We start from the raw sequence: 68,331 nt of genomic DNA, 5'->3' as shown, positions 1-68,331 counted from the left end.
TCTTCTCTCATACGTTTCTTTCGGGCCCTTCTTCTTACCGTACTTGGCTTCATGTTCCTGTTTGACACTGAGGTAGGCTACATAGACGGGGAAGAGGTTGTACTCTGTATAAAACTCGTCGAAAATGCTGTCAAGGATATCGTTTTCTTCTTGGGAAAAGAAATAGGGCGACGAAGGATCGGTGACGTCGACGCATTCCAATTCGTTCTTCAGAATGTTGAGACCCAACAACGAATATGTGTAGTCATAATTCGAACAACGGCCAGTAGTTCCGAGTTCATGACACCTCCCGTCGCTGGTCGGCACCAGCTGCTTCTGCTTCTGCTTCCAATAATCGGAAGAATATTCGTCACTCTCGTAGATTGCAGGGCATTTGGATTTCATGCAACTCAAGGATTCATCGGAATTGATGGCTACCACTTGTCCATAGGGACAGGGTCCTATCACGAGTGAAATTGATTTTAACACGATAGCGCGAGACGTTGTAAAAGAAATGCTTGGCAATTAGCTTACCTTGGGTAAAAGCGCAACACAATCACTCCGAGGGTAAGGGAATGGATACTCTCCGATGGGACAATCGCATACAGCATCTCCATATGGGGAATAGTAAAGTCGCCGGCCTCCCGTGCATTCGGATTCGTCGTAAATGTCGTGACAAAGTCCCGTGCGAGGGACAAAGACCCTTTCTCTTCCGCAACGGCGCTTAGTGCATCGCCCCTAAAATTTGTTTTTTTTTAAATCTCCGCAATTGTTGGTGGCGCACATTGGGCAATTATTAATTTACATACCTTGAATGTATAAGGATCGACAGTGACGTAGAGTGTAGGGTCGCCGCAAGGTTTCCTTCCCATCAGTGGATAGCAGTTTCCGTCGTCGAACCGCACGGAAGTGGAGTCGCATCCGTCTTCCGGGATCGATCCTGATGTGGGGAATGACTGATCGATCATGGGTGTAGGATCGCGGGGTATAACTACCAAATTTTGCACTTCCTTTTTCTCTTGTTTTTTCAACCACTTTTTCATTTTCTTTCTCAGTCGATTGAAAGTGTTCGGTTCCTCGTCGATGTCGTTGCTTTCGTGGGATCTGTCCGTTATCTTCTTATGTTGAAATACTTCCGGAGACAATGAAGTCTTGCTGGTAATTTTGGGTGCCAACGACGATAGGGTACTGTTTCCTGCTAAGAAACTCTGCTGCTGGGCACTAGAGGAAACTGCAATTGACAACAGCAAAGCTGCCAACAGACTTAATGGAACGTTATCCATCTTGCACGGAACACACAAGCCTATACGTAAGTCGATGGCAATTGAATTCCGACACTTTGCCACTGTGTAGGATAAGTAAGTCGAAATGAAAACGAGTAGTTTCAACGTGGAGGTTCAGGAGAAAACTGAATTTGTCTCGTGGCTCTCATCTTCTTTATATCTTTCTAGCGCATGCATTTGCAACCGGAGAAACTGGAAAACGAAAATGAGCACTCATTTTCCAGTTTTTGTTTTTGTTTTCCCTTTTTTGATGTGTTCACACTAGTCTATAGGTTATTACTAGGTCATCGTTGCTTCTGCTTTCAAAAAAATTTGTCGCCATCGTAGGTTTGAGGAGCATTCGGGTGTCACGCACCTCACAGAACTTGCCCGTATTGACAGGGTTCCTGTTACGAATGAACGATAATGTGAAACAACGTAAAAATGCTCACCAATTTACTTATTTGTGAAAAGAGCGAAAACACAATTGTCCCGAGGTGAATATAAGCGAATGGATATACTTGTCCTACGGGACAACCGCATTAGGGATCTCCGTAAGGCGAATAGTAAAGACGGCGGCCTCATTTTCACTCGTACCGTCGTACCTGTCGTTGATTTCGGTCTCCGACATCGTTTCTATTCTGAACTGGTTTTAACTAGAGCTAGTGCAGGTGCACGACAATTGAACAAGGTGGACGAAAACTTTTCAAAAAATTTCCTATGGCTCAATTACCGTAACAGGTTTCCATACATTTCCTTATATTCACCCGGGAAGTCCCCTTTTCTCCTTCACTCGTCCTCAAAGAGAAGAGGTTCAAGCAGCCAACATCATCAATTTGAAATGGGCGATTAAGTTGTCAATTTGTCATTTGCCAAATTGTTTGAATAAGCGTTAAAACAAAAATGTTTCGACTCGTATTTTGAGAAATCTAAATTACTGTTTTCTGTTTTTGGATGGGAAGGCGGGAAAGTCCGGATTTTTTAAATATCGATATCTTAATGGTTAATTTGAATATTTGTGTCGTCTGCTTTCATTTTGTTACACAGTTTCGAAAAAGCATAAAAGACTAAAGAGACGAAGTTTCAGATATTTTTTATTATAGAAAACTGAACGGATCACTGATCTGGTAGTAACGTGTACGTGGCTGCATTGCTGCAAGAGAAATATATAGCAGAAAGAAATAAAATGTGGTCGTCATGTGAACTGTTATGTCGTGAACTCCCCATACACACTCCACTCCAGTCTCCAGCATCATCATGCTGTTTCTTAGGTAAATATGTGAATTGAATGATTTTGAGAGCTTATACAAAATAAGAGTTAATAAACCTGTTCCAAATTTGTGAAATGTTGATGCCAGACTTGAAATAGACGTGCCAGACTAGCATTTATCATGCATGCCATTGTTGATGCATGGCAGAGTTTGTTTGTTCTATCTAACCTTTACCTTTGTGCAGATTTACGCCTGAGCCAGTCATCGTAGCCACAACATGTGCAAGTTTTGATACTGACCTGTCATCACAAACAGGCACCCGAGCAGGCACCATTTAATTATGTAAGGCAAATCACAGGTTAACAAAATTAACAAAAATCATTACCCAATTGATGTGCAGTGCAAACGGATAAAATCTGTACTACTCTCATCTTCCGTTTAAAACAATTCAAATTGAGACGTTCTGTGTAAACAAAATCGGCCAAAGTTAACGGTAAATTAAAACTTTCCTTTTCCCCTTTTTAGATGTGTACAGATGAGTATCGGTTATTATTGGGTCACTCATAACCGACAGCTTTCACGAGCACGCGTTTCTTTTCTCAACTTGTTTTACTTTGAGAATAAAGACCAGAAAAATTGGTGGAGAATTTGTGTGTAGTTTCCATCGTTGATGATGACAACCGGTTCCTGTTGATAAGTGAAGCCTCCCTCAAAGCAACAAGACGAGGACGCTTCAGACGTCTGGCCTAAAGGTAATTATTCTTGTCATCGGCACATGATAGCATCGCAAAGTTGGTCTTAATCTGCTTTTTATTTATTTCAGCCTTTCCAGGTTGGAACTTTTCACAATTTCTCAGCTACCGACAAGGCGACAAATAAGATGAAAAGAATTCCAATACAGGTGAAATGGTTTCATTTAAATAATATTCATTAAGGATTTACTTGTATATTTGGGGGAAAAAAATCTGGTTTAAACCAGATTTTCGAAATGCTTTCCTTTATTTGACCATCGATGTGGGGAATGGTTCGATTCCTATATTTCTGGACAGACTGGGCGTTTCACACTTTGTTTAATAGGCAAAGTAACGTATTTACTTCAAGGTTACTGTGTTCACTTATATTTAGTGTAGTATTGATATCCCTCAATGCAGAACGTGCTGATGTGCTGGCAGGAAAATCCATTTTTGTCGTATTTCTACACCGCAGACCGGTTGCATCTTCCATTGCCAACTATAGCCATGATGGGCTCGTGTTATCGTCAAGTCTATCAACGCTTCAACGAGAATCAAGTTCCGGATTGCCCTTTATGATTCAAGGTAAGCGACCTATTAGTTCGCCACTTATCTAACCCATGCAACTGGAACAATGACGGATTTAAAGAAATCGCCATATCTCGTATATTTCCTATTTTCCCAACCAATCGAAGAATAATGATCCTCTGTTTTTATTAGGCATAATTATTGTAATTTATCTAGTTAGGATTGGTAGCTTTTTTTGCCCATCTTTTCGCTTCCGCTCGGTAATTGGAAATGAAATTGAAATTGTGAACTTTTTTTAAACAGTATCGAAACTTACTCTTTCCTCTTTCCACTGGGATTCCCCTTCAGTATTTTGTGAAGTTGGTAATCAAACTAGTAAGTTAACGAAGTTGTAAAAATATTTTCTATTCATCCAAGGTCGATTTCTTTTTTCTTAGCGAGCTAGCCATGGCAATTCAAAGATGACAGAAAGTTCTACACTCGTATGGTTATTAATAAGAAGGGTTGGGTTGCATCCGTATTCCGGAATCGATCCATTATAGCTAAAAGCGTCTGATAGAAAATGGATGGAATTATCTATTATATGTTTACCATGTGGTCCAAATCAAATATTTCTTGTTCTAATTACTTCTGTTTTTTCCTCGACCGCCTCGTCAAATTTTGTTGTTAATTTCGCCAATCTGCTTTGTCCTTTGCGTTTCTAAGATTTCGGTCTTTTATTTGGTATGTTAGGAGGGGGGGGGTCATGTATTGAATCGACGATTGCTGGAATAATCCTGTGCGATGGTGGTTGAATTCTCTAGTGCTGGACACTGGAACCTAGTAGAATGGTCATCACTGATAAGATTAAAACGGCCAGACTTACGATAACCGCATCCATCCTATCCTGTATAGATTCAAACTGTGTTGCTGCGCAGATCGCCAGAGTTGAAGCGGATTGGAAACCCCTGTCTTGTGGCGACAGCTCAAAGTGTATTTGCTATCGGAGAAAGCCTTCCTGGGATTCCCCGTTTAACTGGGGCGATCTTAAAAGAATGGGTGAAAGTTAATACTAGGGCAAATCAAATGTTTTGTTTTGTAGGACTGTATGCATCTTATGAGGTTTTCGTATTTTTTGTTGTTGTTGTTGCTCATTTTTCGGCATTTTTTTGTTTCACTTGCACGCGTTTCTTTTCTCAACCGATTTCAGTCAAGCCTAAAGAAATTGGAATAGAATTTTTTCGAATTTTTGTTTCCACGGAACCGGTTCCCATTTGGCAGTTTCTCCCTCCAACCAAACGACAATAGAAACCTCAGACGTCGGTATAAAGACAATTATTCTTTTGTTACCGAAACATTTTTATCTCAATTGGTTTTACTTTCCTGTTGGCTTATACCAAGGTATGCTCCGTAACTGACTGACGTATATTCCTCGAATTGGACTTATTTTTCGGCTAGTGACGAGGCGAATCCCAAAACAGGTGAATTGATTTAATTAAGATCCATATTTAAGCTAATGATTTACTTATATAAATTTTAGGAGAAATAATTTCTAGTTAAAACCAGATTTTTTTCGAAATGGTTTCCCTTTTACACCTGTCCGCTGGTGCGTGGAATGGTCCCTGACCCCAAGATTGGGCGTTGGCAGACTTAGTATTTTATTCACTTAAGTTTATTTACTCCAATGTTACTGACTATACTACTATTTAATGTGTTAGTGTACTACTAATGTCCTTCAATGCAGAAAGTGTCAATATGCTGGGAGGGAACCCGTTTTTTAGTGTATATCTACACCACAGACAACTTGCATCTTCTACAATTTATTTTGCATCTAGATCTAGTCAAGCCTCGTGCTGTCAAGTCCGTCAACTCTTCATCGAAATTCGACTTCCGGATTCCGCTTTGATTCAAGGTAAGCGGCTCATTAGTTCATTCCCAATTTTACGGGCCAGTCATAGGGCCAGTCGTAGGGCCAGTCGATGAACACTGGCCGTCATAGATTTTTAATATGTCCACAGCCATTTACAAAACCAGGTTAGACGGCTTGTTGCACGCTTGTGGCGATGCAATTTCGTTCTTCCTTGTTAGGAATATCCTGTCCCTAAAATTTTTTCAAAAAGGAGAATTTGTCACAAATATCTAGCTATTCTTTTTCCAAAGTCGCTTTCCTTTTTTTCTTAGCTAGTTGCCCTTGAAAAATCGAAGACGGAACAAGTTTGGTTTATTCTGAATTTGGTCGTTAACCAAATGCGTGAACAAAAATGTGAATGAGATTTGACGTTGCTTTAAGATTTGAAGAAAACGAAAAATCAAACGACGAAAGATGATGATTACCTTCGTTTTTTGTGTGTAAAGCTACCGACTCAGTAATTGATAATTGAAGTACTATGTATATCGTTCAACGTACATTAACTAAATAACTTCATAGCTCACTTGTACGAATGAGTGCCCAAATATAGAAACTGAAAGGTTGCTCAAACTGAATCCCTATTTAAAATGTTCAAGCAAACTCTACATGACTCTCAGTTTCTTTCACGCTGTTCCATGAGAGAGTCGGTGTGGGCTGACTGCGGGTGTGATAAGTTCAACTTTTCTGGTGCAAACCACATGTTAAATAGTTGTTTCCTTTCCCTTTGTTTTTACAGCAAGAACTTACGGTGCTGTGGTTTATCATACAATTGTGTAACATTTTAATTTGTGGATTAAGACAAATTAACAATGGGTTTGAGTCAAATGATTTTTTTCAGCCTCATTTCACTTATCCTGGTGCTGCAAGAGTTTGTTATCGCAGCAACAATTCAATTACAATCTACTTCGCCAAACTCGTCACTTATAACCCTGCCATGGCCAATTCCGGCCCCTTCAGTCAATGGGTATTTGAAGCTTTCTTGAGTTGTTGTACAATTGCGCTGACTCCATTTTTTACAATTCCATTGCATGAGAAAAGATCGAAAAATAAGTTCGTGATACGAAAATGTTGTGGCCCGGGACGATTATACAATTATAATGCGGGGGAAAAAATTCCTGATGCTGATCGGTGCGTCAAGTATTCGGTCAGCAGCAGCCATCCTCTATCTCCAGCCCTTAACAAATCACGTGGAATTTTCTTGGGATCTAAACAAAATTATCCATCCCAATACAGCATTGAAGATGTCAAAGTCGATGTAGGATTTCCACGTAATTGCACGCCGGATAGTGGCGGACTTATTTTGGACTACTTGGAACCTTGGCTAAGAATGGGAGATGTCTTCTACGCCCTTTCTTCTGGACAGCTGTTAGTTCCGCATAAGTTTCTCATCATAGAGTACGACAAATATTGCATCGATGACTATACGGAAAAACGGAATTTCACGAAGGTATAACGAAATTTATTTTCCTTGAATTTGAATTTTAAATATATGCTATTAAATTATAGGTACAAAGAATTGCTGTCGTATGTTCTATGCCAATCCGATTCCCCACAATTGCTATTGACAACTCGGGAAAATTGCGTTTAGATTTTTTACAATCTGACGAAGATGCGGAACTGTTTGCATCAAAATTCAATGGAAGAAGAGTGATCCGGAAATGCTGCCGTCAAAGTGAATCCTTAAACAGTCTTTCTGCAATTGAAGGCAGGCCCAGATGCAGGGAAAATCAAGGCCTCGTGACGCGATTCTTTGAAAATCTCCAGTTAAATGAAAAGTCCAATGATTTATTCTTCCGTTTTGGCCTTGTCAATTGCTCCAACCCACCTCTTACCACGGAATTCCAATTGCACTCCAACGGTAGTTTGGAAATCAAGATGAGCGGCAGGAAAGGCAACTCAAGCAATCTACTAGTCTCTATAGAAGATTACTGTTTGGACGACATGGTAGAGTTTGATTACTACACCAGTTTACCTTCTACATCAACCTACGCCATGCACTGCTCCGGTGAAGAGCCAAGTTTTATGGAATCAGAGCTCATTGATAGATCTGAATTGACTGAATCGCCATTTACTGAACAAACATTCAATGAACCAACATTCACTGAACCAACATTTACTGATACCACAATTAGTGCACCCGTGTTTAATTACCCGAATAACGACAGTCAACATGGTAATCCTACTGTATTAAAAATCCCCAAATGTTGTCCATATGGGCACGTAATGGATGAGGAATATATCTGTCAACCTCTATGGTGGTGGCCCAGCCAGGAATATGAGGACGAACCCACTGAACCAGCCAAGATTATATTGGATTCCATTAACAAAGATTTCAAGAATTATTTCAAAATTTGGAGTGTCATCTTCAACCCCAACACAACGTTCAATGGTTCCTGCAGATCTGATCAACTTCAACAAGCGATTCCCCTATTATTTGCCAATAATTCTAAAGACACTCCGATATTCCGAAATGATTCAAAAAATGAACTTTCATTTCTGCTCCACACGTTCGTTGAAAATTACTGGGACCTCAAATCTAAAATTCACCCTTTTTGTGTGGACTTACAAGATATGAGCAGGCCGTTGTTTATAACGCGCAAGTGTTCCATTGCATTACCGTTGAACCTTTTGAAATTTATCGTCCGGTAATTCTGTTGATTTCTACTGCGGGTTTATTGGCGACATTTATTATTTATTTTTTCGTTCCAGCCTCAGGTAAATCCATCCGCTTTCTTTTATTCAGCCAATTTATCGCTAAAACTTGAAACTTGTTCCATTTCGCAGGGTCTGCAAAGTTAGTTATAACTGCTTTTGGAGGAAAGACAAATAGAAGAACAAGTAGAACTACTACCATGGCCATGATGTTAACCGGCCGTATTTTACTTTGTCACGTCATATCATTAGCCTTAGTATTATTAAATAGGCATTTGACTAGATTACAGTGTAATTATTATTATTATTACTATTATTAATTTTTTTTTTCATTTTAGGCGTTTACTTGCTTAGCTCTAATTCAACTAAAGCTTGTCGAATCAAATAGAAGCTCATGTATCGCCATTGGTAAAATTATTATTCCGATTTCTGATAATATTTGGTCAAATTTGATTTTTATTTGCCTAACAGGCTACATTGCCTACTCGTCGTTGATAGCCTCGTTTTCGTGGCTAACGGTGTACTGTTTTGACTACTACCACATCTTTAGGTAAATATCTATTTAATTAATTAATGAGGTCAATAAGTCAAAAATTATTTTTAAAGCGTTTTCCAGCGGATCCTTTAAGGTCACCAACGATAGGTTATTCACTCCTTATTCAGCGTTCGGTTGGGGTGTTCCAATCTTGGCAACGATCACTACAATCATCGCACAATTTCGGTCTACGTCATTGGGTGTCTCCGATACTGTCAATCCTAACTTTGGCTACGACCGCTGTTGGTTTCCTGATGGTTAGTTTTCATTTCTTAACGGTTCTATAGATATTTTATTATTGAAACTTCTTTGGGAACATTTGTAGGAAATTCGATATCGCAAATGATTTTCTATCACGTTCCTATCGGCATTCTGCTATTACTTGACATTTATTTTTTCCTGAGTTTGATGTTCAATTCCAACCTGATGTATTGCTGGAAAAGACAACAAGACGTGGCTATCCGTTCTAATCGAAAGATTTCTACAGCCTCCAAAGAGCAGGAAGAGTAAGTGCATCATTAAGGAATTCATCTGTGACATTTATTAGAAAATTCATTTTAATTCAGTTTGAAAATGGCGGTTAAACTATTTTTCATCACCGGAATTCCGTGGATATTTGAATTCATCTCGTATCTGACTTTTCGATTGGACGGATCGCACGTAGGTGTGTATTATTTCTTAGAGTGTTGCCAGCAGCTTAACTTATCGCGCGGGGTTTTTATTTTCGTGAATTTTATTCTTTTGAATCGAGACGTTCGAAAATTCTTGTGGTCCCACATCAAAATCATTTTCCAACGAGAACCCCTAATAACGCTTGCCGACGGAAATGTTATTCAGCAAACACACCCTGGCAATAATGACCTTTCCACGTCCAACGTAATGACACAATCATCGCCCGCCACTTGTTCAGAGACCATTTCCAGCCTTGATAGTTTCCAATTTGACGAGTATAGCTATTTATAAGTAATAATTGAAAGTGACACTTCGTAAAATGTCTTGTTAAACGAGCCAGTTGTCAGTTTGTTGTCATCTTGTTAACGCGTGTCCTGTTTCGTTTGGAGGATTTTGTCTATTGGTGTAGGCTGTAGGTAAAAAAAATCTAACCGCTGCAAAACATTCAGTCGTAAACATTTAGAGTATTTCGTAAAAGACTTGCGCGTTGCAATGAAAATTCCGAATAGAAATATACTTCAAGTCGGAATATTTTAAATCTGTCCAATAAATATTCTTTTCCTTAATAGAATAATAGACATATATTTAGTATTTTTATTAAGTTATTAGCAGAGTTAACAGAATAAAGAAAAACAAATCGACAAAAACATTTCTGGGCAACTGCATTTTCTGTGGCGTCCAATTTATTGTCTTATAGTCCAAATTATTCTCGGAACTTTGCTTGACAACTTCCGTTCTGCTTGTTTGGAACTCCACCACCCAAACATCCATTGTTATTTTCCTCTTTGAATTTGATTGGTTGTTTTGGGTTAAAATTCCGCGATTCCCATCTGCGTAATCACATTCACAAGTGGTTATTATAATTAAGATAATTTTAAAATGTGAAATTTTTCGTACGTTTGGAAATGGTTGCATTTTCCTTGACCACTACCAGTCCCACAAGATATGACGGGAGATCCTTTACCAGCTGATGAGTTCCATTTCGGCCCCGATAGTCTGCTTTCGTACGTTCCTTTAGGAGCCTTTTTCTTCTTCTTACCGTATTTCAATTCGTTTTCATGCTCAAGAATCTGGTGGACCAGATAGATTTGGAAAAAGTTGTAATCCTGATAGAAGGTTTCGTAAAGGCTGTCGAGTAGATCGTTTTCTTCTTGGGAAAAGAAATAGGGTGACGAAGGATCGTTAATGTCGACACACGTCAATTCGTTCTTCAAAATGTCGAGACCCAACAGCAGAGGTGCGATGTCGTCATACTTTGAACATCGGCCAGTTGAGCCGAGTTCATAACATTTCCCGTCGTTGGTCGGCACCAATGGCTTCTGCTTCCAAAAATATTCATCGCCATCATAGATTGAGGGGCATTTGGATGTCATGCATTTCAAAGAACCGTCAGGAGAAATGGCAACGACTTGCCCATAGGGACAGGGTCCTATCAGGAATTAACGATAATGTGAGACATGGTAAAAATGCCGAACAATTTGCTTACCTTGTGTAAAAAGCCCAACACAATCACTCCGAGGGTTCGGGAATGGATACTCTCCGACTGGGCAATCGCATACGGGTTCTCCGTAAGGCGAATAGAAAAGTCGTCGGCCTCCTTCGCATTCGGATCTGTCGTTGATGTCGTGACAAAGTCCCGTACGTTTGACCAAGACCCTGTCTCTTCCGCAAGGGCGCGAAACGCACCGTCCCTGATAACATTTTCTTGCTTAATCTCCGCAGCTGTTTGTCGGATAACATTTGATTTGCATACCTTGAATGTGTGAGGATCAACAATGAGATACCTTGTAGGGTCGCCGCAAGGTTTCCTTCCCATCAGTGGATAGCAGTTTCCGTCATCGAAACGCACGGAAGTGGAGCTGCAGCCATCTTCCGGAATCGTTCCGTTTATTGGAAACGTCCGATCGACGACAGGTGTAGGGATACCATGTACCACTACCAAATGTTCCACATTAACTTTTTCGTCTTTTGTTTTCAACCATTTCTTCATTTTCTTGGTGAGTTCAGAAAATTTGTTCGGTTCCTTTTGATTACTTTTGTAAGACTTCCTGTCCTTTATTTGATGTTGAAACAATTCAGGAGACAATGAGGTCTTGCTAATCATTTGCTTGGTCGACAGTTGGGTCAATTCTGCTGTACTATTTCCTGGTAAGAAACTCTGCTGCTGGGCACTAAATTCAACTGACAACAGCAAAGTGACCAAGAATCTTGAAAATACACCAGCCATCCTGATGTACCGTACACACAAGCTTACGTATGTCGATGGCGGCTTTATTGTATACGCCGTGATATTGTATTGGGACACTTTGCGATTGTACGGTAAGTTCGAAGTGAAAACTAGGAGTGTCAGCGATGAGGTTAAGGAGAAAACTGAATTTTTTTCTAGCTTTCATCTTCTTTATGTACCTCAGGGGGTTTCATTTGCAACCAGAGAAAATGACCTCTCATCTTCCTGTTTTTATTTTTGTTCAAATTAAGAGTTTTGTTTGAAAAAATCGGTCAAAGTTAACGGGAAATTAAAATATTCCTTTTCCCTTTTTAGATGCGTTCCTACGAGACTATAGGTTTTTAGTGTGTCGATCTTTCGTCTGTAACGTTTCTATTCTTAACTGGTTTTAGCTTGAGTACTTGGGCACGTTAATTGAACAACGCGGTCGAAAATTTTTCCAAAAATTTCCAACAGGTTTCCATCCATCTATTCTTTGATTCGCCTACTGCTGGGAAGTCCCCTGTAATCGTCCTCAAAGCGAAGAGGTTCAAGCAGCCAACATCGCCAATCTGAAACCGTCGATTAAATTGTCATTTGCAAAACATTTCGAATATGCGTTAATTCAAAACATCGTATCGAAATGACAAGCGGAATTCGCCTAGTTCAAGAATTTTGGAACAACGCAACACGACTTCTGCATAGCATTGCTTAAAGAATAAGAAATCACTGATATTTATAATTGTAATTATAATTTGATTGGTGTACAAATTTTTAAATCATTTCAGGAAGCGAAATGTTTCGACTCGTATTTTGAGAAATCGAAATTTCCTGTTTTTGTGTTGGAGTTTGTAATGCACGCACCATAGACGGTATTGGGGCTGGTCAGTGGGGCATCGTTGAATTGTTTATACCAAATTGATTACGGCCGGTCGTGAAAGCGTCAAATAATCAAGATTATGATGCGACGAGTTCGATCGAAACGCCTTCTACGGTTGTCCCAGATCGTTTTTTCTTTTCTTTTTTGGATCGTCTTTGATCAACTCTCTACGAAGACAATTTTGGGTTTGACATCTTTCGCCATGTCTAAATTTACTTTGTTTGACCGACGCAGAATGCCATAGCGCAGCTCAGTCACGGATCGATGGGCTCCGGATTCCAGACTTTATGCATTAATTATCTTACAGGTTTTGACTGGAAAAACCTAGACGCTTTCTTCTCAGACCTTGTACGACACTTCATTTTATTACCATATAGGAAAGACTGAAAGTCTTCAATGCGAATTCTTTGCTGTTATCACGAGGACATTTGCCGCCACGTGAAAACCGGGAATTTCAGAAATGTCTACGCACCAACCAATTTTGATGTGCACGCGCGTCAAAGGATCAGACCAAATAATTAAGGGAAGGGAATTTTACGTTTTTCCCAGAATCTGAGTCCGCATTTGATTTTTATAGAATGTACATATCTTCGAATAAGCCATGGAAGTGCAGTTTATTGAAACAGATTTTGTATTCTTTATAATTTTAGAACAGTATTAGATAACAGGAGAGAATGCAATTAACAGTTTCATATTTGAAACAAAATCAAAATTTTATTAGGCGGCTTCGTAACTCCGTAAATTGGCATCACTGCCTTCCGGTTCTCACGAAATTCGTCTGCATTTGCTATTTACGCCAGTCTCAGTCTCACAGCAGCTCACAATTTGACTGTCGGAGCTTTGCGTTAATAATTAGCCCAGCTTCAGTCCAGCATTCAGCATAGTGTCCACAAACACATTTGACTAAGTGAAATTTTGATTAATCAATTGACGTAATAGTACGTTCAAGTACAGGTTTCTTTTGTTCATTGACTGCTCAATCATTAGAGTATCCCGCCCTCTGACACGTGGTTGAAACAAAGAAGTGGAACTCTTAACAAGTGGAACTGGATTTTTGGTCTTCTATGCATAATGAGGTATCTCAAGGGAAAAAAGTTGTCTCTGTTCATCTTTTGTCCAGCCAGTGTTTCATTTGTTACGTGTTACCTATTGAATTGGATTTGGGCATTCAACGTCATTAATTCTTTACCCTTACTTGAACTACTGAGCCAAACATTCATTGTGCTCATGTGAAACTCTACAAAATCTGTTTCGTGCATTTTTAGTTACAGGAATCCAGTGTTTCATTTGTTATGTGTTACTTATTGAATTGGATTTGGGCATTTAACGTCATTAACTCTTTACCCTTACTTGAACTACTGAGCCAAACATTCATTGTGCTCATGTGAAACTCTACAAAATCTGTTTCGTGCATTTTTAGTTACAGGAATCCAGTGTTTCATTTGTTACGTGGTACCTATTGAATTGGATTTGGGCATTCAACGTCATTAACTCTTTACCCTTACTTGAACTACTGAGCCAAACATTCATTGTGCTCATGTGAAACTCTACAAAATCTGTTTCGTGCATTTTTAGTTACAGGAAAACATTTATTTTGTTTCCTCTCTCCCATCTGAAGAAATCATTAACTGTGTTATGATGTTTTATTGTAAGTGGCATGGCCATTCGAATTTTTAGAATAAGTGGCTGAAGCGTCAAGCGAGGTTTCCATGAAAACATGGCGGGTCTCCGGGCTCATCTTGTCGGCCTCGTATGAGAGTCTCTCGCCAATGACCGCGCATGTTTTAACATTCGCAGTAATTTTCTTATGGTTTTGTAGTACCGATAGTGAAATTAAAGTTAAGTTTAGCCCTTTAGTTTTTCATTGAAATTATGCAAATGCTTTTGATTTATAAAAAAATTGCTTTATCGATCCACTTCGCTCATTAAAAACGGTTACCCTGTTATCCAAGTCTAAGTGTTGGCTCATCAATTTTTGTTTTACATTTCAGATCTGTTATAATGGCTAACGAAAGAAAACCAAAAACGTCAAGAACCAAAAATCTTGAAGATAAGGTTGTTGCATCGACTTCATCAACCCCTTCTGCAATGGCGCGAAAGAATGAAAGTCAGTGACATTGTTAATTATTATCAGTTTTACAGCTAGATTTGTTTTTGTTGTTAATACTTGCTATTTTGTCATTTTCTTAGGTTCTAAAAAGCCCAAAGTACCTTCCAGTCCAATACCAGATGAAAATTCAAATTCACCTCTTGGTACTATTTCAATAATTTTTTTATTTAACGTACGCCTAATACGGTTGTAGTAATAAGTGAACCACCATCCCCCGTTTTACAATTATATTAGTAATAATCAGTTAGATGTTTTGACTGTAATAATTTCTGAATTATTTTTATACCAATAAGTATAGAAATTGTATGTGCATTTACTATAAACATGTTATGTAATCTTATTTTGTTATTTTTTTTACAGTAGAGCCCGAAGACGAAGATAACGAAGAAAGAGAAGATGAGGAGGAAGAGAAAGAAGATGGTGACGAAGAAATGGATGACAAAGTGGAAGAAGACGAAGAGGATGAGGACGAAGAAAAAAATGGGACCCCTTTACGTAATAAAACTGAACACGTTGTTGTGTTGATCAACGTGTCATTATTCTCTAATTATAGCATGGCCTAAGAGTGACGACTTCGAGCTTTTCAAGCGTATCCGAAAAGCATGTCCGAAAGAAGATGCCATGAAGTACGAATCGCGTGTGAACCACTTAAATTGGGATTCCGTAAGTTATTTTTAGTAATTCTAAGTTTGTGAAGACTAGTCCAATGAGCTTACCTGACAAATGTCCTTTATTTTCAGATTAAATTTCAAGATTATTCTGCAGAACAATGTAAAAATCGATGGTTACATGTTCAAGTAAGTAAACGATGTTGTAAAATTCATGTCCGAAAGACGTAACTTTTTAAAATCATTAAGTAACCAATCAATTTATTCGATAGACTCATTTGAGGCATTATCGGATCCTTGCCGAAGTTTTAGACGATGCTGCATCGTGGGTAGATAGACCGTGGTACAACTTTAACAAAGGCGGAAAGGTAGTTTTAACTCAGTTTATTTATCTAAGCATTGCCTCACAATTTTTTTCTCTAGAATAACCAGAAGCATCCTGATCAGCCTAAAAAACCACTAACTTCCTACATGTTGTTCTACATGGAACAGAAAGATGCTGTTTTGGAGAAACAACCAGGGCTTGGAATGGTATGAAAAATAGGTAGTAAAACCTCTGGATATTTTATTGAAATATTTTGTTTTATCACTAGACGGAGTTGAGCAAGATTATTGCCAAAATGTATCATGAACTAAGCGATCGGAAGAAAACAAAGTATTCAGAACTGGGGGAAAAAGAGAAAGAAGCGTATCAAGAGAAGATGAAGAAGTTTATGTACGTAATATGTTTCTAATATTAACCAAAATTATTTCTAATCCATAAATTAAAAACAAAACATATTCTGCCTTATTATTTTATAGGGATGCTCACCCAGACTATATATTACCAAAATCTAAACAAACTTCTAAGGCAGTTCCTCCTAAACCCCCGACACCATTCAAACTGTTTAGTGATGAAAAGCTGCCAAAATTTGTGGGTGAAGGAATGTCATTGACTGAAGCCAGGTTTGACATTTTATGCACTATGAAAATTAACTTTAGTTTGGCATGATTCTCAACAAATCTTCATTCAAATTACATTTGTTTGTGTATTATTCTTTCATTCCAGAGAGAAGTGTAGAGATGCCTACAAGGAATTGAAGGATAAACAAAAACTAAAGTGGATTTATCAAGCTCTGGAACAAGAACCTGAGTTTAATGTAAGTTCTTTTTTCCTGCAACATCCTCTGTATTTTCAAAATCACAATTACAGCATCAGGATTGAGCATTATTTTCTGTAGGAGGAGATGGAAAAATTTAAAACGCAGCACCCAGATGTTGATGTCCCAGCAAAGAAATTGAGTCTGTTGACCAAAGATGAATTACAGATCAAACACAAGTAATTATTTACAATTAAACAAATATTGTACAATGACTTCAATAGATTTCATGTTCAAGGAATGAGGGCAAACCAGTTAAACCACCAAATTCTGGATATAGTTTATTTTCCAAAAAACTTCTCTCGGGCAATTCTTTGAAGCAGTTTGGGACTAAAGAAAGGATGACTGAAATATCAAGACTCTGGAAGGAATTGAGTGATGAAGAAAAGACTAAATACAATGACAAAGCTACACAAGTAACATTTATTAAAACAATGTTAATCGGAGAAAAGTTATAATTGTTTTCTGTCTTGATAACATTTTTACAGATGAATTACTCTTACAAAATGAAGTATGCCTCTTATCTTGAAACTCTGACTCCTGAACAGCGAAATGCAGAACTGTCAAGTTCTGTAGGGAAAAATCTGAAACGAATGGCTGCCAAAAAGGCTGAAGATGGACAGGTAATATAGTTTCTGCTGAAATTAAATTAATTAGCCTTAAACCATATTAAATATAATTATTTTTCAGCCGGTGGGTAAGAAACCAAAAATTGGTACAGCTGTTGATGCTGGTTCCTCGTCAGAAGTAGAGAGTGATGAGGATTTAGAAATCCCCCCCAAGACCACTGTTCAAAAGCCAAATTCTGCACTTCAAATGTTTTGCAATTCCAATATGGATAAGTACTCCTCCAAATATCCCAAGCTGACCAAACAAGAACTCGCAAGATTAATGGCTAAAGAATTTGCCAAGCTTAGCGAAGAAAAAAAGAAGGTCTATGGAAATATGGCTCAAAAGTCTAAAAATGAAATGTCTGCAACAAGTAAAAAGTCAGCGTCCAGTACGTTGAAATCAAAAATTTCGAAGGCATCCGAGACCTCAAAGAAAACTGTCAAGCCCACTTCCGCAACTTTAAAATCCCCAGAGCGTTCAAGTGATTCGCCGTCCAAAAGATCCGCGGCAAATGCTGATTCTAAATCTGCGAAATCACCTTCGAAAATCAAACCATCTTTGAATGCCAATGTGAAGTCATCAACAGAGAAAGTGGCTTCAAAAACACTGAAATCCCCTACTTTGGCGGCTAATCAATTGTTGTTCAAAGCAGAGAAGATGACTGAACCACTTAAACCACCAACGTAATTAAACTTCTGTTGTACTGTAGAGTGACGGCACCATTGAATTATTTTTAATTTCTAGGAGTGCTGCTGCTTATTACGTTATGACGCATCATTCCAAATTGGGAAATCCTACTCCTGCTGAAATTGATGTTCTTTGGGGAAAGGTGTCTGAGAAACAGAAGAAGAAGTGCATTGAAGAACAAAAAAAGAAGCATCAAGACTATGTTTATGAATTTGAAAAATTCATCAGGGTAAATTCAAGTGTCCACTTTTTATATGTTGATTTTTAACTAATCGAATTTTGTATTTAGACATTGAATCCAGCCGAACTTAAATCTTATCGCACAATTATGAAGAATCGTGCTCGGCATGAGGAGGATGAAGTTAAAGAAAGTTCTGACGAAGAATCTGAACCGACTAGTTCAAATGAAGAACAAACAAGTGGCGCCTGCTCTGGCGACGATGATCCCCAAATATCCTCGGACGAAGACTAAACCGGCTGAAAATGTACCACTGAAAGTGTGTAATTGAAGTGTAAAATTTTTCACCAACTTACAAACTTCGTGAAGTGCCTATCAAAACTAAGTTATTGGTCGTCAAATTGGTGTTGAACATCCGTTCATTCATAATCTAGAAATGGGTAACTAGGAAATTCTTTGAAGGTTTTAATATGTGCTTAATTTAAAAAGAAAAGGGGATCGACTAGTATATGTTGAATGTATTTAGTCGCTCTCACAGTTTCAATAAAATTATTCCGTTCTAAAAATAACTTTTCCTCAATCTGATTCGTCCATCAATGGCGATTCTAAGTGGGAAGAATATCGCTACTGTGCCCAATGCAATACTACAATAGCATTCGACGGTCTCTGCCCAAAATTCTGCCTTGCTCTCACACTTGTTAGCCGCGTACGAACACCCAATTCCATCCCTCCACCCAGCCGAGAGATTAGTTACTATCTTCTGCCGCGAGAAATCAACGATTCTCTCCAGGAATTTTGGTTGTATTTTGGATTTTATAGAATGCGCATCTTCGAATACGCCATGGAAGTGAAATTTATTGAGACAGATTTTTTATTTTTTATTAATTTTGTACAGTATTAGATAACAGGAAAGAGTGCAATCAACAGTTTCATAATTGAAACAAAATCAACATTTTATTAGGCGGCGCGTAGCTCCGTAAATTGGCATCACTGCCTTCCAGTTCTCAAAAAAGTTCGTCTGCATTTGTTATTTACGTCTCAGACAGACTCAGTCTCAGACTCTCAGTCTCGCAGTTTGACTGTCGGAGCTTTGCGTAAATAATTAACCCAGCTCCAGTCCAGCATTCAGCGTAGTGTCTTATACAAACACATTTGTCTAAGTGAAATTTTGATTAATCAATTGACGTAATAGTACGTTCAAGTACAGGTTTCTTTTGTTCATTGACTGCTCAATCATTAGAGTATCCCGCCCTCTGACACGTGGTTGAAACAAAGAAGTGGAACTCTTAACAAGTGGAACTGGATTTTTGGTCTTCCATGCATAATGAGAGGTACCTCAAGGGAGAAAAGTTGTCTCTGTTCATCTTTTGTCCAGCCAGTGTTTCATTTCTTACGTTTTAGTGGTGTTACCTATTGAATTGAATTTTGGCATTCAACGTCAGCAACTGTTTACCCTTACTTGAACTACTGAGCCATTCTACCTGAAATTGCAATTCTTCATTCAACTCAGTTCCACATCTAGCAAATAGCATCTGTTCGAGATATTAGCTCACAGCCAAACGCGATGAGGATAATGTCGCTGGGCACGACTGAAGGAGTGAAGGCCACAGACCAATTGTGGCCCAATATGGTGGTGACTTCTCCGCCGAGAGGAGGTACAGTAAAAATCGAAGACAAACAAATCTTGGTAAACTGGATATAGACGGCCTTTAAGGTCCAGCAAATGAAAAGATTCTTCTCCAATCAGGTTAGTTTTATTCATCACCATCACTTTTAGAATAAAAGAGAAAGACATAAAACTGCCTGATTCTCTTCTCTAAACTTCTAATTCTCCCTGTGAATTTAAATGTCATAGAATTTGCTCAAATCATCTGTTTGAACAATTGCATCCGTTTTATTTGAAAAAAATATGCCAAACGTACCCGAACATCTGTAACCAGATTTAATTTGACTAATTGCAGACTGAGAGTTTCTTGTTTTGTTTTTAAGAATATTTCTTCTATATTTCTCTAAGAATATCGTTGACCTGGAACGTCGATAGTGAGAAATATGCCCAATTCAGGAGAACAAATTCCCGTTCGTGAATTTTTCTAAGTTTGTAAATGTAAGGCTCCTCCCTTATTCAAAAGTTCGACACTGAATAGACTGGACAGATCTGGATGACGAAGAAAATGTCTGCAGCATGAAGTATGTCAATATTGATTTCACATCATCAAATCAGATCCACGTTTGGAAACCGTTTTGAGAATTATTGAAGCGGCTAGATTCATACCATCATCCCCTGTTTTTTTTAGACGACACAAAAAACAGTTTCCATAATTTATCGCCGACGATTAAATAGATTCCTCTTATTAAGGGTGGCCCATAATTTTCAAATCCGCAAAGGATCGCGAGTTTCATGTTTCTTGCCTTAGGGTAGCCTTACAGTTTACTGTTCACTTGTGGTCCATTTCAGTCCAAGTTTCTCTCTGCATGGAACTTATTATATCTTACTTTTCTTGTTGAACTACAATGCCCAATCTCAGTCGCTTGCGCTTTTAAACATTTTTTGCATTTTGACATTCGTAACATCACGACGGTAACTCGCAAGTCGCAAAGTGATTGCTGTTGTTTCCCGAAAAAGTAGACCGAAGTAGACATCTGTCTAGACTAAATTAAATATGAAAGGTGTGAGATTTTCAAGTGTTTTGTCGATAAGGAAAGTATCCCGCCTCACTAAACAGGATTCCGGATGAAACCAAAACGTATTTCACCAAGTAACGGATGATTCTTCGTTATTCGGATGGTTTTTTAATAGTTGTGTCACACCATATTTCACACCAGTGCCATGGATTTGGGAACTAGTGAAGAGCTATTTCCATAGAGCGACAACTAACAAGAGTTTTATTAAAGGTAACTCCTTTTTAAACACTGTTTTTATAACCAAACTATCTGATGGAAAATTCGATCGCTAGTTGACCCAACTTAAACAAACTGAAAAGTTTCTGGACGAAGAAATTGCTGGCATTGAAAGTAAAACGAAGGAACTTCAGCAGAAGGCACGCACACTTTTGAAGGAGGATTCCCGTAAAGCTGTGAATATTTCAAATCATCTTTTTTATTAATCATGTTTCACCCTTCTTTTTAGACGAAATATGCATTGCGTCAACGCAAACAAATAGAATTGATGTGTAACCAGCGCAAACAGTTGTTATCTAAAACCTAGCTCTACGATGAAATTTAGTTGAGTCAAGATCTAAAAAAAAATATTCAATACGGAATTGTATTTGTATGTTTATTACTACTCTGAATGTAAATTTGTATCGTATTCAGGTTAAACAAGAGGTCTACAAAATTGGCCTTTCTGAATCGAATGATTTGTCTAGCGATCCTTAGATGAAAGAAGAATTGAAAAAGATTGTATAGCCGAAAGTGCGCGTATCATGTTTGTTGGAACATTGAAAACAAAATCATTGTTAATTGTTATCATTTTGTTTTTGTTATTGTCATTATTAAACTTTTAAGTTTTAATTATACAGGCATCATTGCCTGAATTAATTTAATTAACTGATTGCATGAAGCTAAAGGCTAAAAGTTTGAAATATTATCATATCATATGCGACTAGTAGACTTTGACTCATATGCGCCCATTTACATTTTACTGTGTCCTACTGTAAACTTAGTCTTAGGTTTGCAATTAATTAAACATTCAGATGCAGGTTTTGCTTTAAAATAATGGTGTTATATGAGGTGTTTCCTTTTTCGAATGTAATATTTACTACTTTTTCTTTTACTTATGAAATCTCCAGTTTAATTGACTCAAGTATATAGATGCCCAAATCCAGGCCAGTTGAGCTATGTGAAAACTCCCATTGACGACAGTTCTATCCATCGCTGTTAGATGAACGCAAGGTGTAACAAAAAAAACTTTAGAGTTCTTCTGTCTTTAGAGTTCTACTGTCAGCAACCCATGGCTATCACCTCCGGTCTATCCTTCCGGTCATCAATCGATTCAGGAAAGATATTCTCATTTTCGAATGTGTAACTAACTTAAGATTCAAAACTCATTACTTGATGTCGCCACTGTCGCTCTTGTTGTTCCTACGTCCCCTACGTCATGAAACGAGACGAAATGGGCAAAACAAATTGTTGCTAATTATACTTATATTCATGTGATTTCATTTCAAATACCAAACTGAATTCGTATCATTATGTAGGTTTATCTTGACCTAGTTTCCTTATTTTCATATTATACCAATTTATTTCTTCAAATTTTAGATGTAGGCTAAGGCCTATAGCTACTGTCAGTCATCACAACAAGTTGACTTAGCGCTCAGTCACTTTCCATTCCTCATGCTGTCAAAAGCCTTAAACTCATGTTTGAAGCCCACATATAGAGTAATACAAATGTGCGGAAATAAGGAATTTTCCCATTACTGCTACCACACCAATCACACTATGTCAAATGCCTTACTAATCATCACCCATACTATAAAGGTAAGCATCAATATCACCGATCACCACACTACTGCAATACTTCATGACAATTTCTTTAGCGTCAGGAAATTTATCTCAACTTGAGGAATAATGCTGTTGGTTGCTGTAATTCAATTATTACCGTTTTTCATCACGAACATTTCAGTGTGCTTCTTAGAAAAGGTAAAGATTGATATGCCTTATTCATTTTTATATTTCAATTAATGTAAAACATTTTTTTTTTAGAGAGCACACAGTTTCTTTATGGATACATGTGTTCCTGGCACGGAGATTCTTGTGCCAATGCTGACCTTTGTCCATGACGGAAGAGGGACTTCCACCAATGTCTTCTCCATCCTCATCTTCGTGACGTCCGCTCATCTAGCTTCACTGCTTTGTATGAACGCTACACAACTTGTCTTACTTGATTGACGAGTTGGATCCCTTCACGTTACACTGTTACACACGTCCCTTCGTTCGCTTCCGCCCGCTGTGACACACCTGTAATCATTCACTACGGGATCATGCCCAGGTAGCCAAAAATTGACTTATTTTCGTAGGTTAATAGTCTAGTTGCGTTAAACTCTGTCTGTGTAATAGTTTCCAAAATCAGACCCTTCTTAGTACTTACGCACAAACGAAGTTTTACTTGGGCGTTTCTTTTTTCTAACGCTAGATGGCTTTTTGATAATTTGCAGCTGTCAAAACAGTCAGTTTCAGTTACTTTGCGCAACTCTTTAAACATTTATTTGCAGTTATTTTTTTGAAATATTTAGTGATAACTGACGATAACTATTCCCCCAACAAAGCTCACTTGTTAGATTTTCGAAAATTGCATTTTTTTTCTACTTCCGGTTTTCTCATTTCAGTCAGTAGTTTAGTAAATATTCATTCTACGTACAAAAGAACCACATATTCGTGATCCTCGTAAAATTTGTGGTAAAGTTCATGTTATCTTTTTTACGTACGCGTACTTCCGGTTTCGAAAATTTTCCTGAACTATAGTTCAGGAAAATTCTCGATTTTGGCAAAATTTTGGATTTCGTTTAAATCATACCTAATCGACCCCAAATTTCATGGAGATCACGAATATCTGGTTTATTTTGATGACAGCTCAATGGTTGAGGTGCTGTGGTTACTTCCGGTATACTTCCGGAAATTTTTTCGAAAAACTAGCAAGTGAGCTTTGTTCTGTGTATAGTTCTCAATATTGTAAGCTTGATTTTAAGTTAAAAAAATTGCATCTTTAAATCTTTGAGCTAAAAAACCTGATTAGTGTTTCTATCTGTATTATGTAACTTTAATTGGCATGTCAGTAAATAAGAATTGTTTTCTCTTTATTCAGGTAATGCAGAGGAAACGTCGAGAAGATGGACATCAAAACGTCGCCGGTATCTCAAAATGTCAACGCGGATCATCATTTGTTGTTGGTAATATGTATGTGTTTGTTAACCCGTTGTCTGCCACGCCTTTGTTCTCCCCTAGCTCCTTAGCACGGGTTGCGTGCGCTGTTCGGCCTCGTGGTTTTCATGCCGCTGGGTCGGAAAGTCGCACCAGCCCAAAATTTGCCGCAAGGCGCCTGTTACAAGGCAATGCACCAGTAGTTCCCCCTTTTCAGCACGGACTTGTCAGCAATGGCAAGTCCCACCTTGGTCATAGATCCTTCAGACGTGGCGCGTAGAGTAGTAGAGAGCAACCTACGGGTTGTATGGCGTGGCAGCCAACGGGTTAACTTTGGTGTGTATGTATTTATGTGTGTATGTGATTGTAAAATGTGGTGGAATTGTGGGTGGAGGTGGGACAATAAAGCAATTCCTATTTTAAGTTGTGTTTGCCGTGTATTATCATTTGTAAAAAAATAATGTGTTGCAGTTGTGTCAATATATTTTCAACTGGTAAAAATGCTTGATGGTGTTAAGAGAAGTCGTAGAAGATGATTACCATAAAACAATTTATTTTCTCATTTAAGATCAACGATTCCAAGTGACTAGTAACTATTAAGATATAACCGACAAAGCTGAACACAGTTAGATAAATCAGAAATTTCGGTTCTAGTATTTAAGAGCCTTCCTGTAGTTAACTGGAGAAGCGAAGGTTGTGATGTAACATTCAGGTGCCTTAATGGTGTAGTAACTCAGGGCAGTGGAATACTTCGCAGCTTCAATGCAGTAGGTTGGAGCAGCCTCAGTAGTGAAATAATACTAGGGTGCCTTGGTGGTGTAGTACTCCGCTGCCTTGGTGGTGTAGTACTCCGCTGCCTTGGTGGTGTAGTACTCCGCTGCCTTGGTGGTGTAGTACTCCGCTGCCTTGGTGGTGTAGTTCGGGAAATGGTAACGGTGGTGAAGTACTCGGGTGCCTTGGTGGTGTTATACTTTGGGGCCTCGGTGTAGTAATTCGGGACATCAGTTGTGGATTATACTCCGGGGAATTGGTGGTGAAGTAACCGATTGTTGCGTATGTTGTTGTGTTATAAGAAGGCGGCGTTGACAAGGATACAACATCCAACAGTAGCACGACGCCATAGTTAACTAGACGGTAAATAATTTAAACATCAAATTTCAATAATCACTGGCAAGTTAACGCATAGAAAAATAATAATAAAGTAATACAAAACTCCATGCAGAGACACAATATTTACCATTTGGTTGTAGTGTAATACCCGGTGGCCTTGGTGTAGTAAACAGGAGCCTCAGTTTGGTAGTAGCTTGGAGCAGAGTCATACTTAGTGAAGTAAACTGGGGCAGTGTACGTGATGGTGTAATGTGTGGCCTTTTCGATATAGTAGTAGTTGGGGGATTCGTCGTAATATCTAGGTGTAGCGTAGGTTGTGGTTTAGTAAACTGGAGCCTCGGTGTAGTATTACAGTTCAACGTAGTACGAAGGAGCAGCTGCTGTGTTGTAAGTCTGGGCTACGTAGCACTTGGCCGCCTCAGTTGTAGTTGTGTAGTTCGGGGCAGAGTAGTACTTGGATGCTTCGGTGTAGTAAGCTGGAGCAGCGTGGGTAGTGGTGTAGAAAGCTGGAGCAGCGTAGGTAGTAGTGAAGTACTCCGGTGCCTTGGTAGTGAAGTACTTGAAGGCCTCGGTGTAATAAGCTGGGGCAGCGTATGTTGGGTACTCCGGTCCTTTAGTGGTGTGATACTGTGGAGCCTCGGTGTAGTAAGCTGCGGAAGCATCCAGAATCGTGTACCGGTGCCTTGGTGGTGTAGTACTTAGACGCTTCGGTGGTGAAATAATTGGACCCTCAATGTAACTAGGAACTGAGTGGAACTCAAGGTACTCGGGATCCTCGGAGTAGTATACGGCTGTTCCGTGTTTTTATGTTGTGTAGTAAGGTGGTGGCATTGCGGTTTGGCATCCGCCATATCCAGGAGGCATCGTTACACCAGTGGTCGACCCAGCCATCATTCCATCAACCATCCGAACGCAGCACGACGCCATAATTAGCTGTACAATTAATAAATTTAAACATTAACGTTCAATAATAACTGGCATAGTAACAGATAGTAAAATTAGTACTAATACAAAACTCCACGTATAATAACAGAATATTTACCCATCATTGCGACGGAGAAGGCAGTTGGTGACAATAAGTGCACTGCAGTTGTTGACGTGTCAAAGGTGCTCACTCGACTAAATTCTATCGCCTTTTCTCTCTCCTTTTATACGACTTTTTCCTCACCCTGCCCTGATTCACCTCTTAAGCCTTGCATTACTGTACCCACTCCAAAATGATGCAACACGTGTCGTTCTCAACCAACCTCTACACCACCATATGACAGTTTTACGTAATGTTCCGCCTGACCATCTAGCGTGAAGGAAAAGCAAACTAACCAAACTATCTGCAGGTTGACTTTGGGGAATTAGGAATCGTTGCAACGCGGCTCATCCACCAAATCGTCCTCCTGGCCAGCGTCTACAGCGTCAACGACATCGAAATATTCACCGGTGGGCTTGCAGCGGCTGGCAGTGACTCCGCTCAAAGGCGCCGTCGTCAGCCGGCCATCGACTGATTCCTGGCCCATCAGCTAGACACAACACCAAACAGCAGTATGACGCCATAGTTAACTAGACAAATCAAAAATTTGAACATTACTATTCAATAATAACCGACATATGAACAAATAGAATAAATGTGGAATTATTCACAACTCCATGTAAAAATAACCAACAGAATATTTACCTATATTTGCGACGGAAAATGCAGTTGGTGACCATAAGTGCACAGCAGTTGTTGCCGTGTCGGAGATGCTCGTTCGACTGAGTTCCGCAGCCTTTTCTCTCGCCTTTTATACGACTTTTTCTTTTTCTCACCCTGACCCACCTCTTAAGCCTTGCGACTATTGTACCTGCTTGATAATGAAGCAAACGCTTCCCGTTCTCACCCAACCTCTCCCCCGTCGCATGACACGTTTTACGTTTTTGTTTCGACCTTCGAGCGTGAAGAAAATGCAAACTGGCCTTTCCTTCTTTAGGTTGACGTTCCTGGGGATGGGTCTACAATAACCAAAATCAAAATGAATACCAAATATAGCTTACCCTTGCTTGGCTTTTGTACCTGCTTGATAATGATGCAACACGTCCAGTTCTCACCCACACCACCGCATTGACAGTTTTACGTAATGTTCCCCGCGACCTTCAAGCGTGAAGGACATGCAAACTGGCCGGCCCGTCTGCAGGTTGAACTCTACAATGGTAATTGAAAAATAATTAATAAACACTGCATCTGTTGGAACATGTTGAAAATATACCTAAATTTAACGTAAGACAATCTAAAGTAGCTTACGAGTGTACGACTCTTTCTCCATCATCAACACAGTAAAGAGTAAAGAGTACGAATATCTTCTATTAGGTGTCGCTTTACGCGCTACCACTCCTCGATTGCTGAATAACAATTAAAGTTTACATTTACCCACTATTTAATAAATGGGTAATCTTGACGATGGTGGGAATAAACTTCACAAGTCATTGATAACTATAATAAATTAGTGGCGCACGTCAGGTTGAGAATAGTCACATAAACTTTGCATAACAGTGCGCGATCGGCTGTTCTATTACAAGCGTTGAAAATTCCAAGTGTCTACTGGAAAATCAAAAATGCTAAATTAATAGCAGCTAAATGCTTGATGATGTTCGCTAGTAGTTGTCAATTTGTTGCGCTGGAACGCAAAATAGTGCATCAAATTAACTAAAGCAAGATTTTTCAAAGTTCTTGGTCCATTAAATTTAACTCGTGTTGACAAGTACAGTCTAGCAAATAGTTGCTAAGGGAACGGGTGATAACGCGCATGAAGACATAACTAAAATTATTTCCCGGCAGCGTGATAATTTGATAATCAGTAAAACAAAATGGAAAAGAAACCAATTGACATGTTTCATCGTCTAATTATAAAATGAAAAACTGCTTGTAATGTACGGACGCCGCCCAAGGAATTTTAAGACGAATTGCTTGATTAACAAGTGTGAAAAGTAACACATTTATCGTCGTCTAAATTGTTATTTTACGGGATTAAACCAGGTTTTCCGACGCTATCATTTACATATTGCTGGTCGTTTTCAATCGCTTTTATCTTAGACAGCATTTGTACAAACACGTACAAGGTGATAAGGCAAGTATGGCTATGAGATATGATTTGGTGATGCTGATGAGAGAAAATAAAAAAGCTCTGTCTTTGAAAATCGGAAAACCTTGAAATTTCGTACCACAATAAACCGAAACTTTGGTCGATCCTTGGGCCGACCGACGTAAAATAATGACGAGGGAAGTAAAAAAAATTTAGAATCTAACCTCAAAAAGAAAAGAAGGTCCCCACGTCTCATCGAGCGCTTGGGGTGGTCATGGTTCATCGCGATGCATGAATGGCAGTTTTCATCCGGATGGAATTTTTGGTTTACTCCGTCAATCCAATCCAGGAAGCTAGAGAATAAAAAAAACAAAAACCAGTTAAATAGAAGCATAATACAGATTCTAAACGCCAAGTAGAATGAGACGCCGCAACTTAAACGTGTTACTACATAGTGATCGAAAGCTTCCGCATAAAATGTGACTCATAAGTCATAACAGAATAGTAACGTTCAAATACTGCGAAAACAATGCGTTGTACAATTTCGCAAGTGGTAAAAGTACTGAAAAGAGTCTTGAAATAATTCTTTAAACTGTCTGACGATCGTAGCAAAAAATTGGTGAACGCAAAAGGCAAGGCTAGTTTTGCATTTTGTGGAACGGTCAAATGTCTTCGCATTCAGGTGATAAGCAGACAGACGTAATGCACGACATTCTAAAGGAGAAATGCAAACCTTAACGGAAAATCATCGGATTCAACCAGTGTGCCAATAGAAAACGTGACTGTCCCATGAACGTGACAAATTGAAAAATTCCTATTGCTACATCTAAGTGACACTTAAGGTTCGCCAGTGAATCTCCCGCTTGCGATTTTAATCCGAACTACACGAAGTTCCGTTTAGAAAGAAAGAATTACATTTGGCTTGAACGTGGCTTTGCCAAATAAAGTTACTGTACACATCTTGTAGTTTAAAGGATAAAAACACCGTGACTGAAAAAGAGATTGGCTAACTTTTTTTGCGTAATGAATACGTCATAACAAAAACTAAATAACAAAGAACCTAATAAAGTTGTCATGACTGGGTGGAGCATGAAGCCATCTTTTTCACATTCGCATTCATCGTATGTGTTAAGTGTGCAAGTGACTACGGGGCTACAAGCCTACAAATGACTGTTTCATAGTTCAACCGTCATTCGATAACGAGAAAAGAAATAACACTTCACAATGTAAAAAACACAGTATAAATAATAGATTTAAAAAAACTCACGCTGCGATCCGACAGATGACATTCGTCACCATTCCAATGTATATTCATCAGAAAACCGCACAAAACATGAGGAACTGTTTCAATGTGCCCCGTACGATCTCTTGTATAGTTTGCCGATTTTGGAATTACTTTGAGTAAAGCACAGACCACGAAGATGTAAAGTATCCAGTAACATTTCTATCAATGCACATTGCACAAGCTTTAAACAGTGAGACACTATGTTTCTGCAAACAGAGGACAAGTTTGAAAAACATTTTTTTAGCACTAAACCAATTTGGAAAGCAGATTCGAAAGCTTCATACAATACACAAGCGATCCAGCCGCCCTGCAAACGATACTGACAGGAAAAAGGGGTAGGGGACTAGGGGTAAGAAAAAAGGAAGGAACGGCGGCCATGATGGATTCATTGATACATTCTAACCCTCCCCCTCGTCTTGAAGACACTAACCCCTTTCCTGGGAAATTAAAAAAATTAGCGGGAAGACTGGAAGAGGCAATGGGAGAAGAGAATACGTATGGAACAACAATGATGCGGATTGAAAAAAGAGTCAAATCATCACTCACGTATTTTTATAATCAAGTTAATTCAAAATCTAAATCAGCAAATGTTAACAAGGTGAAAAGTTAACGCAAGAAGAGGCCGAATAGCTCCGAGTTTACAAAACAAAACCTATTTTCTTCTCATACGGGTTACCCACCACTCATTTGATTAATTTTTACTTTTTAGCAAGAACAAAAAATTGAATTCTTTGGTCATTTTAAATTAACTATAATTTGGCATGAACAATCTAGAATACGCTTGTAAAAGTACCGAACGTGATAATGCACATGAAGTGATAACAACACATATTTGTTTTCCATTGCCATGAGAAGTTGATAAGAAAACAGTGTAAATACATGAAATGGAAACGAAACTATCTTGGAACTATTTTTTAGTTTAGCATAAAATTCACACGAGGTAAAAGGTGTTTCAGGTGCACTTGCACTTGAACGCTACCTCATCAATTTTTTGAACAAATAACTCGACTAAAAATGGTGTAAGAATAAATAATGCTTCCGCCATCCAGATTTTTTCAAATGTTGGATATTTCGCCTGTTTTTTTACCTGATTATCTAAAGCACTATCTTTGAAAAATTGCTTTCCGTTATCATACACTTTATGACGGTCGACTGCATTTGCGTAAGATTCGTTCGAAGCAGCAAGTCACACTGTCAAACCACTCCTAACAGCCTTCACATTCGTGCTGAAATTTCAAAGTTGCGATAATGTTACAAAACAACAACATGGAAATCCAATACAATAGGGAAGTTCCATTAGGAGAAGGTGGCTATGGTTCAGTGTTTCCAGGAACGTTTCAAGGTCGTGAAGTGGCAGTCAAAAGAGTTCTCCTTAACATGGCTAACGGTAATGAAGAAGAAGCTTTAAAAAAGTTAGATCACCCAAATATCGTCAAACTCTTCCATGTTGAGCGCACCGACGATTTCATGTAAGTTACCGAAATTAAATTACTGCGTTTTTAAAGGTTATTGCAGATAATGTGTGCAACTGGGCACAACTTGTATAGGCTATTTGCTTTGGAGCTCTGCACCGCGTCATTGGATCAGGTATTTCTAAGGCCTGATCATCCTGAAAAATACAAAGGGCCTAAATTGCCATACCATTTTGAAGTTTTCTCGCAATTGGCTTCGGGTCTCGAGTACATACATTCCAAGAATTTAATTCATCGAGATATAAAGCCGGAAAATGTTCTCATCTCGGTTGACTCCAGCACTAATACGCAAGACGTTGAGGTAACAATGAAATGGGCTGATTTTGGTCTGTCCAGGACCGTGAATGAGCGAGGGACATTTACGATGACTAGTGGAGTGAAAGGAACCAGAAACTGGTACGCGCCCGAGTTGCTAAAACTACTACTTCAGGAATCTCAAACGGGTGGGCAGCGGCAACTCAGAGGCACCGTCAAAAGCGACATTTTTGCATTAGGTCTCGTCTTCGCTTATCTTCTGTTAGACGGCCAACACATTTACGGTTCTAATGAGTTTGACATTCCTAAAAACATCTTGGATGGTACAGCAATCAATAGGAATAGTAAGTTGAGCCTATTAACGTTAAAAAACAACATTTGAACGGCAATTAAACATGAAATCATTTTTCAGAAATAGATCGATCGCACTACGCATATGATCTTGTTACCGAAATGTTAAAAAATGAAGCGGAACGAATATCTTCATCAAATATCGTTAAGCAACTCACATCAGAAAAAAATAAGGTAAAAATTACATTGCAGGCAAGAAGCTGCATTAACTATTGCATTTAATATTTCTTGATTTCAACGTAGCTTGCAGAAAAAGAAAAGGAACTGTTTGAACTCTGTATGATAAGATACCCAGCTACCTCCATACTCTTCCCTTGGACAAATCAAAACGAAAAGTTAAAAACATTGATCCGGCAGGGGGTTGATGTGAATAAGAAAGACCAGAATGGAAACAACGCACTCCATTTAGTGTGCCAATTTCATTCGAGCCCGAAATTAATCGACACGATCAATTTATTAATCCAACTCGGGATCGACGTCAATGAGAAAAACAACTACGGAGACAACGCACTCCATTTATTGTGTCTTAATAATTCAAACGAAAGATTAATCGACGCAATCAAATTATTAACCCAAATCGGGATCGACGTCAATGAGAAAAACAACTACGGAAGCAACGCACTCCATTTATTGTGTTGGATAAATTCAAGTGAAAAATTAATCGACGCAATCAAATTATTAATCCAACTCGGGAGCGACGTGAATCGTGAATGGCATTGACGTGCGATCATTATTACGAGAAAATGAGACTAGAAATTTCAATGAAATCATAAAACTCTTCGACGAAGCATCTCTTACATAAACATGTGTGCCTGTAAGCTCTGTTTCAATCATGTGAAGTGTTTCTAATAAGGGGAAATATATTATTTGAACTGTTGACATTTTCCAAGAAATATTTGACGTGAAACAGCTGACAAAGTAATAGTTGAGAATAAGTTATGTTTCAGAAATTAAAACCCATTAAAGCTAGTAATAAGGCGGTGAATACATAACATCATACGTCATCGACTGTGAAGGCTCAACGATTTCAGTAACAGGTTAGTCGACGCCGAAACATTTTCCCATTTCAGCGGCAACAAGAAACGAGGGAGAACAAAACTGGGGAAAAGTATTGCCTCTTGAAATGTTTCACGATTATGAGTTATGACCGATTATTGCTGATTCCATCGTAAGACACGTTTCATCACTCAATTACAACTTTGATTTTCCTTTATTATTTTATCTGCTATGATAAAATAATTGGATGACATTTCTCAAGCAGTACCGAGCAGTACACAGAAGAAACTGTCATATATTTGCTGGTGTTAGCGGGAAATCTTTTCTCAAAGGAGGCTGACTACAAAAATATCTTGGCTCCGTTTCAAAGCATCATGCACGTCAATCTTAGTTTCAACTGTGCAAGGCCATCCTTCAAAACATCACTTAAAGATTATATGAATTGATTTACTCTTAGAAATTGCTCAATCAAAGTTCAGAAAATAAAATGCATCGATCACCAACATTTTGTTGATTATGCTTTGTACTCAATATTGAAACTTACAGTCAACTTTGGCTTCGAACTTGAACTTGCCTTCTCCTCGCTAGCTCGCCTGAAAAAAGAACATTTCACTAACTGTACGAGGCGATTGCATTTGATAATTAATTTTACAGTGGGGCTCTCGCACACAGACAACAACAATTGAAAACGTTTTGTGGAACACGTAAAAAGAACTCGAAAATTTTACGTAAGAAAATGGCAACGAAAAACTGCAATCCGTCAAAGCGCATGATCTGTGGTCCTGCCAATCGTTTTTAATTAAAAATTTGTTACTTTAACTGCAAGTTTCCAATCAAGCATAATGTTAAAACGCTCAGTTAACAGAACAGAAAAAAAAATTCAAGAAGGAGCAAAAGTAAAAGGACGAAACAGGTAACATCAAAAGCTGGCTTAACAATCAAGGGAGAAAACGACCCGATGATTTTAGCAAGTTCATAATAAGCACCAAATATCACTTGAAAACGACTTTAAACGCACAACTTAACGCCCACACAAATAAGCTTACCGACCTACTCGTAAGCTCCCAAATACGTTTAAATTATCAGAGTCAAGGCACAGTTGCGGGACAACCAATCATTACAGATCGTAAAGGGAGTGTTCATTCAACTAACGTCATATGAACTCCCTTCCGTTTCGTAGTAAACGGTAGTAAATTCGAAGGATCTGGCGGTCACTCGAATTCAAACTGCAATTCCAACTCAATCTGACAGATTTCAGAAATGTGCCTTTTTTATCACATAGGCTATTTGCGTGTCAGTGAGTAACAGAATAAAAAAAAAACAGAAAAAAAAATCGAAAAGCTACAGAACATCAATCACGGACTTGAAGACTACAGGATTCCCTATATCGGCACATGCTGGAAAAAGGTTCGCAATTATTGGTTGGCAGATTTTAATAAATGAGACTCGTAGGAAATTCAGTAACATTTAAAAAATTCGCCAAAAGAAAACAACCTGCTTCGTCCAACGTGACATTTCGAAATGGCAGCAACAACCACCATTTTCGATAACGATGGATGTGGCATCTAACTAGATCCCAGGAGGATCCCTGATGATAAGCAGCGCATATCCTGATCTAGAAGACAAAATTTTGTCGTGCGCCACATCATTTGGCAACATCTTTTGACAAAGGGATTGAGATTATCGATGTCATGCTGGGTGATACGGGAGCCCAGATCAACTGTTTCCTTTAAATAATTGCGGACAAAATGCGCTACACTGCACAATATTTAACGAGCATGGACTAATCGAGGAACTGAAAACAGTTTGGAGGAGGGAAGAAAATATCTTTAGAAAAAAAAAAAGAAATGGTTCAACTATTTATAAAATGGAATATAAACATAAACGAACAACTGTAAATGCCGAACACAAAAATCAAGTAAATGACCCGTGATTTATGAATTCTATGCGATATGCTCAAGACGAATCGGATGAAAAGAAGTTTGGATTTTACAGGTGATTGACAGAATTTCTTCTACAATAAAAAGTCAAGTCATACTTCTCCCAACTGTCAAATTAACTAACTATTTGATAGTTCTCGTAAAATTAAATCTAGATGGACTACCATCGCAAATCTTAATGTGAGTAGATTTTCTTCTTACCTGCTGGCTGCTGCCCCAAGTGTCGTCGTTCCCATCCACACACCAGGAAAGGGGGTCGTAGACATGGCCAGACATTTTCTCCGTCCCAATCAGCAAGGTCTTTCCACCGACGAAACCTGTTCATGAACAAGAGAAACCAAGGCTTAGTTACATTCAAATATTGACCATAACTAAAATGTTGTTAGCAGGTTACTAATAAATCAATATGAAAATATTTAAATGTCATCCATTTTACTGATGGTAACTGAAAGAAAAGAACTTGAATATGTCTTATTTTAGCGGTTGGTGTAGTTGAGTTAACGCAAGTGAACCTACTGTGCCGTGGTACAGTGGTAGGTGGAATGGCTTAATCATTAGCTCTTCAACTGGCTTCATATCAAGTTAGTCTAAACACAAAAGCAAATGATCACTGACAAGAGAGTAGACCCGAAATAAATCTGATTGAATCAGCACAATGAAGCTTACGAAAGATGAGTTATTAGATGACATCAGTTGCCAAAATAAAACTGGTTCACACTTCACACTCCGTGGTGACTCCAAATGAAAAAGAGGACTGGTAATAAACAAATAGTCCGCCATCATGGATTAATTTCATCTCTCTACCTCCAATTTCAGATAATTGGCGGGCAAATCCCTTCCTTTCCCACAATTTCGTAAGTTAGTAAAAATGGCTGTTTATCATCGTTGGCTCGTATGAAAATAATTTTTTAAAAGGCATAAAAAAGTGAAATCAACAGCATCAAATAATTAATTTACTTCAATGGTCCGTGCATGGAATAGATAAATCTATGTGTAAAAAACTCCCAGCTTAACTCCGAAAATGATGGGCTGTTGTGACTACATTAAATCGGGCATAACGGCATTTGAATATCAAAATTCTTTTACTTAGGCTAACTTAAGAAAATGTAGAGATTTGCTATCCTACAAAGCTTAACAAATAATAAGAACTTGATTCCACCGTTTAATCTGGACTGTTTGCTGAGCGTCACCTGGATTATGTCCGTTATGGAAGCACATCGAAGCACATGCACAGACTACGAAGGTGTGAAGTATCAAGTAAGGACTTCTGTAACCAGTTCCGTCGACGCAAAAACTTTAAACAATGCGACACTATGTTTCTGTTGACAGATAACGAAAAATTTGAATACACTTAAACAAATTTTGTGAGCAGATCCGAAACTTCATGCACAAGTGTCGCCATACAAACGCCAACTGACTAAAAGGAGAGGTAGCGGGGAAAGAAAATTGTTCCAAAAGATCGGCGGCCATGATGGATTCATTCTAACCCTCCCCCTCGTCTTGAAGACCCTAACCCCTTTTTTCTGGGAAATTCAAATAATCCGGGATTGTTGGAACGACACGGGTCGACCCGAATAAGTGCTGCGATCTATTGGTCAGATGAAAAGGCTCGTCTGGTGTAACGAATTTATCGCCGTCTACATATTGTTATTTTCCAAACTGTATTAAAAATGCAGTGTGTTTACGTCGTTGGTTATTTTAACGGATTAGTTCAGGTTTTCCGACACTACAACTCAAATAAAGCTGGTCGTTTTCGATCGCTTTTATCTTAGACAGCATTTGTACAAAACGCGTAGCTAACAAGGTGATAAGGCAACTAGGCAAGTATGGCCATAAGATAAGATCTGATGATAAAAATGCTCTGCCTTTGAAAATCGGAAAACCTTCGAATTTCGCACCACAGTAAACCGAAACTTTGACCAATCCATGGGTCGACCAACGTAAAATAATGACGAGGGAAATGATAGAAATTGAAAATCTAACCTCAAAAAGAAAAGAACGTCTCGTCGAGCGCTAGCGATGCATGAATGGAAGTTTTCATCCGGATGGAATTGTTGGTGTACTCCGGCAATCGATCCAACGGGTGGAACTAGAAAATAAAAGAGACAAAACAAAAACTGTAAAAAAAAAAATAATAATCTAAACGCAAAGTAGAATCAGACGCGGCTACTTGAACAGCAGCTTTCACATGAAACGCGATTCAAGACATAGTCACAACGTTCAAGCAGCGCGAAAACAATACGTTTTACAATTTTAGTACTGAAAAGAGTCTTTTAAAAACAATTGTTTAAACTGTCTGATGACCGTTGCAAAAAATCAGTGAACGCAAAAAGGCAAGGCCAGTTTTGATGGTCATGGAACGGTCAAATGTCTCCGCATTCAGACGATAAGCAGACTGTAAAGACCGATGCGATCGGTGTGCCAATGATGTTTTTAACTTATATTCGTATGCAAATACTGTCGCACGCATCATGTTGAGGTATATTTCACACATGTTGTATTGCCCATGGAATCGCTCCAAGCGTTTGAATGCCCAAACGATAGCAGTAAAGTAAGAAGTGCAAAAATTTTTTAATGGAAAGTTGAGTCATGAAAAATTAAGCTAGCTGTCGAGTCGATAAATTAGCAAAAATAGATAATGATTACTATATTTAAAATAAAAAAAGGTAAAATTTTCGAATTTTTCGGCCTGTTTAAATTTTACTAATTTGGCAAGCACAATCTAGAAAATGATTGTGAAAGGAATGGATGATAACACATAACATGGTAACAAAAACATATTTATTCCCACCGCTGCAAGAATTTGATAAGGAAAAGTTAACTTCACTATTGCCATTTTTTTAGTATAGCTTAGCCGATCTTACCAAAGGTAACAGGTTGTCTAGGTGATGCATTTGACCGCTACCTCACTCGAATTTTTAATGACCAATAACTCGATTAAAATAGATGCAAGAATAAATCATTTTTAGCCGGAAAGAAATGGTTCAAATGCATTAGATACGGTGTCCGTCTGCTGTGCTCATTATTTTACCCGATTATCTGAGGCCCTATCTTCGACATAGCGTTATCAGCGTCGGTCTACAGTAAACGGATCGTTCAACGCAGCAGTAGATCATCTGCGACATCACTGGTAACGGTTTTCACATTCGTGCAGAAAAAGGTACGCCTAAGCAGATATTGCTCTGAACTACAATATGGAAATCGAATTGGACAACCAACTTCGGCTGGGAAGAGGTGATTTTGGTTCAGTGTTTTCAGGAACGTTTCAAGGCCGTAAAGTGGCAATCAGAAGAATTGAGCTGATTGACGCTAGTGATAATGAGGTAGAAGCGCTGAAACAGTTAGATCACCCCAACATCATCAAACTATTCCGCGTCGAGCGCAACAATGATTTCAAGTAATACGATATAAAAAAATGCAATTATAAAATTGTTAAAGGTAATTGATGAGATTAATGTGTGCATGTCTTCTACAGGTTCATTGCTTTGGAGCTCTGCGAAGCATCATTAGATAAGATATTTCTATTGCCCAATCATCCTAAAAAATACAAAGGGCCTAAATTGCCCTCCCATTTTGAAGTTTTCTTACAACTGGCTTCGGGTCTCGAGTACATACATTCCAAGAAATTAATTCATGGAGATATTAAACCGGAACATGTACTCATCTCAGTCGATTCCACTAGCCAAGACATTAAGGTAACAGTGAAATGGGCTGGTTTTGGTCTGTCCAGGACAGTAGATGAACGAGAGATGTACACGATGGATAGTGGAGGAAAAGGAACACGACACTGGTACGCCCCCGAATTGTTGTTGAAACTACTTTTTGGTTCATCGGACACGATGCAGCAGATAACAGGTACCGTCAAAAGCGACATGTTTGCACTAGGTCTCGTCTTCGCCTATCTTCTGTTAGACGGGAAGCACATTTACGGTTCTAACGAGATTGAAATTATTAACAACATCTTGGGGGGCAAAAAGGTCAACATGAATAGTAAGTTGAGCCTATTTACGTGACATCCCGTAACAACATTTGAACGGCAATTAAATGTGGAATTATTTTTTCAGAAATAGAACAGTCGCACTACGCATATGGTCTTGTTACCGAAATGTTGAAAAACAAACCTGAGGATCGTATTTCTTCATTAAATATCGTTGAACGACTAAAAGCAATACGAGTTGAGGTAACAATTTTAAGTAGATATATTTGCCTTCTATAAATAATACCTTCAACTTTTTCTGATAATTGTATCAATATATAGATTACAGGAAAAGAAATGGAAATGTTTACACTCTGTAAAATGAGGGAAACCATATTATCCTTAATTTTCCCTTGGATACATCCAAACGAAAAGATTAAAACCTTGGTCTTACAGGGAGTTGACGTGAACAAGAAAGATAGCGAAGGAAACAACGCACTTCATTTATTGTGTCAATATAACTCAAGCGAAAGATTAATCGACGCAATCAAATTATTAAATCAACTCGGGATCGACGTCAATGAGAAAGTCAAAGACGGAGACAACGCACTCCATGTGTTGTGTAGGTACAATTCAAGCGCAAGATTAAGCGACGCAATCAAATTATTAATCCAACTCGGGATCGATGTCAATGAAAAAAACCACAATGGAATCAACGCACTCCACTTCTTATGTGCTAATAATTCAAACGAAAGAGTACTCGATGCAATGACATTATTAATCCAGCTCGGGATCGACGTAAATGAGAAAAATAACAACAAAGACAACGCACTCCATATGTTGTGTTATAATAATTCAAGCGACAGATTAATCGACGCAATTAAATTATTAATCCCACAAATAACCGACGTAAATGAGAAGGACAAGAACGGAAGCAACGCACTCCATTTGTTGTGTTTTAATAATTCAAGCAACAGATTCATCGAAGCAATCAATTTATTAATCCAAAAGAAGATCGACGTCAAAGAGAAAACCAATTACGGAAGCAACGCACTCCATTTGTTGTGTCGTAATAACACAAGCAAAAGGTTAATCGAGGCAATTAAATTATTAATCGACCACGGGATCGAAGTCCATGAAAAAGTCAAAGATGGAGATAATGCACTCCATTTGTTGTGTAGGTACAATTCAAGCGAAAGATTAATGGAAGCAATCGACTTGTTAATCGAACTCGGGATCGATGTCAACGGGAAAAACAAAGACGGGGATAATGCACTCCATTTGTTATGTAGGTTCAATTTAAGCGAAAGATTAAGAGACGCAATCGAATTATTAATCGAACTCGGGATCGATGCCAACGGGAAAAACAAAGAAGGAGAAAACGCACTTTATTACTTGCATCGACATAATTCCAGCGAAAGAATAGTGAATGCAATCAAATCATTGGAGATTCATGTCAATGATTCCAACGATCAATCTTTTTTACAGTAATATAATGTCAAAATACGTTTTGATTAAATTATAAAATTCTTCGACAAAGCATTTTTTACCTGAATTTATTGATATTTTATTGTGTATCAAATATCTTGCATCGTTCGAATATTTATGCATCGGGTTATGCTCTTAGTTTTATATTAATTTAAAAAGAAGTTAGCTACTGCCTTATACTGGACTACTTTAAGATGTTGACTAAAAAAGTAAAAAAGGACAGTGCGGTTAACATTCAGATCAGTAACGATCAGTAAGCACAATATTAATTTGTGAATGCAAACTGTTTTTAAGATATGAAATCCAATTACAATGGAATACATGATAACATTCATATTAAAATTGTTAACTCTTATTAGCGCGGCTTCTATAGCTCGGTAATAATTATTACAAATCAGGAAACTATATAGCACATTTTGTCCTCTATTAAATGGTTGTAATGGCTTTGTTTAAAAACAAATGTTATTAAATAACATCGGAGATCGGGGCAACTTCGCATTATATTTAAAATGTGTTATAGCCCTAAGCTTACTACACCAAGGTTCACATATATCTATGGGCATATGTAAAACCTAAAATTTCTTTAAAAGTCTTTCTATTTGATTAACTATTAACCATTGCTAGTTCTTTTTTCAGAATTAGCACCAACATAGCAGATTTTTTTTTTCTCGTTTTTTTATATATATTTTTTGTTCGATCAATGTTTTGGTCGATTTTTTTTTTTTAAATACACAAGAATCCCCGCTGGTAATGCCAACTTATCCTGATCGAGGAGCATGTTGACATGTTTTTGTTTCATGTTTTTGTACATGTTTTTTACCCATTAAAACATGTGAAGTGTGGCACGAACGGTTCGCAATAACGAAGAGCTTACAAGAATAATGGACAATCTGAAAAAAAATATAGCTATAAAATAGGGGGAGGAGTTATTTTAAAAGAACTAATTACTCATTCCAAAAAGTAGCTCCATAAAAAGCTGTGCCAAGCATATAGGTATTTTGATTTCTAATAATGATAGAAACTTACGTTTCTATCTTTTCCCGCCTTGCTGATGATTCAGCTCTAGAACACGATTATTTAGGTTATTGGTGCAGCAGTTTCTCTTTATCTATCAAAGTAGATAACAATCCATTTTTATTTTTTCTGCTCAGTAACGAATAGGACTACATTCAACAAACTGTTTCACGCGAGAAGCCCTCTATATTTTTTGTAGCAGCAACAGGTATAGTTGTGCTCACTATAGAGTTTTAGACCTACTCTATAAGCACAACGTGAGGTTTGTGAGTCTAATATCTGATGTGCTTGGCTTAAACTGTGTTCTCTTTTCATCCAAATGAGAAGCCCTTTCCCGTTGAGAAAATATTCCTGTTGCTCGCTGCAACGGGCCACCAAGATAGTTGGCTTCATATACTTGGTACGTTTGGACAAAACTAGTTTTGTTTAGATTTGTCCATTTCACAAAAGACAAATTAACAAATTCTTCCTATCCTTTGAATGTTGTGCTGTTCTTAGATATTTGGATTGGCAGGAATTGGAATTGTATTACTATCCCCCGTGACGTCTTCATATGACAACTTCTCCGATAATATACCTATTACTAATAACACGGATGATAATCAAGGTCAATTCAATACTTTTTCAGATATATCTAATTGTTGGAATAAAACTTAAGACCTTGAAGGCTTGAACATTGTAGACAGTGCATGTGCATCAGATACCACAATATGGCGAGCCATAGTGCACCACGGTCCATGGTTGACTGTCCAGTTCGTCGTTTCGATCCTAACTTCTGTGTTCGCCATTTTTGTTCTGATCGCCGCCTGTATGAATAGTACGCCCTGGCTACTTTGGCCTTGGCTGATTTTTCAATCCTTATTCGCGATGATTGGATTTATCTACACGGGATACTCTGCCGTTTGGTATTGGTGGGATTGTGACATTCCTATGGGAATAGGTTACTCTGTAGCATGTTTTTTTATAGCAGGTACTGTATAATCTTGTTGAATTTAAATCACTTTCCTCACACACTTACGTCTAGTAAATTATTTCAGCAAAAATACATGTAGGGCCTAATCTTACTAATCCCTGTTTCTTTTTTACGATACCCATTCTGCAGTTATAGGCTTCATCTGTTTCAAAGTGATCAACAACTACTCTAAAGAATTGAGAGAAGCTGAAGAAAATAATAAGGAAAATTCTTCTCGAGGTACCGTACATGTAATCTTCATAGCGATTAATTAGGATCGTTACAGACTACGTTGCTTCTTCAGTTAAGCACTGCTAATTTTTCTTCTATGATATTTTAGAAAAAAGGGAAATCATTCCTAAGCCCGATGATAGAAATGCAAATAACGGTGAGAACGTAATGTTGGAATATGATAACTTGCTATAGTTGCTAATGTTGGAAACATAATCTGATCCTTGCTTCGCGCAAGAGTTTCCTTTTAAAAAGCGGCCAGCGACCTGTTGTCATCAGCCCAGAATTTTTTACCCTAAAACCTGTAAAACTGTGATGTCTTGATTCCGTTGTCGCCAACTGTCATTACCATTCTCTTTTTTTTTTACAAGGAATAATGAATGTTTATCAGAGTGCAGCAGTCTTACGTCCTATGGAGAATTGAACTGTCTGCAAAAAGCCTAAATTACCAAATCATTTTGAAGATTTTTTCACAAATTTGCTACGGGCTTGAGGATTGATGAGTAAATACATCCGGTGATTTTAATTCATCGAGGTATGAAGCCGGAGAATGTACTCTCAGTCCGATTCCAGCACTAGGAAAGACGTTTAGGTATAACAGTTTGCCCAGGACAGTGAATAATAAGTGAGGGACGTTTACGATGAGTAAACCAAGAGGAACAAGGATCTGGTACGCACCCGAATTGCATAGACTATACTTCAATTACTTCATGAATCTCAATCAATAGGACGACCGCAGCCCAAAGCTACCGTCAAAAGCGACATATTTGCAGTGTACCTCGTCTTCGTTTTCTTTTTAAGCGGAGCAACACATTTACGGTTCTACGAAAAGCGTTGGAACGCCCAAGTATCCACCGGAAAGTAAACGAAAAATTGATAGCAACTATTTGCTTAATTAAAGTTAGCTAGTAATTGTGAATTCATTGCGCAAGATAAAAAAAAATGTACCAATAACTTAGGCAAGATTCGTCAAAGTTCTTGGCCCATTTCATGTAACTCGCATTGAACGCAAGTACAGTCTACAAAAATGGTTGCCAACGCAACGGAACTGGTGATAACGCGAATGAAATTCCCATCGGCGAAAGTATTTGATAACATCAAAACCGAGCAAAACAAAATGGAAAAGAAACTACCGACATGTTTCATCGTCAATTGCACCAAAGGAAAAATTGCTTGTTACGTACGGACTCTGACCACGGTATTTTAAGATAATCTGCTGGATTAACAAGTGTGAAAAGTAACGAATTTATCACCGTCTAAATTGTTATTTTGCAAACTGCACTAGATGCAGTGGGTTTACGGCGTTCGTCATTTTAACTTGTTAATTCAGGCTTTCCGACGCTTTCATCTGAGACACCATTGTAAAAAAAGAAACGCGCCGTACAAGGTGACAAGGCAAGAAAGACCATAAGATTGATATGGTAATGTTGATGAGAGAAAATAAAAAAGCTCTGCCTTTGAAATTCGGAAAATCTTTAAAATTCGTACCACAATAAACCGAAACTTGGGTCGATCCTCGGGCCGACTGACGTCAAATAATGACGAGGGAATAAAAATTGAAAATCTAACCTCAAAACAGAAAAGAACGTCTCGTCGAGCGCTAGCGATGCACGAATGGAAGTTTTCATCCGGATGGAATTGTTGGTGTACTCCGCCAATTGATCTAACGGGTGGAACTAGAAAAAAAAAAAAGTTAAAAAACGCGACGCCATCACGCCACAACTTGAACGTGTCAAAAAGTGATAAACACTGAAGTGAACAGCTTCCGCATGATACGCGATTCAAGACATAGTCGCAAGGTTCAAGCAGTGCGAAATTACAATTTCGCAAGTGGTCAAAGTAGTGGCTAGGGAGAAGTAGGCCAGTAGAGGGAAAAGAAAATTTTATCCAAAGGATCGGTGGCCATCATGGATTCATTCTAACCCTCCCCCTCGTCTCGAATACCCTAACCCCATTTCTTGGAAATTCAAAAACATTAGCGGGAAGACCGGAAGAGGTAATGGGAGAAGATAATTTACGTATGGAACAACAAAACTGTGCGGATTCATATGTTTGAATCGAGTCTCTTGTTAACCCATTATGGCCTTAATTGCTAGGAAATAATGATACGATTCCGCTTCTGGATCAGAAATAAAGATACAGCGGAGTAAATGAGGAACACGCATTAAATAGCTGAAAAGATACATGTCACAAACGCGCAAGAAATGTCATGACGTTTTCACAACAACAAAAATATATGTTGAATTAAAAGGTTTCCAGATGAGGATTGCAATACAAGGAGTCAAATCATGACTCAAGTATTTTATAATTCAGTTAATTCAAAATCTAAATCAGCAAAGGTTAATAAAGTGAAAAGTTAACGCTAGAAGAGGCCGAAGAGCTCCGAGTTAACAAAACGAAACCTATTTCTTCTCATATGGGTTTAGAGTTTAGACAACCACTTTTTATTAATTTTTACTTTATAGCAAGAAAAAAAATTTAAATTCTTTGGTATTTTTTTAAATCAACTAATTTGGCATGAACAATCTAGAATACAGTATGGATGTGAAAAGAACGAGTGATAATGCACATGGAGTGATAACAACACATATTTGTTCGTATTTGTTTTCCATTGCCATGAGAAGTTGATAAGAAAACAGTGTAAATACATAAAATGGAAACGAAACTATGTTGGGACTATTTTTTAGTTTAGAATAAAATTCACACGAGGTAAATGGTGTTTCAGGTGGTGCACTTGAACGCTACCTCATAAATTTTTAAACAAATAACTCGATTAAAAATGGTGTAAGAATAAATATTCTTCCGCCATCTAGATTTTTTCAGATGTATTGGATATTTCGTATTTCCTTCGACCGTTTTTTACCTGATTATCTACAACACTATCTTTGAAATGTTGTTGTGCGTTATCATTATCAAACACTTTATGTCGGTCGACAGCATTTGCGCAAGATTCGTTCGAAACAGTAGGTCACACTGTCAACCAACTACAGTAACTAACAGTACCTACTAACAGCTTTCGCATTCGTGCTGGAATTTTGAAGTTGCGACTAAGAAAGTAAGCAGATACTGTTCGAAAACAACAACATGGAAATCCAATACAATAGGGCAGTTCCATTAGGAGAAGGTGGCTATGGTTCAGTGTTTCCAGGAACGTTTCAAGGTCGTGAAGTGGCAGTCAAAAGAGTTCTCCTTAACAAGGCTAACGATAATGAGGAAGAAGCTTTAAAAAAGTTAGATCACCCTAATATCGTCAAGTTCTACCACGTCGAGTGCAACGACGATTTCAAGTAAGATAAAGTAAACTCCATTACAACATTTAAGTTATTGAAGAGGTTAATGTGTGTAATTGACATATCTTCTACAACAGGCTCTTTGCTTTGGAGCTCTGCGAAGCATCATTAGATCAAATATTTCTAGGTCCAAATGATCCCAAAAAATACAAAGGGCCTAAATTGCCCTACCATTTTGAAGTTTTCTCACAATTGGCTTCTGGCCTCGAGTACATACATTCCAAGAATTTAATTCATCGAGATATAAAGCCGGAAAATGTACTCATCTCGGTCGACTCCAGCACTAATACGCAAGACGTTAAGGTCACAATGAAATGGGCTGATTTTGGTCTGTCCAGGACAGTGAATGAACGAGGGACATTTACGATGACTAGTGGAGTAAGAGGAACAAAAACCTGGTACGCTCCAGAGTTGCTTAAACTACTTCAGGAATTTCAAACAATAGGGCAACCACAGCCCAGAGGTACCGTCAAAAGCGACATATTCGCACTAGGCCTCGTCTTCGCTTACCTTATGTTAAACGGGAAGCACATTTACGGTTCTAATGAGATTGAAATTTTTAATAACATATTGGCGGGAGAAGCAATCAATTTGAATAGTAAGTTAAGCCAATTTTCGTTAAAATAACATTTATATGGCAAGTAAATGTCGAATGATTTTCAGAATTAGAACAATCGCACTACGCATATGATCTTGTTACCAAAATGTTAAAAAATGAAGCTGATCGAATATCTTCATCGACCATCGTTGAGCGACTCAAATCAGAACAAAATAAGGTAAACATTATAAACATTACTTTTGCAAAAACCTCCATACCATCGCATATATTTTTATTTGATATCAAAATAGCTTGCAGAAAAACAAGAGGAAATGTTTAAACTATGTGAAATGAGAAGCACAGTTATCTCAATAACCTTTCCTTGGACAAATCAAAACGAAAAGTTGAAAACCTTGATCCTACAGGGAGTTGATGTGAATAAGAAAAACAACAACGGAAGCAACGCACTTCATTTATTGTGCGAATTTAATTCAAGCGAAGGATTAATCAACACAATCACATTATTAATCCAACTCGGGATCAATGTCAACGAGAAAAACAAAGACGGACACAACGCACTTCATTTATTGTGTAAGTACAATTCAAGCGAAAGATTAATCGACGCAATCAAATTATTAATCGAACTTGGGATCGACATCAGTGAGAAAAACAACAACGGAAGCAACGTACTTCATTTATTTTGTCGATTTAATTCAAGCGAAACATTAATCGACGCTATAAAATTATTCGTCCAACTCGGGATCAACGTCGGTGATAAAAATAACCACGGACACAACGCACTCCATTTATTGTGTTATAATAATTCAAGCGAAAGATTAATCGAAGCAATAAAATTATTAATCCAATACGGGATCGACATCAGTGAGAAAAACAACAACGGAAGCAACGCACTTCGTTTATTGTGTCGATATAATTCAAGCGAAAGATTAATCGACGCAATCAAATTGTTAATCCAACTCGGGATCGACGTTATTGAGAAAAATAGCTGCGGATGCAAAGCACTCCATTTATTGTGTCGATTTAATTCAAACGAAACATTAATCGACGCTATAAAATTATTCGTCCAACTCGGGATCAACGTCGGTGATAAAAATAACCACGGAAGCAATGCATTACATTTATTGTGTCTTAACAATAAAAGCGAAAGATTAACGGACGCAATCAAATTATTAATCGAACTTGGGATTAACGTCAATGAGAAAAACAACTACGGGAGCAACGCACTTCATTTATTGTGTCAATTTAATTCAAGCGAAAGATTAATCGACGCAATCAAATTATTAATCCAACTCGGGATCGAAGTCAATGGCATCGACGTACGATCAATATTTCGGGAAAATGAAACTAGAAATTTTTATGAAATCATAAAACTCTTCGACGAAGCATCTCTTACATAAATATGTGTGCCTGTAAGCCCTGTATCAATCATGTGAAGTGTATCTAATAAGGGGAAATATATTATTTGAACTCTTGACATTTTCCAAGAAATATCTGACGTCAAACAGCTGACAAAAAAATAGTTGAGAATAAGTTATTTTTCAGAAATTAAAACCCATTAGAGCTAGAAATAAGGCGGTGAATACATAACATCCTACGTCATCGACTGTGAAGGCTCAACGATTTCAGTAACAGGTTATTCGACGCCGAAACATTGTCACAGTTCATCAGCGGCAACAAGAAACGAGGGAGAACAAAAATGGGGAAAAGTATTGCCTCTTGAAATGTTTCACGATTATGAGTTATGACCGATTATTGCTGATACCATCGTAAGACACTTTTCATCACTCAATTACAACTTTGATTTTCATTTATTATTTTGTCTGCTATGTTACAATAATTGGATGATATTTCTCAAGCAGTATACAGAAGAAACTGTCAAATATTTGCTGGTGTGAGCGGGAAATCTTTTCTCAAAAGAGGCTGACTCCAATAATATCTTGGCTCCGTTTCAAAGCATCATGCACGTCAATCTTAGTTTCAACTGTGCAAGGCCACCCTTCAAAACATCACTTAAAGAATATATGAATTGATTTACTCTTAAAAATTGCTCCTTCAAAGTTCAGAAAATAAAATGCATCGATCACCATTTTTTTGTCGATTGTGCTTTGTAGCAATTTGTTGTAACAAGTCTAAAAGAAAAAAAAGTACACGCAAAGCATGTTTATCTAATCGAACCATTCCCGCTAACGGCCTGTCCCGTCGAATGATTACATCGCGAAATACTTCAGGGCAACGAGCTTCCCCCCTTCCCTCTCGGTTGGTATCGCTTCGTCTTCCGCAATTAGGCAACCGCATTTTATTTTTAGATCGCAACGTTACGTCTGCTATTGCCTGGCCGACCGTGTGTGGTGCGTGCAGCGTGCAGCATAGTTGCATCGTTCTATCACCTCGCTGGTAACTGTGGTAAGTGCCAATTGACACAAGGAATTTTGTACAACCCGAAACAAAACTGTTTTCTCTGCATTTTGATCCCATCTTAATCAACTTTTAGGGATAAAGAATTTCTGTGTACAACACGCAATTTTATTTTATTTCTCTTATTTAAAAAAAAAAATACGGTTAGTTATTTTAAATTTTTTGTTGTTATTGTACGTGGTTTTTTTTAGCAAAGTTGTAGGCAATGTCGGACGATTTCGTTAGGAAAGTCCTGCAAATTCCTGCACTAGGACGAATTTTCAATCTGGGAACTCTTTACGATTCTCTGACCGACACCATCATTCAAGGTAATACAAACTGTTAGTTCAAATGTTTAAAATTAAACTTTGATTTTTATTTCAATCAAGGCGAGGGGATTTGGACGGAAAACGATTTAAAAACGGTCACAACTACTCGCAACGAGGGCATCAGTTTCTCACTGATCGCACAGAATAATTGGAGCCAAATATTTCAAGATCTCAAAGTAGACGGTTCCCTTCAGATCAGTCTACTAGCGGGCCTGATGGAACTCAAAGGATTGGCCGAGTATCTGACGAAGACGACAAAAACAAATTTTCGTGAATCCAGCGTTCACGTCAGATGTCACTGCCACACCCTTCTCAAGGAATTTTCTAAGGGCCAATTAGAAGACGGCCAGATTAGTTATCTCCAACTCGCACGGGCCGGTGGCAACGGTACGGCAACTCACGTCATCTCCCAGATCCAGTACGGTGCCGAAGCCATTTTTACTCTGACAACAAGCCTAGCAGAATCAGACGACGTAAGCGAAGCGAATAGCCGATTACAAGTCTACGCCGGAAACTTGGTAAAAATTCTGTCCGGAAGCGCGGATGCTGACGGAAGCGTTGCGGAAAATAATTGCGATAATGAACTAAACATCCGTTGTCATTTTAAAAGCGATTTTCAACTTCCCGACAACTTCAAATGTCCAACTACGTACGCAGAGGCCATAACATTTGCTAGAAATTTCACTCAAGTTTTATATAATTCGATTTCTAAAGACAATTCAACTGGAAACGAGCCCCTCGGTGTGCCACAGTTCGTTTTCCTCTACCCTTTGGCGTTGCTAAAAGATGGACAAAGTGCACCAGTTTTAAAAAATGGAATGAGCGATGCTCTGGTTTACGAATGCGTCCGGCAGATGGAAGACTACGACAAAGTGGAAGGAAAAATCTTGTACATGTTCAACGACCCTCTGGCAACAAAATTGAACCCATTTAACAAGAAGATACAAGATTTCCAGCAACATTATTCTGCCTTCCGTGTGGACCTCCAATCAAAATTAAGAGAAATGGTCATCAACATTCGCAGCGGATTAGACAACGTAAATTCGTTCAAACAACTTTTGACTCATATCAGCAGTGAAACATTTACATTCAACTCAAATCGACTAAGTCAATGGCTAGAAGAGAAACACGACGAACTCTGCGTGATGCGGAGGATTCAAAATCAATTAATCACCCATCAAATCGGTTTGACAGATAGAGTCGCCCTATTTCCTAGTGCGGAAGCGCTTCAAGAACAAATGGCCAATCAGTCAGTCAACTTTGGCTTCGAACTGGCCTTCTCCTCGCTAGCTCGCCCGGAGCCTTTTCTAGATCTCATGTCAAATCAAACGGATGTGACAGCAACAAACGATGAGCATCTCTGGTACAAAAATGACGAGATCCTCAAGCGGATCGAGAAAGAAATCGGAGTTATCGCCAAACTAATTCAATCAAAATACAATGACGTCAAATTCGCCTTTGCCATCACAGCACCTGATCAGTACAACGAAACAGTCGCATCAGAGTCGTCCATCATTGTCCACCAGCAGCAGAGAAAGACTTACGGATGGGAGGCCATTCAGATTTTGTGTCAGCACTACCCGAAAGATAAAATCATCGACATCGTCCGGCTCATCAGCGATGCCGAGATCACCGATTACTGGAATCAATTGAATTTCCTGGCCCTGTGTCGCTACTACGACAAGGAAAATCTGATCGACATGGTCCGACTCTTCCTGGAACGCGGAGTCGACCTCATCAACTGCAAAACGGAAGACGGATGGAACGCCCTGCTACTCCTCTGCAGGTATTACAAACACGAAAATTTGTTCGACCTGGCCCGGCTGCTCCTGGCCAGAGGGATCGACGTCAACTGCAAGAGCAACGGAGAACTCAACGCCCTTCACCTCGTCTGCCGCTACTACGACAGAGAAAATTTGTCGGAAATAGTTCGGCTGTTTATCGAGCGCGGAATCGACATCAACTGCCAATTCAACGAAGAGTGGAACGCTTTCCTCTTCTTCTGCCGGAATTACCAGAAGGACAATCTGCTGGGCATCGTTCGACTCTTCCTCACCAAGAACATCGACGTCAACTGCAAGACGAAAGGGGGAAACAACGCCCTCCTATTCCTGTGTCGCTACTACGACAAGAAAAATTTAATCGAAATCATTCGACTGTTGCTCGAGAAGGGGATAGACGTCAATTGCAAAAACAACGAAGGCTGGAACGCTCTGTACTTGGTGTGCCGATATTACGAGCGGGAAAATTTAGTTCAAATCGTCAAACTATTCCTCAAACGGAAGATCGACGTCAATTGCATCAACAGCGAAGGCTGGAACGCCCTCCAGTTGGTGTGTCGCTACTACAAGAAGGAAAATCTAATCAACATCGTCAAACTGCTCCTGGATAAAAACATTGAAACCAACTGCAAGACCAACAGCGGATGCAATGTTCTCCACACCATTTGCCGCTACTACCACAACCGCAATCTAATCGAAATCGTCCAACTGCTCCTCGACACTGGAATCTTCGTCAGCTTCACCAACAACGAAGGATGGAACGCCCTACTGAACGTCTGTCGATATTATCCGAACGACAATTTAATCGAGCTGGTTGAACTCTTCCTGGAACGAGGGATCGATGTCAATTGGGTCAATAACGAAGGCTGGAACGCCCTTCATTTGGTTTGCCGATTTTACAAACAAGACAATTTGATTGACGTCGTGGAACTGCTGCTCGATTACGACATTGATATCAACAGCAAGACGAAAGAAGGTTGCAACGCCCTCCATTTCGTTTGTCGACGATATTATCAGAAAGAAAATTTGGTGGAAGTCGCCGAATTGCTCCTCGACAGCGGAATCTCAGTCAACTGCAAGAACAATGATGGCTGGAACGCTTTGCACAACGTTTGCCGATACCAACAGAAAAAGAACATGATGGACCTTGTGCCACTTTTGATTCGACACAAAATCGACAAGAATGCGACGGCGACCGGCGGCGGGGGTATAACTGGAACTGCGCGTTCCATCCTCTTGAATCGCTACAAGGAAGAGAACGTCCAGGAAATTCTCCAAATTTTAGATTCGAAGGCATTTTGATAACATTTAAAACTGGACTCGTGTTAACTCTAATTGTTATTATTTAGAGTTTATCTTAATACAAGATATGGAGATGACATCGAGGAGGATTTGACACGGAATTTAAATTTTTCAAGTTAAGTGATGAATCAAGAAAAAAAATAGAAAATTTGAAATTGGCGCGCTGTCATTATTTTGGCGATTCTGAACTACTTGGCTCGAAGGGTGGAAAAAGGCGAGCGATGCTGTGACAAGTAAAATTGGCTTTGTATCAGAGTAATGCCATTAAACGGTATTCAACGACGAGGTACTGGTGTGGCGGCAGGTCCCTCTTGATCAAAAAATGGTTTTGTTGCACTTTGCTTCAAGTGTTTCAAGTTGAAATATTTTCAAATGTGTTTTACCCACAGAAAAAGTGGTGAGGAACAAAACAAAACAAGCCTGATCTGCGCAGTCGTTCGAAAAATGAGATTTTGAATGCTGAGAAAAAACCTATCAGAGAGAGGGAAAACAGTTGCAGTCAACCGCCTAGCTCACGAATAAACATAGTCTGTATAATCAGCCCCACCAAAAATTGTCAAAAAGGAAGAATAGAGATCGATGTATGTCCTACCTTTATGTCTGGGAAATGCAGCCTGGCATCTACAGTTGCTCCATCCAGCCGATGAAGAGTTAAAGGACACCAGACGGGATAGGGTAAAAAGGGTGTCCTCGTGAATACACCCACATTCACATGGGCGTACACGAGGACATTGAAAGAAAGGGGAAAAAGAGAGATCCTTATAACTCATTTGACATCACTAGTTTTTCCAATGAGATGGGAGGCTTTTTGTCTAAATGAAAAATAGAACAATAGGTTACGAAAAATATTCACAGAATAACAACTAGCACAACAAGTCAGGAAAAGTTGAAAATGAGACGGGGTAAACTCTAACTGTTAATAAATGGGCCAATTCAAGGTTTAAATGTAATACACTGCATTGATGCAGGTAATGCAACAATTAAATATCTAGCAGGTGCAGGTCATGCAGGAATAATAGTAACCAAAAACATTACCTAAGTGGGTGATGCCGTGATGCTGAGATATTTGGTGATGACAGGTGAGAAAGACAGACTGATGATGGACTCAGCACAAACTTGTGTATCATGTAGTTACGATGGCCTCAAATCTGCAAAAAAAGAAATAGGTTACATGGTGTAAACAAAATTCCATACATCGACAAGAGTTCTTGTATGTGCTATACAGGAACTAACAACAAATTTATAGGACAGGTTTCACTTTACTATTTAAGCTCCCATAAAATCATTGTATTTCTATTCTATTCTTAGACCTCAGTTTCATTTACCCGCCAAAAAGCACCGAGTGGAGAGCACGTCGAGAGCTACGACACCAGAGACCAAACACATCGCACGAGACGATCACGTTTTCGTAATTTGATTTGTTCTTATTTTTTAGATTATTATTTCGGGATGCAGCCACGCACGTTTTCAAAAGAGTTATCGTTCAGTTTTCTTTACATTCTCAAACTTTGTTGGCGTATGCTTCGTGGCCTCACTCTCAAAACTAAATTAAAGTTGACTGCAGACGACACTTGTCCAATCTTCTTCTTATTACTAATCAGCAATGCTTACGATTAATCATTAATGCGATATCGATAGAAATAAAAATGATAAAAAATCAAACTCTTTCCTCAAAATCCAAACCGCTCAAAACGATAACCATAAAAGGTTGAGGGAATAAGTTTTAAAAGACGGTTGATTCTTTTTTCTTTACTTTCTTGTTTTTCAATCAAAATTCCTCGCATCCATCTTGTCCAGACTCCAGATAAAAAGTTTGACACATGGAAAAATGCCCAAAAATCCTTGGCCGTCGTTAAGTGCTAAGTGGAAAGAGATGACAGTCAAGAGTTGCTGAGTCGGACCAAAAAACAAACTATACCGTCTACAATGTTTTCCCTTTTCAAACCCACAATCAAATTTCTGTTCCTTTTAAAGTCGCAGGACAAACATTGTTGCCTTTCAAGGCCGGCGTTTTATACAGACAGACTCTGACGATTCAACCAGCATTAATTTGTGCTGACTCTTTGATGGATGACGTGCAATTAAACCGTTCTACGAGCCTTGTCATTGAACAACATTCATCAAATGAGAATTGAGCTGTTGTTGTATGGTGTAGCTCATTTGTTTTGACAAATGAACAAACAAACCAGCCGGAACAAACGACATGCAAGCCAACGGCAACACAGCTGAGAGTTGGCTACATTCCGGGCAGGATAAGGATCCCCTTCACCGTTGAAAAAAAATCAAACTCGATTAGTTCTCTCTCGAGCGTGACGTCTTGTTTGTGCTTCACGTATATACATAACGAAACCCGGTGTGCGTGTTTTTCTTTCGCTCACGACTGTACGGCGATCGCGGAGGCCTGTCTAAATATAACAAAAATAAAAGAAGAGGGGGAGAGAACCTTGAAAAAGCTCTCGATCGAGCCAATGAGGTTAAGCATTTCCCACGTCACGTGACCCTTGATTTATTAATAAAAAGAGTCAGCCAAGCTATTCTATTTTCACGTTTATCGACAAGCCCACCCTCCTGTTTGTGCAGCAACGACACAGACTGTGAACTTACAGTGCATCGGGTCTCAGGCTGTGGCTGCTGGCATTGTTAGACGTCGGCCGTGCAAGCGCAGCCGCTCACACCCCCCCAGCTCGCTGCGGATGCACAGCAGCCCAGTCTCGATCTCGGCGCCCGGTATAAATGAAGTGACAGCTAGTTGACACTAGCCCATCGTGACCTAATTACTCTTACCATTAAGACCTATCGTCGTGATTGGCACTTTTGAATGTAGTTTGACCGAAATATTGCGCTCATCAACAATCAGGGTAATTAAAGACAATTTTAAATTTGGTTTGACACATTTTCTACGTTTGAAAAAAACAGTTTGACACAAGACGATTAAAATGTCGTGTGACGTAAGCACCCAAATTCTGGAAATCCCCGTGCTGGGCCGTCAATTCAAGCTGGGAACTCTTTACAACGCTCGCACAGACGAGATAATTCCAGGTAATCAATTACATTCGTCTTATTTAAAAAGGATCAGTTTGATTATACTAAATCTCTATTAGGTAATCCGTTGTGGTCGGAAAATGAATCGAAGAAATTCGAAGTTTCACGCAACGACGGCTACATTTACTCGCTGATTGCTCCGGGTTTGCTCAGCGACAAATTTCAAGAACTCAACGTCAACGGTTCGCTGCAAATTTGCATACTGACTGGAATGGTCGAACCCAAAGGGCCGGCCAGCTACCTGATCAAAAAGAAAGCGACTTATCGCGAGTCGAGCGTCCACGTCAAGTGTTACTGCAACACGGCAATCAGACAAGTGCCGGCCAATCAATTGGAAGACAACAAAAACAGTTTCGCCAACATCTCAAAGATCGGGAGAAACGCGACGGCCACTCACGTCGTCTCCCAGATCCAGTACGGATCCGAATCGACTTTCACGTTGACTAAACGATTCAAAGACGCCAAAGACGGGCAGAAAGTTGACGACCAGTTGGCCGCCTGCGGCAGTCATTTACTCGACGTTCTCAAGGGAAACGCGATGGCCAGCAACGGGACCAAGTCGGACGTCGAGTGTCACTTTCAAGCCGATTTCCAGCTCCCGAAAAACGTCAAAGCTCCGACAACGTACGAGGAAGCCGTCAAGTTCGCCGGCCACAACAAGTTGAGTCAAGTGGCATCCGACGCTATGGGCAGAGACGCGTCAGCTGGAAACGAGCCACTTGGCGTGCCGTGTATCATTTGGCTCTACCCGCTGGTCTTGCTGCCAGGATCTGAGGCAGCACCGGCCGTCAAGTATGAAATTAACCGAACCTTGGCGTCCGAATGCGTCCGCCACGTCCAAGACTACGACCAAGTCCAAGATCGACTCGACGACATGCTCAAAGACCCTCTGGTGGCCAAACTGAGCCCGTTGCACGGGAAATTGACACATTTCCGGGAGCATTTCAATTCCTTCCGGGAGGATTTGAACCAGAAATTGAGAGAAATGGTCCTGAATATTCGGTGCGGATTAGACACGGTCCCGTCGTTCAAAAAATTTCTGATCCGCTTCGGCAGCGAAGGATTCGCCTTCAATCCGAAATATTTACTCCGCTGGATGGACGAGAAAGACAAGGAGCTCTGCGCCATGAGAAAGTTTACCGATCAGATCGACACTCACCAGCTGGAATACACGGACAAGGTGATGCTATTCCCGGTGACGGAAATGCTGCGCAAGCAGACGGGCAAATTCACAGTGAGATTCGCCTATCAGCTGGTTTTCGCTTCGCTGGCCCGCCCAGAGCCATTTCTGGATATGATCAAAGATAAAACGCTCGATTCGGATTTCACCAACGACATTCCGGAAGCGCCAGCGGATAATAATGACGTCAATCTTTGGTGCGAGGACAAGGGAGCAATCAAGAGGATCGAGAAGGAGATCAACATTTTCGCCGAATTGATTCAAGAGAAAACCGACGCCAAAAGTTTCGTGTTCGCCATTACGGCGCCCGACAAATACACCGAGCCGACGCCGGCCGATCTGGAAGTCAATTCCGAATTCAGGATCGCCGAATTCAGGGTCATCATCAACACGGATGATGACGACGATTCCGATTCAGGATCGTCGGCGGTACTTACCCGCCGGCAGATTCAACACTACGGATGGGACGCCCTTCACGCCGTCGTCCGCCACTACCCCGTCGACAAACTGATCGACATTGTCCGGCTCCTGTCCGACCTGGAAGTCGAAAAGAGTTGGGACAAATGCAACCCCCTGCTGGCCCTGGTCCGGTTCTACACCAAAGACAATTTGATCGACTTTATTCGACTCTTCCTGGAGCGCGGGATCGACGTCAACTGCAAGGATCTCGAAGGCTGGAACGCCCTCATGTCCCTGTGCCAGTGCTACAAGCACAATTACACCTACAAGCTGATGGACGTCGTCCGGCTCTTCCTGGACAGCGGGATCGATCCCAACTGCAAAACGAAAATCGGCAACAACGCCCTCTACTTGCTCTGCCGGAATTACCACAAAAACGACCTGCTCCAGATCGTCGAGCTCTTCCTGGAGAGCGGGATCGACGTCAACTGCCGCAACAACGACGGCTGGAACGCCCTCCACTTTGTCATCGAGTACTACCACGAAGAGGACATGATCGAATTCTTCCGGATGTTCATCCAGAAAGGCATCGATGTCAACTGCAAAAACAACGACGGATGCAACGTCCTGCTGGCCCTGTGCAGGAATTACGGCAAAGATAATTTCATCGACATTCTCAATTTGCTGTTGGGGCGCGGGATCGACATCAACTGCAAGGATCGCTTCGGTGAAAACGCCCTCCACTATGTTAGCACCTTCTGCTGTCAGGATTACGCCACCGAGATTTTCGAGCTGCTCATTCAGAGCGGGATCGACGTCAACTGTAAAAACGACGAGGGCTGGAACGCCCTGCTCCTACTGTGCCGAAACTACCAGAAAGACGATCTCATCACGGAAATCGTCGAGCTGCTCGTCGACCTGGGCATCGACGTCAACTGCAAAACACTCGACGGCTGGAACGCCCTGGTGGCCTTGTGTCGCTACTACAAGCGAGCCAATTTGATCGACGTTGCCAAATTGCTCATCAAACAAAAAGTCAACATCAACTACACGACCTTTGACGGCTGCAACGCTCTACTGCACTTGTGTCGATATTACCAAAAGGACAACCTGTACGACATTGCCAAATTGTTGCTGGACAACGGGATCGACGTCAACTGCAAGAGTCACGCAGGTCTGAACGCCCTGCACTTGTTGTGCCATTACGGCACCAAGAAAAACGCGATGGAAACCGTCCGGCTGCTGATCGAACGCGGGATCGACGTCAACTGGAAGGCCAAAGACGGTTGCAACGCTCTGATCGCCCTGTGTCGTGAGTGCGACAAGGAGAGTCTGCCGGAAATAGTTAAACTCCTGTTGGAGCGCGGGGTCGAAGTCAACTGCAAGGATCACGAAGGATGGAACGCCCTCCACTTTGTGTGCCGCAAATGTCCCAGAGAACACTTGTACGCCGTCGTTCGACTCTTGGTCATTTGGAACATCGACAAGAGCGTCATGACGATCGGAATGGCCAGCGCTCGATCCTTCCTTCTCAACCGTTACACAGAAGAGGACGTTAAAGATGTTATTCAAATGTTATAAATATTACATCAATTCGTTTTATTTGGGGGTTGGGGGGGGTTGGGGGTTTGATGTACAATTTTGTTGCGGTGCGATTTTCTTGGCTTGAACCTGCTTACGTTTTCATAACTGTCATTGTATATTCTTAATACACGACTGCGTTGTATACGATCGTTTTTCACGAGTTCATTTCATCTAAGCTTCTAATCTGATAAGATTCTGTTTTTCGTCCGACGGAAATTATTTGAGCGCAATTAAATGTGTTGAAAGAGAAATCCGTCAAGGAACTAATTGGCTGTTTGGTTTCCTGATCTCATATTCAAACGGCAAGTTAAAAAAGAGGAACAATTTCACTGAAATGCCCAGCCAAGAGATACAAAAAATAGTAAGAGAGAACGAGAAAAGCGGATAAAACTATTCACTTCCGTTTGATCGGCGGAATCGACGACACTAAATCCATCGGATAATCCGATTGAAATGAATAGAAAAGAAACGCTGGATGGATTGCGCATTAAAATGGCAATGTAGCGAATTTAGAAAAACCGACTGAAAAAAAAAAAAAAAATCCCCTACGTCTCCTTATAAAGCAAGCAGCTGACGGTTTTTACTTAGAAAAGAAAATTTCAATAGAATGACTTACCCTTTCCTGTGTTGATTGGCAGTTCCTGTCGCGGTGACACGTCGTACGGCAGCCTGGATATGTCAGCTCGGAGATGCTTCATCCTTCCACTTCCATCTGCCAGGACTTGGAGGATTCCCGTTTTTCCTTCGGCTGTTTCATCTTTGGTTTTCTGGCGAGGATTTACCTAGACAAGAGAAGATAGAAACATAGTCAGTAAGATTTCTGTAAGAAATACTTTAGTCACAAATGCAGTCACATAATCATTCTACCTTAAGCCAATACACCCCAATTATTAGGCAATAGCATGTTTCATCCAAACTATCATGTAAATAGCGTCACTATTATATTTGACGGAAAATAAGGTAAACGAGAGAGAGAATGATCAAGAATAAGAAACCGTTCAAAATAAATAAACAAATAAAAACAAATAAACATGATAACGGAAGTGGATATGACATGGACGGGGACCAAAGTGGTCAGCTAGCCAGTGCATAAACTCACTGTTATCTTATCTCAAGTCTGTTGACTAATAAACCACAGGAAGTGAAGTCGTTAAAATGATGTCACGCAGTCATATTTGGCGCTGAACAACGGGAGCTTATTTGTTTTTCACAATATAACACACCTACGATTTACTGATCAACAAAAAGAAAAGCAAAAAAAAAAAGTTGACAACTCACTGTTAAATTATCTAAAAATCCATTGAGCCTTTGATAAACCACAGGAAGTGATGCAAACAGTTTACAAGCAGTCATATATTTGCAGCTGAGTAATGAGAGCTGTGCTATCATACTATCAGACACTACGATGTATAAAAATGCACAAATTAAACGAGAGGCTTTAACAGTTGGAAATCTTTTGCCAAAGCAGTTGAAACGCATCAACGGAAAAAAACAAAAGAAACCATTATTTGTCGATTCTTCTGAATAGAAAATGGGCAAACGAAGTTTCATTTTACGTTACGAAATGCTAATTCTGTTTTGTGTTTTCTCTGCGTTCAACATAGCGTCACACACGAAGGCGTCCATCGCTGAGGACTCGCAAACGAACCCGGTCAACCTTTCACTCCCGGTTGAAACGAACAGGACAAGGTGATCGCTAATAATCGATGCTCTTGGAATTGGGATATCTTTAATCGACTTGACAATAACTAACATCAGAGAAATATTCGACAAAGGCGTGGCGAAAAAGGAGTTGAGGTCCCATTTCCAGAAGATAAAAAATGAATTGGAGGCTCAGAATCGGGAACTCCAATCCATTAGCCAAAACATCAACATTATTGACTTGTCTGTGGCGTATGTTCAATCAGAGGAGAAAATCAAAGGCAGGCTATTGGCACTGCAACAATACCTGGAACATTCCAGCCATAATTATCGAAACGGTCTACTGGGCCAAATTGCTTTCAGTCCAGATACGAGACGCTGCTCTGGCTGCTGAAGCAAGTTTAGAAATCATCCGCTTTTATAGACTCTATCATAATGTTGCGTTTTGATATCAGTGCCATGGCCAAAAAATGCGCAAGAATGTCGAGTTCATATTCAGTATAATTATGACTGGACTTAAGGTAAATGGCGAGTACCAAGGAATAATTGAAATCACCGAAGGGGAAAGGTTCGACTCAATTTGATTTCGTTTTCTTTTGGCAAAAAAAAATTTTAATTTTAATTTCAATATAGTTCATGCCCCCCCCTCCCACCGAAAAAAAAATTCAAACACTTAATTAATGGCACGAAGGTGCCATTGATTGTGCTAGCAAATTGATCAAAAATTTTAAACAATTCAATGGCAAAAGACCGTACTACAGAAAGGCCACTTGACGTACCTTGTAGCGGTTGGCTACAACCACAAAAATTTATAAGAGGATGTGAAAAAGCTCTGGCTATCGAGATCGAAATTAGTGATCACTTCGATCGAAGAAGAGCTCGACAACATGCTCAACGACGACCCATTAGCAAAAACCTTGATGGCCATATTACAAGAAGCTGAAAGACTTTAAGGGTGTATACAGCAGCTGGTTTCGTGACAAGCTCAAGAAGGAATTGAAACAAATGATTTAAAATATTCGCCGTGGCCAAGCCGAATCACTCGAACTACTGAATCACATTGAACATGATCAGTTTCCATTTCAATCAGAACGCATTCGTAAGTGGCTGAGAAAAATGGACCAAAAGCTCGGGAAAATGGATAAAAACAAAAAATAAAAACATTAATGGATTCCCATTTCAAAGAGTTTGAAATTCCATTGTGGGACGATAAAGGTCTTGGTTGCATTTACCCTAGAAGTACGAACGAGCATTTTCGCCAGTTTTAGGTTTCAATTCTCACGGTCACAAATCGATTAGACGTCGAGTCGCTATCAGTCGCGCAAAGCAATTTTGAAAATGTTATCACAGTGGCCGAAGTTAAAAAAGAGGAACAATTTCACTGAAATGTCCAGCCAAGAGATACAAAAAATAGTAAGAGAGAACGAGAAAAGCGGATAAAACTATTCACTTCCGTTTGATCGGCGGAATCGACGACACTAAATCCATTGGATAAACCGATTGAAATGAATAGAAAAGAAACGCTGGATGGATTGCGCATTAAAATGGCAATGTAGCGAATTTATAAAAACCGACCGAAAAAAACCAAACAAAAAACAATATCCCCGTCGTCTCTTTTTAAAACAAGCAGCTGACCGTTGTCACTTATTAGATAATGAATATTTCCATACCGGATTAACTACCGTTTCCTGTGTTGATGGCAGGTCCTGTTGCGGTGACATGTCGTACGGCAGCCTGGATATGTCAGCTCGGTGCTCGGAGATGCTTCATCGTTCCATCTGTCAGGACGAAATGGGTGTTGTGTTATTGTGCCCTTCTTCCCGCGACCGCTAGATGTCGTGCGGCGCTCAAGCGCTGAAGCTTGGAAGCAGCGAGCAGGAAGAAGGGCAGTCTGGTTTCGGCTGAGTCTGTAGAGAGAAGCTCCTTTCACCTCGCTTAATACACTCCGTTAATTTACTTAAATTAACTACCCGGATTACAACCTAACAATGGGGATTTCCCATTTTTCCTTCGGCTGTTTCACCTTCGTTTGTTGAGCGAGGATTTACCTTAAGAAGATAGAAAAATAGTCATTAAGATTTCTATAAGAAGTACTTTAGTCACAAATGCAGTCACATAACCAGGTGTTGTACATCATTCTACCTTAAAGCAATACACCCCAATTATTAGGCTAGAGCATGTTTCATCCTAATATATCAAGTAAATATTTCACTTTTTTTATTTGACGGAAAACATGTCTAAGAGAAAATGAACAAGGATATGAATCAGAAACAGACATGAGATGGATGGGCTACTTGTGAACCTGAATGGAGAAGGGGACCAACCTTGACATTTAGCCTGTAGATAACTCACTATTACATTGTCTTACAATCTATTCAGTTTTTAATAAACCACAGGAAGTGATGACGTAAAAAGTTGTCATGCATTCATGTTTGGGGCTGAACAATGAGAGCTCAGTTTTCACACTGTAATATAAATATGCACGAGGAAAAGAGAATCTTGAGCAGTTGAAACCCATAGAAGAAAAAACATTTTGTCTATTTCTAATGATGAGAAAATTGCATTACGTAGCAGCACATTGATTCTATTTAGCACAAATCAGTTCTCACTCTCTCATCTAACATGCTACCACTGCATCTAATATCTGTTCAATTATGACTTCAAAAGAACATGCTGGTTCTTCATTCAAAATAGAATGGAACCCATATTGACCTAGGCTTGAATAGGTTTAACGCCAAAAATACCATACTAGTAAATTTCAAAAATCTCTTCAGCCATGAATAACAAAATGCCCAGCCACGATTATGCATTCGGCTACGACTTAAAGCAAAATTAAAATATTACCTGCATCCTGTAGTGTAAAATGGTAATATAACTAACTAACACGTCAACACGATGAACTGAGGTCTGAGTCTGACGTCTGCTATATGCAAATTAATTATGTGTTGCCAATTTTCAAAATTGAAAATTATTATTTTTAATTTTTAAATTGATTGGATTAAACAAACAATTCGATCTGTTGAATGTAACAAAAGAAAAAAAGGGACTCTTTATGTAAAACTTAACACCATTACATTTTTTCAGTCCACGCTCGTTTGTCGCCTTTAAAGATAATAAAATAATCAAATAAATCTCGAAAAAAAAATCTTTTTCTTTGTATTCGTCTGTTGCTGATTGAACTGTGATGCAAATGAAATGATGTCATTTAGAAATATACTATCGACCTGCAGGAATTCCTGGGATTCCAGGCACTCCAGGAACACCTCCTTCTCCAGGTTCTCCAGGTTCTCCAGGAATACCGGGCGTCCCTTTAAATTTTGATTTGGATTAAAACAGTTGTATAAATTTAAAAAGAAAAGAAAAACAATTATAATTAATTACCTGAAGAACCAGGTGATCCTGGCGATCCTGGGCTTCCCGGAGTTCCACCCGTTCCCGGCGTGCCTAATATATTAAAGCAGTGCATGGATTAATTCTTATTCGTATTACTCCTATACCCTATTGCCAACTCATAACTATACTTTATGCCTTCTCCTTTACCTTTTCCCTTCTTTAAGGACTTTTTCTTTTTATTCTTCTTCTTGTCTAATTTTCCTTCCTCAATACTTTTTTCCCCTTCTCCTAAATAATTTGTCCTTCTCTATTTTTTTTTACCTGCAAATTTTTTTTTTTTTTTTTTTTTCTGTTTAACTCTTTCCTTCTCCTATAATTTATCTCTTTTCTATAATAGCTATTTTGCCTTTTGCTTACTTTCAATTCCTTCTCTTACATTTTATGCCTTCTTTTCTATTTTTTTCCTTCTCTTTTATGTTTTTTCCCTTCTCCTATAAATTTTTTCCTTCTCTTTTAGGAAGTGGACGACGATGTATCTTTGACGCCGTTGTAATTTAATCCTTTACTATGATTTTTATTTTTCCCTTTTCAATTTTTTTTTCCCTTTTCCTATACTTTTTCCTTTTTCACTTATTTTTGGCCTTCTCCTATACCTTTTTCCCTTCTTTTGGTTACTCTTTTGAATTTTACACTCTTCCCTGTTGCGCTTTCCTCCTTCTCCTATAACTTTTTTTCACTTCTCCTATACATTTTTCCCTTTTCTTTAGGAAGTGGATGTCGATGTCACTTTGACGGGGCTGTAACTTCCTTCTCTTATAATTTTTTGCCCTGCTTTGTATTTTTTTCCTTCTCTCTAGTTTTTTTCCCTTCTCCTACCATGTATTCCTTCTCCTATAAATTTTTTTCCCTTCTCTTTGAGAAATGGATGTCGATGTAACTTTGACGGCGCTGTAACTTCCTTCTGTTTAATTTTTTTTTCTTTCTTTCATTTTATTTTTTTTTTCATTTTCTTTTGCACTTTTGCCTTCTCGTATACCCTTTTTCCTTCTCTTAAAATTTTTTTCCCCTTCTCATATAAATGTTTCCCTTCTCTCTAGCGCATTTCAATCCTTCTCTTTAGTTTTTTGCTTTCTTTTCATCTCTTTCCCCTTTTCCCCGTTTGCAGACGAAACATCAAACAGTCACAACCACGTCACTATTTATGGAGAAATAAAAAAAAATTAAAATAACACTACATATGACGCAATTATCGCAAGTGCTTGCTTAGCTGCTTACATTGAATATTTAAAAATACACTGACTGAATATGAATTTGCTTGCATACTACCGAAATAAATTCAATCTCTTTGTTTTTTATGTCAATGTTACAACCTCAAGTATGGTTATTATCAATGATAAATTCCAATTATAATTTGGTATTGTTGTTTCAAACAGTGTCCATTGCATATGCCAAGAATGATTTTACTACAATTGATGAATGAAAAACTCATGGCGTTCAGGAAGGTGTTGAAACCTTTTCATTTTTTTTTTTTTTTTTTTTTCGAAAAATGAACTAGACGACCAAACAATAATTCTATCGAGTAGAGTTGAAATTTGACAGCAATTGTGCGACTATTGAGTGTTTGGAAGTGATATTGATTACAGTACATCGTCAGTCGTGTTGCTAATGTGTAGTGATACAATGGAGGATTGTTCCTTTTTTTTTTAATTAGACTTTGTAAACTGATATCTGATCAATAGATTAATGGGATGTAGTAGCAGATCCATTGAATTTCGTTGTTATTTCAGTCCAACTTCTTTTGAAAATTTATCAATTTTTTTTCGATCACGTTCCACCGCATCATCATTGATTTCACTGTCACGAACGTCAGAATATAAATCATTTTGGATAGTATAAAGTGGGTGGCGTCAGTGCCGTTGTTTAAGTAGGTTTGTTAAGTTTATTTAACTATCAAATGTTGAGAAAATTGAGAAAGCTGTAAATGCGACAATTCGCCAGCAATGCTCATCAATAATTAATTCTGCACTTCAATTTCAATAGCACAATAAAAAGACTTATCAACCGGATGATGATTGGGTAAAGTCGCAGCCAAGTAAAGTAAGACTACAGGTAACAAGTGTAGACAGCGGTAATGTATGTGGGTAACTTCCTTTTTTTTTTCCCAATCAGCAACTGCTGCCGCTGACGATAGTGGCTGACAATTGTTTTGTTTTCTGGAAAATGAACTAGACAGCATGGAAGTGATCCCAGCGAATAGCGTCGAAATACGGCATTTACAGTGTTAGATTGTTAGATGGGAAGTGGTATTGATTAGGGCACGTCGTCAACACACTTTCTGCTGTGCATTGATATTAATGTGGGGTATTTTTTTTTTTAATAAGAATAGATTTTCGATGAATTCTGATATCAGATCAAAATGACTGGTTGATGATGATTGCAGTTCTGTGGTATAGTATTGAAACTTGCCACAACATAATCCTTCAACAGGAAGCCAAGCAAGTTTGATAGTTTATCAGAGTTAACGAAACATAGCATAACGCACTGACTTCACAGTCAGAATATCAACCATTATAAATCGGACAATCGGGTGGCGCCGGTGCTGTGACTAAAGCATGCGTGCAAAGATACTCGAGATATTTTCTGTCGGGCAAATTACGGCATCTTTGAATTCGATAGTTCACCAGCAATGCTCACGTGTTTTTTAGTCACCCAACAAAATGTCAACATCAAGCTAACGAGACTTACCACCAACCCGACGAATCCGAGTTAAAATTGAAACCAAAAAAAGTATGACTTCAGGCAATGTGTTGGCAGTGGAAAACTTTATCGGGACTACCTTCTTTATATTTTCCAATCACCAACTCTCATTGCTGAGACGCCAGTTGTTGATAGTATTCATTTTATTGAAAAATGAACTAGACTACCCAAAAGTAATTTTAGCGTGTAGCGTCGACTTACGGAAGCGATAGCGCTTCATTACATTGCTTACATGTGATGTTAATTAGAGAATGTCTTCAGTCCACTTGCTGATGTGTACTTATATTAACAACCGGGTTTTTTCTTTACTTGAATTAGACTTTGAGTTGAATCCTGATATCTCAGCCTATAACCGATTGAATAGAGTATGATTTCTGTTTGAAAACTTACCTCAACTAAACAATTGTTCGACAAATTTATCAGGATTTCCAACAGAGGTACTAATGACTGATTTCATATCAGAATATCAATTAATGTGATCGTTCAAAGTGGGTGGCGTCAGTGCCGCAGCTAAAGTAGGTGTGTACGGATATTCAATCTTTCTCCCAGTCGTGAAATATGTTGAATCCGAAAATGCGTAATCTCGCCACCAATGCTCACAAATTTCCAAGTCGAAAAGCAATTTTGAAAAACATTAGGGAAAGGTGACCATATAACCCGACTCATCTGGTGAAAAAAAAAAAAAAAAAATTGAGTCAAGGTACAGTATGGCTGCGGGCCTAGAATAGGCAGCGGTAATTTATGAGGGTACCTTTCTTTTCCTTCCATCAGCAACTATCGCTGACTGCAATTGTTGATAATTTTCATTTTATTGAAAAATAAACTAGACAACACGGAATACCTTCCGTGTTGTCTAGCGTATAGTATCGAAATTGGCATAGGTAGTGCTACTACAGAGTGTTGGGAAGTGGTATTGATTAGAGTGTACGTCACTCCACTTTTAGCTGTCCACTGACGTTAATATCGATTTTGATTTTTTGTTTAACATGGATTCATCAAAAACTGACATCCGATCCAAAGACCGTTTGACATTATTTGGCAGTTCCAGGAAATCTGCATTCCAAGTACATTGCAAGCCAGTCAATAAAGTCAAGTTCATTTGCAATTACATCTTTGTTTTCTTGATCATGCTTCACTTCTGATTTCACATCAGAATAGCTACTGTTGGCCTTTGGGCAAGGGGGGTGGCGTCAGTGCTGTGACTAAAGTCGGTGTGATAAGATAATCAATGTATTATTGATCGCTAAAATTATGGAATCTTTGTATTCGTCAACTAGCCAGCAATGCTCACAAGATATTAATTCAAAAAGTAATTTCAACATCACAGTAATCAGACTTATCAACCCGACGATTCTGGGTTACAATTGAAACAAGGTAAAGTATGACTACAGCGACTACAGGCAAAGTGTAGGCAGTGGAAATTTATCAGGGTTACTTTCTTTATTTTCCAATCAGCAGCTATCGCTGACGGCAGTTGTAGATAATTTTCATTTTATTTTTGAAAAATGAACTAGACAGTATGGAAGTTATCCCAGCGTGTAGCATTGAAATTCGGCAGCAATTGTGCTTGATTTCATGATTGCATGTGATATTAATTCGACAACATCGTCAGCCGTCTTGTTGCCGTGTGCCGATATTAATAAGGAGTTTTGATTTCAATTGAAGTAAAGGTCGAAAACTGATATCTCATCAAAATACTGAAAACTGAGCAGTAGTTGTAAATCTACTTGGAAATCCAAAGTTTATTCGCATTAGTTTATCAGTTTAATTGAATATTTATCAACGTTTCGTTCCTGATAACGTTAACTGATTTCAACATCAGAATATAAACTGTTGGAGTATGGGCGAACTGGGTGGCGTCAGTGCCGTCACTAAAGCATGCCTGTAAAGACAGTCAAGATTGTGACTGTCGCGAAAATTGCGGTATTTTCACAATCGTCAACTCGTAGTCAATGCTCACAAGTTATTAGCTAACAATGCAATTTCATTAGCACGGTTAGGACTTGGGAGACTTTTAAACTGAACGGAGATGGGGCGATATTGATATTGATAGTGATAGTGATTGGTGGGGGAGGGGGGAGGGGGGGTTGGGAAGGTTGGTAGCTCGGCTTCCTTCGAAAACCCAGCAACAATGACACCATTGAGAGGACATGAGTACTTTGTTGCAGATTGAATCCTTCACAAGTGTGTAACCAATTTCCAGAGAATGAACTTTATTACTGATGGTAATGTTTCCCTATACACAGCAAAAGTGTTTTGCCTACTTGTCAATGTGCAATATTACATATTAAATTTTCCGCGACAATGCGTCGGTACACGTATCTAGGCTACTTAAGGAGAATGTCTTTCAAGACTGTTTCAGAACAAGAATTTCAACTTTTCGAAGGTTGCAAAACCAAAAGGTTACTCGTTCGGTTATTTAATGTTATATTCAGATATTCAGATATCGGTTCTCGAAATCTATCTTAACCAAATTTAAAAGAAAACCCCAGTTATTACTGTCACCGACTAGTAGACAGTGGGCTGAATATGAGCTCGACTTAATGCCATGTGCAATCAATCTAATGCAGCACACTTTGTTACAGTGGTTTTTTTTTTTTTTTTTTTTGGGCCAACGCCGCAGCGCTATGAAATAATTAAATTTCAATCTCGCCCAAAGTTTCGTCCACTAATAACAATAAATCACTTTATTATGTTGGACATTTCATTACAAATAATGTCTCCATAAGCATTAGTTGCGCGTCGAAGAAATTCTATGATTGCCCAACATTTTCCAATAGTCCAACACGTGAGTTTCTTTACGTGCAGCCTTTGGCGACGGCAGTGCGCCAGTCTTTTCGCACGTGTTTTGCCCGCACCCTGAAGCAAAGCATACGACTGCCTGTGCATTGAACGTAATACCGGATTGGACATGAGCAATCTGTAACAGATTGCATCGTCCGCGAG

General features: G+C 39.1%; 10 protein-coding genes and 3 long non-coding RNA genes across 17 annotated transcripts in view; 8 read left to right on the top strand and 5 right to left on the bottom strand.

The window, feature by feature from the left end:
• Positions 1-1,386, bottom strand: part of LOC124209733 — a 1,766-nt gene extending 380 nt beyond the window's left edge. Inside the window, exons 1-3 of the mRNA XM_046607881.1 lie at positions 789-1,386; positions 514-717; positions 1-440 (exon numbers count right to left, since the gene is read on the bottom strand). The exon at positions 1-440 is cut by the window's left edge and continues 83 nt beyond it. Coding sequence (XP_046463837.1) covers positions 414-440; positions 514-717; positions 789-1,262 — 705 coding nt within the window. The 5' untranslated portion in view covers positions 1,263-1,386 and the 3' untranslated portion in view covers positions 1-413. The remainder of the gene's footprint in view (positions 441-513; positions 718-788) is intronic.
• LOC124209725 overlaps positions 1-9,949 on the top strand; it is a 16,482-nt gene extending 6,533 nt beyond the window's left edge. For both annotated transcript variants that reach the window (XM_046607870.1, XM_046607869.1), the window contains exons 11-13: positions 8,868-9,043; positions 9,112-9,292; positions 9,353-9,949. In XM_046607870.1, coding sequence (XP_046463826.1) covers positions 8,868-9,043; positions 9,112-9,292; positions 9,353-9,749 — 754 coding nt within the window. In that variant the 3' untranslated portion in view covers positions 9,750-9,949. The remainder of the gene's footprint in view (positions 1-8,867; positions 9,044-9,111; positions 9,293-9,352) is intronic.
• Positions 9,950-10,020: 71 nt separating this feature from the next.
• Positions 10,021-11,824, bottom strand: LOC124209729. The gene is made up of 4 exons (XM_046607875.1): positions 11,212-11,824; positions 10,945-11,149; positions 10,356-10,887; positions 10,021-10,288 (listed from the first exon to the last, which is right to left on the bottom strand). Exons 1-4 carry the CDS (start codon positions 11,683-11,685, stop codon positions 10,162-10,164), a joined length of 1,338 nt encoding a protein of 445 aa, XP_046463831.1. The 5' UTR covers positions 11,686-11,824; the 3' UTR covers positions 10,021-10,161.
• A 1,476-nt stretch (positions 11,825-13,300) lies between these two features.
• Positions 13,301-18,447, top strand: LOC124209724 (nucleolar transcription factor 1-like). Of its 3 annotated transcripts, XM_046607866.1 has the most exons (18): positions 13,301-13,451; positions 13,534-13,620; positions 14,534-14,651; positions 14,735-14,797; positions 15,015-15,149; positions 15,208-15,317; positions 15,395-15,451; positions 15,535-15,630; positions 15,686-15,793; positions 15,856-15,977; positions 16,064-16,207; positions 16,311-16,401; positions 16,483-16,580; positions 16,640-16,817; positions 16,890-17,024; positions 17,092-17,696; positions 17,758-17,929; positions 17,990-18,447. In XM_046607866.1, the coding sequence occupies exons 2-18, from the start codon at positions 13,609-13,611 to the stop codon at positions 18,170-18,172; spliced, it is 2,427 nt and encodes an 808-aa protein (XP_046463822.1). In that variant the 5' UTR covers positions 13,301-13,451; positions 13,534-13,608; the 3' UTR covers positions 18,173-18,447. The 3 variants fall into 3 exon arrangements, with proteins under 3 accessions (XP_046463822.1, XP_046463824.1, XP_046463823.1); XM_046607868.1 differs by having other exon boundaries at positions 13,325-13,620; positions 14,536-14,651; positions 15,018-15,149; XM_046607867.1 differs by having other exon boundaries at positions 13,326-13,620; positions 14,536-14,651.
• A 5,823-nt stretch (positions 18,448-24,270) lies between these two features.
• LOC124208578 lies at positions 24,271-26,654 on the bottom strand. Its single transcript, XR_006880511.1, has 4 exons — positions 26,514-26,654; positions 25,887-26,398; positions 24,972-25,777; positions 24,271-24,861 (listed from the first exon to the last, which is right to left on the bottom strand). It is a non-coding gene; the product is annotated as an uncharacterized LOC124208578 (long non-coding RNA).
• Positions 26,655-26,956: 302 nt separating this feature from the next.
• Positions 26,957-35,583, bottom strand: LOC124208577. The gene is made up of 4 exons (XR_006880510.1): positions 35,353-35,583; positions 34,395-34,510; positions 28,119-28,247; positions 26,957-27,017 (listed from the first exon to the last, which is right to left on the bottom strand). It is a non-coding gene; the product is annotated as an uncharacterized LOC124208577 (long non-coding RNA).
• Positions 30,166-32,334, top strand: LOC124208574 (serine/threonine-protein kinase/endoribonuclease IRE2-like). Its single transcript, XM_046606403.1, has 4 exons — positions 30,166-30,648; positions 30,727-31,250; positions 31,319-31,431; positions 31,501-32,334. Exons 1-4 carry the CDS (start codon positions 30,428-30,430, stop codon positions 31,975-31,977), a joined length of 1,335 nt encoding a protein of 444 aa, XP_046462359.1. The 5' UTR covers positions 30,166-30,427; the 3' UTR covers positions 31,978-32,334.
• A 1,739-nt stretch (positions 35,584-37,322) lies between the features above and the next one.
• On the top strand, positions 37,323-38,489 carry LOC124209008 (serine/threonine-protein kinase/endoribonuclease IRE1-like). The gene is made up of 4 exons (XM_046606877.1): positions 37,323-37,590; positions 37,669-38,183; positions 38,258-38,386; positions 38,452-38,489. Exons 1-4 carry the CDS (start codon positions 37,388-37,390, stop codon positions 38,487-38,489), a joined length of 885 nt encoding a protein of 294 aa, XP_046462833.1. The 5' UTR covers positions 37,323-37,387.
• A 2,276-nt stretch (positions 38,490-40,765) lies between these two features.
• LOC124208575 lies at positions 40,766-42,678 on the top strand. Of its 2 annotated transcripts, XR_006880509.1 has the most exons (6): positions 40,766-41,011; positions 41,110-41,218; positions 41,294-41,581; positions 41,714-41,803; positions 41,904-42,464; positions 42,523-42,678. XR_006880509.1 is itself a non-coding variant. In XM_046606404.1 (5 exons), the coding sequence occupies exons 1-5, from the start codon at positions 40,931-40,933 to the stop codon at positions 41,987-41,989; spliced, it is 654 nt and encodes a 217-aa protein (XP_046462360.1). In that variant the 5' UTR covers positions 40,766-40,930; the 3' UTR covers positions 41,990-42,509. The 2 variants fall into 2 exon arrangements, 1 of the variants encoding a protein (XP_046462360.1); XM_046606404.1 differs by lacking the exon at positions 42,523-42,678 and having other exon boundaries at positions 41,904-42,509.
• Positions 42,679-44,767: 2,089 nt separating this feature from the next.
• Positions 44,768-46,055, top strand: LOC124209006 (serine/threonine-protein kinase/endoribonuclease IRE2-like). Its single transcript, XM_046606876.1, has 4 exons — positions 44,768-45,081; positions 45,162-45,682; positions 45,748-45,860; positions 45,981-46,055. The coding sequence occupies exons 1-4, from the start codon at positions 44,879-44,881 to the stop codon at positions 46,053-46,055; spliced, it is 912 nt and encodes a 303-aa protein (XP_046462832.1). The 5' UTR covers positions 44,768-44,878.
• A 1,722-nt stretch (positions 46,056-47,777) lies between these two features.
• LOC124208573 lies at positions 47,778-51,530 on the top strand. The gene is made up of 3 exons (XM_046606402.1): positions 47,778-48,046; positions 48,250-48,366; positions 48,427-51,530. Exons 2-3 carry the CDS (start codon positions 48,264-48,266, stop codon positions 51,447-51,449), a joined length of 3,126 nt encoding a protein of 1,041 aa, XP_046462358.1. The 5' UTR covers positions 47,778-48,046; positions 48,250-48,263; the 3' UTR covers positions 51,450-51,530.
• Positions 51,531-54,035: 2,505 nt separating this feature from the next.
• LOC124208763 lies at positions 54,036-57,798 on the top strand. The gene is made up of 3 exons (XM_046606637.1): positions 54,036-54,307; positions 54,366-54,488; positions 54,551-57,798. Exons 2-3 carry the CDS (start codon positions 54,386-54,388, stop codon positions 57,649-57,651), a joined length of 3,204 nt encoding a protein of 1,067 aa, XP_046462593.1. The 5' UTR covers positions 54,036-54,307; positions 54,366-54,385; the 3' UTR covers positions 57,652-57,798.
• A 4,630-nt stretch (positions 57,799-62,428) lies between these two features.
• LOC124208837 lies at positions 62,429-62,740 on the bottom strand. The gene is made up of 2 exons (XR_006880635.1): positions 62,677-62,740; positions 62,429-62,603 (listed from the first exon to the last, which is right to left on the bottom strand). It is a non-coding gene; the product is annotated as an uncharacterized LOC124208837 (long non-coding RNA).
• Positions 62,741-68,331: the final 5,591 nt, after the last annotated feature.

The sequence above is a fragment of the Daphnia pulex genome, chromosome 12 (assembly GCF_021134715.1).
Source record: "Daphnia pulex isolate KAP4 chromosome 12, ASM2113471v1".
Classification (NCBI taxonomy): Eukaryota; Metazoa; Arthropoda; class Branchiopoda; order Diplostraca; family Daphniidae; genus Daphnia; species Daphnia pulex.
Note: the sequence above shows the minus strand (reverse complement) of the source record. Positions and strands in the feature narration are given on the sequence as shown.

Bases quoted from the DNA above. Each gene is read 5' to 3' on its own strand.
- LOC124209729 (XM_046607875.1), bottom strand. From the start codon at position 11,685: ATGGCTGGTGTATTTTCAAGATTCTTGGTCACTTTGCTGTTGTCAGTT. The intron at 11,150-11,211 runs GTATGCAAATCA...AAATGTTATCAG, and splicing joins TTGATCCTCACACATTCAAG to GGACGGTGCGTTTCGCGCCC. The intron at 10,289-10,355 runs GTACGAAAAATT...GTGATTACGCAG, and splicing joins AAATGCAACCATTTCCAAAC to ATGGGAATCGCGGAATTTTA.
- LOC124209724 (XM_046607866.1), top strand. The intron at 14,652-14,734 runs GTCAGTGACATT...TCATTTTCTTAG, and splicing joins AATGGCGCGAAAGAATGAAA to GTTCTAAAAAGCCCAAAGTA. The intron at 15,150-15,207 runs GTAATAAAACTG...CTCTAATTATAG, and splicing joins AAAAAATGGGACCCCTTTAC to CATGGCCTAAGAGTGACGAC.
- LOC124208574 (XM_046606403.1), top strand. From the start codon at position 30,428: ATGTTACAAAACAACAACATGGAAATCCAATACAATAGGGAAGTTCCA. The intron at 30,649-30,726 runs GTAAGTTACCGA...CAACTTGTATAG, and splicing joins GAGCGCACCGACGATTTCAT to GCTATTTGCTTTGGAGCTCT. The intron at 31,251-31,318 runs GTAAGTTGAGCC...ATCATTTTTCAG, and splicing joins TACAGCAATCAATAGGAATA to AAATAGATCGATCGCACTAC.
- LOC124208575 (XM_046606404.1), top strand. From the start codon at position 40,931: ATGAGAAGCCCTTTCCCGTTGAGAAAATATTCCTGTTGCTCGCTGCAA. The intron at 41,582-41,713 runs GTACTGTATAAT...CCCATTCTGCAG, and splicing joins AGCATGTTTTTTTATAGCAG to TTATAGGCTTCATCTGTTTC. The intron at 41,804-41,903 runs GTACCGTACATG...ATGATATTTTAG, and splicing joins TAAGGAAAATTCTTCTCGAG to AAAAAAGGGAAATCATTCCT.
- LOC124208573 (XM_046606402.1), top strand. From the start codon at position 48,264: ATGTCGGACGATTTCGTTAGGAAAGTCCTGCAAATTCCTGCACTAGGA. The intron at 48,367-48,426 runs GTAATACAAACT...ATTTCAATCAAG, and splicing joins GACCGACACCATCATTCAAG to GCGAGGGGATTTGGACGGAA.
- LOC124208763 (XM_046606637.1), top strand. From the start codon at position 54,386: ATGTCGTGTGACGTAAGCACCCAAATTCTGGAAATCCCCGTGCTGGGC. The intron at 54,489-54,550 runs GTAATCAATTAC...AATCTCTATTAG, and splicing joins CACAGACGAGATAATTCCAG to GTAATCCGTTGTGGTCGGAA.
- LOC124209008 (XM_046606877.1), top strand. From the start codon at position 37,388: ATGGAAATCGAATTGGACAACCAACTTCGGCTGGGAAGAGGTGATTTT. The intron at 37,591-37,668 runs GTAATACGATAT...TGTCTTCTACAG, and splicing joins GAGCGCAACAATGATTTCAA to GTTCATTGCTTTGGAGCTCT. The intron at 38,184-38,257 runs GTAAGTTGAGCC...TTATTTTTTCAG, and splicing joins CAAAAAGGTCAACATGAATA to AAATAGAACAGTCGCACTAC.
- LOC124209006 (XM_046606876.1), top strand. From the start codon at position 44,879: ATGGAAATCCAATACAATAGGGCAGTTCCATTAGGAGAAGGTGGCTAT. The intron at 45,082-45,161 runs GTAAGATAAAGT...CTTCTACAACAG, and splicing joins GAGTGCAACGACGATTTCAA to GCTCTTTGCTTTGGAGCTCT. The intron at 45,683-45,747 runs GTAAGTTAAGCC...AATGATTTTCAG, and splicing joins AGAAGCAATCAATTTGAATA to AATTAGAACAATCGCACTAC.